This window comes from Dreissena polymorpha, chromosome 1 (genome assembly GCF_020536995.1).
Source record: "Dreissena polymorpha isolate Duluth1 chromosome 1, UMN_Dpol_1.0, whole genome shotgun sequence".
In the NCBI taxonomy this organism is placed as follows: domain Eukaryota; kingdom Metazoa; phylum Mollusca; class Bivalvia; order Myida; family Dreissenidae; genus Dreissena; species Dreissena polymorpha.
This window is the reverse complement of record NC_068355.1, coordinates 35,864,090-35,936,178: the sequence shown is the minus strand read 5'-3', so window position 1 is coordinate 35,936,178 and position 72,089 is coordinate 35,864,090. Positions and strand designations below refer to the sequence as shown.

Sequence of the window (72,089 nt, the reverse complement as noted above, 5' to 3'; positions counted from 1 at the left end):
GACTTAATGCATGTTGGTTAAGTGTTGTCCCAGATTGGCAGTCCGCACATGCTAATTTAGGACGACAGTTATTGCTTTAATGTATTTTTCATTACCAAGAAGTATCGTTTTATCGAAAATAAGTTTCTGAAAGTGTCGTCGGTGATTACCGTTAGAATGTTATGATTACACGGGCTTATCTGGGACGACACTTAACGCACATGCATTACGTCCCTTTTTCTGACAGCGCGGCTCATTTAAAAGTTGATAAAAATCAAAATGACGACAGTTCCCTAAGCTATATCCTCATTAGAGATTGTATGTGGAATCAAATCATGTTAAGGCGATAAATAAAACCAGAACCCTTTTTTTTCTGAGTTGTATTTACGTGGTCCAAATCTCCTTTTTCAATTATCAACGCAAAGACCACTAGCACTCCGCTGTTTTTAGTTTATTTATTGTGTCCTTGAGAGAGATATGACGAACGCTAGGCCGACACCATTCCCACTGAGTCACTGCGAAATATAAGATCATGTTTAAGGACAGTTGGACAGTACAACAAGCAGACAGACGGACAAAGATTACAGACATTAAAGACAGACCAGCTAGTTACATTTAAATTTAGACATACGCATAGTTACTTCTGTTCTTATGTACTGATGTGTCAGTATCATATCAACAGTATTTTAAAGCACATGTACACCGATAAAAAAATCCATGCGAAAAAAACATACTTTCCGATTGATGGATATGACACTTAGTCACTGAAAATTCTTTCATTTTTAAGTAGTACATTTAGTTATGTTTGTGTTTATAAGCGCTTGGTGCTAAACGAATATATATCCATTTATACGCAGGGTACGAACTCCGTGTAGTTACTCGATCTACTCCAGAAGCGTCATCAGCTGTCGCATGAATAGAAACAAGAAATATCAATAAAAATCAGAAAAATGCTTATTGAGAGATCTTTACTAGAAACTTCGCAATTGGTAATTTTCTAGCCTTTTTTAGCTCACCTGGGCACACTGTGCTTATGATGAGCTTTTGCGATCGTCTTTAGTCCGGCTTGCGTTGTGCAGCGTCAACATTTGCCTTGTTAAAACTCTAAATGGTTCTGGTTGGTTGAAAAACATGAACGCTAGGGTCCGGGGCATTTATCCTTATATGGCAAAAAACTTGTTAGCACTCTAAAAGTTACATTTATAGTTCACTTTTCTTGATACTTGGTCACAACATTTGTTCTAATGCTATCTTGGGCTGCAAAGAACATGTCAGTTCCCTATGTCTTTGTGAGGTGAGCGAATTTGTGCCTTTCACGCCATCTTGTTGTTTGATCAGTACGTGTTTTAATGTTATGAAAACGGTATCATGTCCATTAGAAGCGATTTCTGTAAAGTTTGTTTGAAGTCTGAATGGGCAGGGACTTTAACCAATTTATGGACTATCACATCCTTCTAAATTGGATCAATGTATTTCCAAAAGTAGGGATGTCTAGTATATTTATTTCCATATTTAGAATATTGCTTACAGAAATTCCTTTAAGAAAAAAGCGCAGACCGTGATGAGGCGCCACATCATGCGGCGTCTCATCTGGGTCTACGCTGTTTGCCAAGCCTTTTTTCTAGACGCTAGGCATAAATGGGTTAATATATGAGTTTTGCTCCGGGTAAACAGGGCTTAAAGGGACCTGATCACGTGTCGGTAAATTGACAATATTAAAACAAAATATTCAGATTCAAATTTTCATTGTAGTTATCATATTGTGAGGGAACAGTAATACTGAACATTTACCATGCTCTAAAATATCCGTTACATACATCTTTTGACGATTTAAAAATCTGCAAAATGATAAAGTGTTGCAACACCAAACAATTAAATGATTTGGAGAGTTCTGTTGTTGTCGTTAGTTTTGGGACACTACGAGGATTGCTTATATAACGCATAAAATAAATCACTAATTGTATCAGCACGGATGGCCGAGTGGTCTAAGCTATAGACTTTTACTCCAGGGTTCAGTGATTCAGATGAAGGTAACTTTTTCCTTTTTTTTAATTGTATTCTTGTTGTTTTTTACTGGAGCTTTTTAGATCAAATGTTAACATTTTTATCAATGTAAAGCATTTAATGAAAAACTTCAATACTTTCCAAATTCTTTGAAAAGGCCCCTTAAACGCATGTACGTAATAAATCGTGACAGAGATTAGCCTGTGCAGTCCGCACATCCTAATGTTGGGCGATACTTTCCACCTTTATGATATTTTTATGCCCCCCTTCGAAGAAGAGGGGGTATATTGCTTTGCTCATGTCGGTCGGTCGGTAGGTCGGTCGGTCCGTCCAGGTGGTTTCCGGATGATAACTTAAGAACGCTTGGGGCTAGGATCATGAAACTTCATAGGTACATTGATCATGACTCGCAGATGACCCCTATTGATTTTGAGGTCACTAGATCAAAGGTCAAGGTCACAGGTGAAGGTCACAGTTACTGGAAATAGGCATTTTAAGGATTTAGCATGGTTCAAACAAGGGAAACCACTACCGTTTATGCATGTTCTTTTTATTACAGCATTTGCCTTCCTTTAATTCATTTAAAATCTCATTTTACAGCAGAGATTCCAAATCTGACCTGTAAATGAGCCCCATTTTTACTGCCAGTGCTAGGTTACCTTTTCCCATTTTTCTATATTAAATCGAGCCGCGCTCTGGGAAAAGGGGTCTTAATGCAAGTGCGCAAACTATCAGGGACGTCACTTTCCATCGTAACTTGATTTGAGTTAAGATAATAAAATACTTATTTTCAACAAAAAATACTATAAAATCAGGAAGTGTCGCCCCTGATAAGCATGACTACACAGGCTTATCTGGGACGAAACTTAACGCACATGCATGAAACCGTGTTTTCCCAGATCTAAGCTTTATTATATAATTTATGAGCACCAGGGCAAATTGTGAGTTATATAGATATTATGTTCTATCATTTTTTTATTAAGTTTGTAATTTAAATTGTCTACGATATTATGTTTTCTATTATTATGGTCTACACGTTGTAAAATTAAATAGGATATTTTTGTATTTAATAAAAGAGGCACAACGACAGTTTGACATAAAGAGCGGCAATACGGCGTAATTTCTTTAATTCTGATCTCAATAAAAACTAATATTAAAGAGATATTTTACTTTATGTTGCTGGTTATGTGGTAAATATTTTATCACAGGTATAAATACAATTTATACGAAAATGTCAGACGAAAATGAATACAGCAGCGAGATGCTTTCGCACAATTGCGTCATCTTTCTTGACAGGAAATGACGTCATTATTTCTAATGACGCGGACAACACAAACACGTCCGGTTTTGCTATATATATATATATATATATATATATATATATATATATATATATAGATATATATATATATATATATATATATATATATATATATATATATATATATATATATTTTTTTTTTTATTTATTTATTTATTTCTTTATTTATATAATAAACCTAAACTGAAAAACTTTACATCAAGCGCATATTTTATGCCTTATCATATACATAAATTATTTGGTTCCAATCCCAATCTAAAAAGAATTGGGCTGTGTTCTGTAAAAAAGGAGTTAAATAACTGTGCTTAAAGTTTCGTCCCAGATTAGCCAATGAAGTCCACATAGACTAATCAGGGACGACACTTTCCGCCTAAACTGGATTTTTGTTTAGAAGAGATTCTTTAAACTGAAAATACAATAAAAGCAGAAAGTGGCGTCCCTGATTAGCCTGTGCGGACAGCATAAGCTAATCTGGGACAAAACTTTACGCACATGCATTCAAGCCCTTTTTCACAGAGCACAGCTCATATGTATTGTTCCAAAATGAGAGCTTACAATTTGCACTTGAAATATTTCCATTTTAATTCAGCTGAAAGAAGGCTTAAAGTAATAGCATCGTTTCCCGTTAGAGAGTATCCCGCTTCTTGTGCGGAACATAACTCAGAAAGTATTGACTGGATTCACATAACTCAGAAAGTATTGATTAAATTCAAATAATTCAGAAAGTATTGACTGGATTCACATAACTCAGAACGTATTGACTGGATTCACATAACTCAGAAAGTATTGAGTGGATTCACATAACTCAGAAAGTACTGACTGGATTCACATAGCTCATAAAGTATTGACTAGATTCACATAATTCAGAAAGTATTGACTGGATTCAAATAACAGAGAAAGTATTGACTGGATTCACAAAACTCAGAAATTATTGAGTGGATTCACATAACTCAGAAAGTATTGACTGGATTCACATAACTCAGAAAGTATTTACTGGATTCACATATCTCAGAAAGTATTGACTGGATTCACATATCTCAGAAAGTATTGACTGGATTCAAATAAAATTACTTGATGAGCCTCTCTCTGTGAAAACTGGGTTTAATGCATGTCCGTTCAGTCCGCCTTTATGGATTCTGGGTTTAATGCATGTCCGTTAAATCCGCCTTTATGGATTTTTTCCTTTAAAGGAACTATCTTCTAAACGAAAATCCAGAAAGGCCGTCTGTGGTTCAATTGTGCAGACTGCACAGACTTACCTTGGACGACAATTTACGCACATGCACTAAACGCCGTTTTCCCAGAGAGTCATTAGACAAGCACTTAATGTTCCAAATTTGGACCGTTTCTCCCGGCGTACTGCCGGTCAAATCGGTCCAAGTCAAATCGGTCCAACATTGGTTAATGTAGTTTCCGATACGAATTGTATAAATTAATTCACGTTGTATTAATTTTTTTTGCATTTGTTAGTCCATGCTCAGTGCAAACATATTATCTCTGATATTTGTTATAATTTTTGTGAAATCAACGTTCGTCTTTTTGTTTTGACAAAAGATAGGAGACGTATAGGAGGTTTTGGGGATTCCGATAATGACGTCACGTTTGCGCATGCTCAAATTTTGGCCGTCAAAACTGCGGCCATTCTGCTATTGTTTGCATTGATGAAGCGCATCGTGATAAGGTTACAAACATATTCGCGACCCTTTTGAAGAACAAAAAATACTCAGAAATTGAAATTCTTTCAAATTAATTTGAATCCATTGAACGAACACAAATGAGGACGAAAACAAACAACACATTGGTTGATTTTATGTAGTCAACATATAGAAACTGATTTGAACATATTTGTCTGTAAAAACTTACCTTGTTACAGATTAACTTAATCCTCTTGATAAATGTTAATGTTTTTTATTTAATTGTTCACACCAATTTTGACACTCTTTGTTTCAGCGTTTGAACCCAGTGTTTAATTGCCCCTTTCTTTATCACAAACCAATTATCTCGATATGATCGGATACTGTCCAGACAATTACTAAGAAAACAGTGTGTCATAAACCCAGGGATCTATACTTGTATGACTCTGTATGGGGTCTCTGCATAAACCACATGTGTCTGGTAATTAAACACAATTTATGATACCTCCATGTCATCTCTCGACATATTAAGTCAAAACTTAACAGTTGCTTTAATAAAATATTTGAACATATTTAAAAATAGACATTTGTCCGAAATGGATTAACAGCTAGGAACTAGTCAGTATATATATATTAGCCAGTTTAAACATAATAATAACGTGTTTAATAACTATACAATTAAAATATTGAACACATTTACTGCTACACAACGTATTTAACGGGTACCTGCAAATGTAAACTCTGCTATAATGTGTAAAGATCGTGCGTTACTGCAGTGTTCGAAACATCATCATGAAAACAAGCAATCGCGTTTGGTCATTATAGGGATATAAAATACTTGCGTTAAATAAATTAAATGTGTAGATTAATGGTATCATAAAATGCTAGATTTGTATCGATCATTATCACTACAGACGAGTTTTCAATATACGTGTACATGCAAAGACAGTTCAATTTGCAAAATATGCAGGTGTTTTTTCAATTTGAATGCTTAAATTTATTAATATTTTCATTCAATGTTAACGAAACGAAAATTCATTCAATGTAAAAGAAAATTAAAAATACATTTTAAGATTGAAATGTATTGAGCTATTTTAGGGCTTTGTTTTATAACTGATTCAATGAACCCCTTACACTAAATTTCAATCGCGGATGAAAAATAACACGATCGCATCCACACCACTAATAATAATATTCAAATTATTATATGTTTTATTATTTTTGAAATACCTTTAATTAAATTCTTATTTTAAAAAGAATACGGGTATTTATCGTTTTGTTTTGTGAAGTTGTAAGTATTAAGTCTTCCGACGACCTTTACTCTGATACAATGTAATTGGCCGCGATCAAGAAGTTGACGGCCAATCTATTTTTAGTAACGGAAAACCCCTCTTGTGACGTCACACAAAACCTCCTATAACACTATCACTGGGTCTTTATGTATGGGTGATGGTCGGTGGTTTGAATGAGCATGCCGTACCAGAAGTAAACTTTCTTTTTTTCTGTGCGTGATTGTATATGTTTGTTTTGCTGTTTTTTTACTCGACGCTCAACGCTTGTCCGCCATTGTCTGCGGAAATTTGGTCATGAGGTTCCGACACAAACATTTAATTTTGCGAACATATTTCTTTTTAAGCGTAATATAATTGATCACAAACATAATTTGCAAAACATATTAATATATGGTGCATGCTTGTATTCAAATGTCTCGTTTTCCTGTGTTGCACGCAATTATGCAGATTTCAAACTTATAAATGATAACATGGGAAAGCACTTCGCATTAATGACTTCGTAAGCGCACTACGATAGCCTCTCTTACATCAAATGTTCGCTTTTTACAAACATCAATTAATCACGAAAAACCTGACAGAGGCCAATCTTTGCAAAACATCGTTGTAACTTCTTTATATTATATAAATTGTTAAATGTCATTTTTTTTACAAAATGTTTTGAAAAAAAACAATTACACAACCAGATAAAACATCAATTACACACACTGAAAACTCGACCCCAACTCGTCTTAAGCCCTTTTAACAACGTGAGCTGAACGCATTCTTGGGGCATTGACTCAACCATCACAACCACCATCACTAAAATAGCCGCTAACTACGACTCCAACATCAGTTGCCACCACAACTAACCCCATCACGTCCACCGACTCAACCACACCACCAACACACCGCAACTTCACCACCACCACAACTATAGCATCACCACTATAACCACAACAACCATCACCTACCCCACCCCTACCCGCCCAAAGCTAGAACCGCCACAAACTCAATTACCTCCCCCGCTTCTGATATCACCACAACAACTTCCACACTTCCACAACCACCACCGCATCTCAACAGCCACCACAACAACGTCCACCGCTATCGACAAAAACCACCTCCACCATTATCACCATCACTACCACCACCCTCCCAACCACCAGCACAACCATCACCCCCTGTTCTTATTCAAACCACCTCCAGCATCAATTTTACCACCACAGCAAAAACCACCACGACCACACCCCGCCCCTCCCCACCACAACGAACACCCACACCAACAACTACTTCGCGCTTTCGAGCATTGCCATAATAAAATGCATTTCTTACGAAATAAATAGTGTTCCCTTTGATTTAAACTGATGCTCTTTTCAAACGAGTTCATGTAATCTCTGAAACATTGGCCTTTTCACAGAATTTGGCATGTTACGAAGTTTGTCATTAAATGCTTTATATTGATAAATGTAAACATTTGATATAAAATGCTCCAGTAAAAAAATCAATAATAAAATTTAAGAAAAAAAAAAGGTAACCGTTAGCAGGGCTCGAACCACTGACCCCTGGACTCCTGGAGAAAAAAGTCTGTGACTTAGACCACTCGGCCATCCTTCTGTATATACCATCTGATGTATTTTATACTTTATATAAGCAATCCTTGAAGTTTCCCAAAATACAACGGCAACAACAGAACTCTCCATATTATTAATTCGTTTCGCATTGCAACGCTTTATAATTTTCGGCCCTTTTAATATTCAAAAGATGCATATAATGGCTATTTTAGAGCATGGTAAATGTTCAGTATTACTGTTTTCTTACAAATATCATAACTAAAACAAAACTTTGCGAATCTGAAACACCCAGGACAGAGGTTGACAAAGGTTTCCATGGAAACTGATAGCAACACCATAATAAGTGGTTCATGATCGACATGTGTCAATGTGCCCTCTTTTACATTAATCATCGACTTTGCTTCAACCAGAAACCGTCAAAAATCTCTGACAATTATTACGGAAAAGCGTGATTGAGAACTTTCATTGTTTTGTCAAAATTTAAACCCGATCGTCTTGATAAAGTTAAGATCGATTCTCCAGAAATTAAATTGGTGGCGGATCTACTTGCCGGAAACTCGTGGCTGCAGCCTAAGCAGCGAATTGGAAACCCGTCACGTTAATTAGGGCTCCCGTCACGTTAATTAGGGCCCCCGTCACGTTAATTAGGGTTCCCGTCACGTTAATTAGGTCTCCCGTCACGTTAATAAAGGCCCCCGTCAAGTGAGCGGAAGCGAATTTTTATTTATTCGAGAAAACGAAACAATGTGTGTCCACAAATAAAGACAAAGAATAATTTCCACGAGTAAAAAACTCTGTCACCCGATCGAAAGTAAATGTTGAATTGGCAAATATTGTTCCTGATGTTACGATATACATGTAGAATAAAATCATGTTGTTATTGGTCAGTAAACTAAAATATCACTTACCTTATTTTTTATTTATCAGACATATTTAAAAATGTTTCTTTTAGTCTTGTGTTTGTAAGCATTCAAACATATTTTAACATCTAATTTTAGAGGGGCAGTCCAACAGAATTTGGCATGCATTGAATCTTGTCATTAAATGTTTTAAATGCTTTATATTGAACAATTTAAACATTTGAACTTAAAATTTCCGGTAAAAAACTACAATTTAAAAAAAGGAAAAAAAGTAACCCTCAACAGGGGTCGAACCACTGACCCCTGAAGTCCTGGAGTAAAAAAACTCCCGCGTAGACCACTCGACGATTAATACTCGTGCTTAAAACAGGTGAATTTTGTAGCTATTTAAGCAAGCCTCGTAGATACCACACATATTGTTTCGCGTCGCACGACGCTTTATCTGTTGGACGGCCCCTTTAAGGGCACTTGTTCACGGTTTTGTAAAATGAAGAAATTTTTGTCATGAGTAAAAAAAACACATACATAATATTTAATAAAGCGAAAGAATACTGATGTCTAAAAAAACTGTTTAATATAGTGTTTTATTATACTCGTGATTCGAAATCGGCAAAATAATAAAATAATAAATCGCTTGTAACGCGTTACTCGATTATTTAAAGAATGCGTGTAGTCCAAAAATACGGTTTATAATTCGGTAATGAATATAAAAGGCAGCGTATCTCAGTGGTAGCGTATTATCTTTTGCTTACACTGGGCTAGGATTCGAATCCCGGGACAGAAATATTTTATTTAATCTTTGTACTTGCTGTTGTAATTAGTTATGACTATTAAAAACAGTATGGTTTTCTAAGTACATGTTTAGTTATTGTAAACGTATTTCATGCCAATTTTCTAAAAGTTGAACTGTGTAACTCAAAACATTTTACCAACTGAACACGAACAAACCATATTCATTCAATTGAAAAATATGTCTCTGGCGGTCATTCTCCCATGTGTCGACGTAGAAATCCCTCAACGGAATTCGCTGTTTGCTGCATCAATTATTCTAGACTCGTTCCGTACGTAATACCGAATAATTGTCAGTATTAAATCGCTGTCTTCAGGTCGACTGGACAGCTGACATATATATAATATCCGTTATACACTAATTTAACCTTGGGACGGTTTTTTGTTAGGCTCTTTCGCAGAGACTTAAGTCCGGCGATTGTATTCAATCACGATGCAATTTAGCCTCTTTCTGGAAAAAACGGGGCTTTCTGCATGAACTTAAAGTTTTGTTCAAGTTTAATCTGTGCAGTTCGCACTTTCTTCATATACTTGATTTTCGTGTAGAAGAGATTCCTTTCAACTAAAGTTTCCATAAAAGTGTAAAGTGGCCTCCCTGGTTTGCTTGTACGAACTAAACAGGCTAATCTGGGACGAAACATTGCGCACATGCATTAAGCCCCATTTTCTCAGATCGCGGCTCAATTGTACTTGTATACTAAACAGAACTGCTAACTTGATACATAAAGTATGCATTTCATACTGGTTTATTTTCGGACAATGTCAAACCTTGCAAATAACTTACAATCGCACTTGTTCGACTACCGGGTATATATTTTTTAACAACATCATGGGATAATGAATTCGCGAACAGAATCAATATACTTTACATCAGTGAAACAAATATATTCGCAAACATTAAAATATTGCTATAAAAGCCAAATTATAAAACAGTTAACACAATTAAACTATAACTTCGTTTGCGTGTATATTTGTACTGTAAAATAAACAAGTTATCGTTTGCGTGTATATTTGTACTGTAAAATAAACAAGTTATGATTGGGCCGCACTCAGTGAAAAACGGAATTTAATGAATGTGCGTAAAGTGTCGTCACAGAAAAGCCTGTGTTATCCGAAACGGCTTATCAGAGGCGACACTTTGCGCTTTAAAATATTTTGCATTTAAAGTAAGTCTCCTGCTAGTGAAAATCCAATTTATGCGGAATATTAATACGAGTCTGCTTCCAGCATTTTTCTCTTGCGCGTTTCAGCCGAATATGTCAATGTCTGGCTCGTGTCATTCAAATAGAAAACGAAGTTATTTGGGTTTATTATTTTAAAGCAAAGTGGTTACAACTGAGTGGCTATAATTTATGACGACACTTTTGCCAATTGAGATTTATTAAAATGTAGTTATGCTTAAAACGCTACGTTATTTTGCGAAAATTACCACACTTTTTGTATGTTCTTTAACTGTTGGGGCAATTGCACTTTACCGGTACGTAAAAAAGAACGGAAAAGCGTACCCTAATTCTTACCCGCAACACCTAACACATAACACCAAACGCAACAGCTAATACACCTTTTTATCCTATATATTTCCTAACAGTAGTGTCGGGGGCTACCGCCCCCAAACTCCCGCTTTGTCGATAATGGTAAACAGCTGCGTACCGGTAAAGTGCAATCTAGCCTTAACTGTTATATACTACCATATAATAATCAGAATATGCTTCACATAAATTAAATGCAAATAGATAAATTGTCGCTCATCCTAATGTTTGAAGAAAAAACGTAATTCGTTGTTTATTAACAAGTAAAACGTCGGATTTTTCCGTATTTTATTTGGTTACATGCAACTATACTATGATGCAATCTTGTTCAAAGTAACTTGATATTGTTCCTGAAGGTTACCTTTAATGCAATTGCGTGAAATATCGTCCTAGATTTCGTATTTTATGGAATGTTTCGTTTAGAGGAAGTCTCTTATTATCTAAAAGCAGTTTAGGCGGAAAGTTTCGGCTTCACTGGCTCTACTGCGGACTGCACAGGCTAATAGGGAACGACACTATACGCCCACGCATTAAGCCCGGTTTTCCCAGAACGAAGATCATTCCTTAACCGATATGTAATTACAACCTCTAATATTCTTGGTAGGAGGCAGTATGGTGCCAACATTAGTATTTAACAAACAGATATTGACTGTGTATTTATTTTCTGCGCGCGATTTTGTCAGTGAGCACATTAATCAAAGGGGCAAACGTGAATATTAATTAATTAACTCGCCTTTTCCCATGATTTTCTAGATAAATCGATTCTAGCGTTTAGATAATTATTGACGCGATACGTAATGCTTAAAGAACCCGATTAAGGAATCTTATAGTATGAGTGAAATCAATAGATGTCGTGGGATATTAAATTGAATGAAACTTTGCGTTATAATATATATGGGTCTTGATCTGTGAAAAGGGAGTTTAATGAAAGTGCTTAAAGTGTCGTCACAGATCAGCCCGTGCAGACCGCACAGGCTAATCAGGAACGACACTTTCCGCTTAACATGTTTCGTTTACAGGACAAAACTTTCCGCCTAAACTGGATTTTCGCTCACAAGAGACTTTCTTTAAACGAGAAATACAATTACAGTGGAACACGTTGTCTCCTTTCAACCTGTGCGGACTATACAGGCTTATCTGGGACGGTACGTTAAGCACATCTTCTATCAGCCTGTGCGGACTTCACTGATTTATCTGGGACGGTACGTTAAGCACATGCATTAAAATCGTTTGCTCAGAGCGTGGATCAAATGTGTCTTTTTTTGTAAAAACTGGGCATAATACATGTGCGCAAAGTGTCGTCCCAGATTAGCCTGTGCAGTCCGCACAGACTAATCAGGGACGACACTTTCCGCTTAAACTAGATTTTCGGTCAAAAGAGACTTCCTTTAAACAAAAAAATGCCATTAAAGCGGAAAGTGTCGTCCCTGATTAGTCTGTGCGGACTGCACAGGCTAATCTGGGACGACACTTTACGCACATGCATTATGCCCAGTTTTTTTCATATCCTTTTGAACATTGGTGGTCGTTTTTATTTCTTTTTTTGGGAAAGTTGTAAACATTTGTGGTTGCTCTCATTAAGTACATGTAATTGTCCGTGAACATGTTTCGGTCGCTCTCACATTTGCGGTTTGTCGCAGGTTGGCTAGAAAAGCTTGCGACCAATATCCACGAGCCGTACGTCACTGACAGCGGCCCCAGCGTCAAGACGTACTACATAACGGCTCTGTACTTTACGAACACCTCCCTCACCAGTATAGGGATCGGCAACGTCTCCCCAAACACCAACGCCGAGAAGATATTCTCCATTTTTGCTATGTTGCTTGGCTGTAAGATTCTATTTGATCCATATTTACCTTTGAGCCTCGTTCTGGGAATATGGGGCTTAATGGAATTTGACTGCACAGGCTGATCTGGTTACTTTTAACGCTTTCATGGCATTTTCCCTTTTAAAGGAACTGTCTTGTTTGCGAACACCCAGTTAAGTAGGACAGCGTGAATTCACTAAACCCCGTTTACGTAGAGCCTACCTCATGTTTAATACAGAGCTATTTTATTCGCATTATATCTGTAAAAAATATCCTATTTTGTCACAGAATGGTTCATACATTTAGAGATCATTTTATTCTTATATGATATACAGTAGAACATTACATTAACTAATGTTACGTAATCTTTGTATATTGCTTTAATTCAAACCGGTTAACGTATGTGTTAGGAAACAAACTCGTTGAATCACATATTTGTTACATGCCATCAACAATAGTATTGTGTAATAAACAAGTCATAAATCATACACATATTGTGTCATAATTGTCTTCAATTTTACCATTTGTTCAAAATCAACAGAATGCTAAAACTTTAAGCGTGCGTTCCGCGGCGGCCAAATTTACTTAATGACTACATCATTTTCAGTTTTAGTGCTTTTTGTAATTTATTTAGATTTAAAAAAAAATAAAAGTTCTTTTGTTAGGCACGTGTTAATCTTATTTTTATACTTTGCCCAATACGATGCCTATCTGAATCAGAACCTGCAAAAATATTAAGTGGTTTAGCTCCTTAGAAACACTATTTCTCGGAACACTATTTTCAAAAAAAAAATCTTTGAAATACTATATTTGGAAACGATATTTTTTATAAACACTATTTTTGCCTCTCATAACAGCTCTTCTAAGCGCCGCTATCTTTGGCAACGGTAGCTCGATTATGATGAGAGTGTATCTGGGATCGGACGAATACCATTATAAAACCCATAGCATCAAAGAGTTTATCAATTTTCACCATCTGCCCAAAAACCTCGCTTCGCGTCTACAAGAGAGCTTCAAGCATACGTCGGCGTATACCAATGAAATCAAAGACTTATCAATATACATATATATGTATATTGATAAGTCTTTGATGAAATCGACATGAACACAGTATGGGGAGCTTACTTTTTTATTAAAAGAAATGATTTATAAGTGCAGAGAGGTCGTTTAGTTGTGTGGGGATTAGAGGGCGGAGTATTTACAATTTACCTCCGCCCACTCCGAAAAAGATGTCTTAACGTGCGAATTTTAAAACCGCCCACCCCATAATGTTAATTTAAAACTTCGAGTAAGCGGTGGTGATGTTCCTTTAAACGTCCTCATATAGGATGTCCAACCCTATTAGCCGGACGTGGTATTAACCCCTCTAAATTTGCCTCATATGTATTCTTTAGTTCTTAGTGGTCCGTTTCGGCGCATTTATCTCTAAAATTGTTAAATATTTTTTGAGGATCAGAAAAATAAATGAGAATTTTAAAATTGCACTTGCAGATTGTTAAATCCTATTAACTTAAATCTTAATTGGTTGATAAGCAACGTTATGTCTATAATTTATTGTAAAATATATCTTTACTTACAGTAAGCGTGTTAAAATTCTAAACATATGTTTTTTTTATAAAATATTAATTTTCGAATAACAAACAGGCAAACATATGGTTCTGTTCATACAGGTTTCAAAGAGTTTTCCGGAGTGTCTGCAGGTGGATATCTGCCTTCATCTCAATCGGAATCTGCTTAACAACTGCCCCGCCTTCCAGAGAGTCTCGGCAGGTATACATGGCGTTCTTATTCCAAGAATCTAGCCAACTTTACATTCACAAGGGTTTGCGGTTACATACCATATTGGTTACAAACTCTCCGCAGCGGTTACCCCTTTTACGCTTTAAAATTTCCTCTATTGGTTTATATTCCTCCTAATTGTTTCCGGACATGTATTGAAAACTCACTTAATGTGTTACCCACTCCTCTCAAAGCTTTCTTATCACAATTTGAATCCTTGCGTGATGATGGTGATGATGATGATGGTGGTGATGATGATGATGATGATGATGATGATGATGATGATGATGATGATGATGATGATGATGATGATGATCATGATGATGATCATGATGATGATCATGACGATGATGATCATGATGATGATCATGACGATGATGATCATGATGATGATGATGATGATATTGATGATGATGCATTACATGTTTAAGCATTTTCACTTTAGAGAAAAAGTATGGACTCTCCACGAATACCATTCTAGGATCTTCGCAACATTCCGCGTCACAGCAAAATTTGGAACAAACCACAAAAGAACCAACCACTTCAGCATCCGGTATGAGCTCTTCAAGCGGCAACGGGCTCTCATCACCCGGGAGCGGTCACGGCGCAAGTGCTGGAAGAGACTCTTGGGGATCTGGTTCAGGAACCGGAAGCAGTGGCGGGGTGGTGATCCCTGAAATGCAGCGTCGGTTGGAGACGGTGACGGGGTTCGCTTCAGTTTGCGGGATGGACGCATGAGGAGCTATTAACGTCTTCTAGTTGTTTCGGGCCGATGTGTTCGGGAAGCGGAGGTACTGTTATTTCGTTTTTTCATTTCACCTCATCAAAAAAATATGAGGCTCGTTCTTGTAAAACGGAGTTTAATGCATAAATGATATTAAAAGGAATTCGCGCATGCTAATCAGGGACGACAGTTTCCGCTTTTAAGGAATTTACTGTTTAAAAGAAGTGTCTTCTAGACGAAATTACCAGTCTTGGCGGGAAGTGTCGTCCCTGTCTTGGCGGGAAGTGTCGTCCCTGTCTTGGCGGGAAGTGTCGTCCCTGTCTTGTTGGGAAGTGTCGTCCCTGTCTTGGCGGGAAGTGTCGTCCCTGTCTTGGCGGGAAGTGTCGTCCCTGTCTTGGCGGGAAGTGTCGTCCCTGTCTTGGCGGGAAGTGTCGTCCCTGTCTTGGCGGGAAGTGTCGTCCCTGTCTTGGCGGGAAGTGTCGTCCCTGTCTTGGTGGGAAGTGTCGTCCCTGTCTTGACGGGAAGTGTCGTCCCTGTCTTGGTGGGAAGTGTCGTCCCTGTCTTGGTAGGAAGTGTCGTCCCTGTCTTGGCGGGAAGTGTCGTCCCTGTCTTGGCGGGAAGTGTCGTCCCTGATAAGCCTATGCGGACTGCACATACTTATTTGAGACGTTTATAAAGCATATGTGTTAAACCCAATATTCCAAGAACGCGGCTAATATAGTGTCCATCTTTTGGTCGAGGGGTTCCGAGTTGTATCACCGCTTTCATAATTTCCAACCATAAAGAAATGGGTTTAGCATTCAACTAATTCAATAGTGTCTTATTGCGGCAAATTTTAAAATACACTCATACGGTGTTTAAATAAAAAGACAAATAACAAATGACCCCGTTGATGGTATTCTATCAAACCTCAATATGCGTAGATGACATTTTGTACTTCATGTTATGGTATAACACATAGAAGACATTTTGTACTTCATGTTATGGTATAACACATAGAAGACATTGTGTAATTCATGTTATGGTAAAACACATAGACAACGCCCTTGTCTCTTTTTCAATATAAGTTTTGACCTGTTTATTTACATGCCCACACGGAATGGGAAACATGATACATTGCACATGTCCTTCCGTCCGACCACCCTTGGTTAACCGATTAAATAACATTAATGTGTAAATGAATGTAAAGAAAGGACTTATGTGTGCGACGACATTTTGAAGAATAATCTTAATTAGTTTTTTGTAATATGTATATTAAAGCGGGACTGCACGAATTTCATATGTGTTAAATTGTAATAAATTGATACAAAATATGTTACAATAACACAGAATAGTCAAGAAAAAAATTATACATTGAAGACCAATTTCATAAAATGCAGCAAATACAGATTAGCTCCCCGAGCCGATTGTGACGAAGATATTTCGTACATATGTTCCTACAATAACCGAAGCATTCGTCTTTTTTTATAAGGTCCGGAGTTAGTGTTTGTGTGTCGTATGAATAGATATCGTTGCCGGAAATTAAAATGATCCGTAAAAATAAATTTAGATTCACATCGTATATGCATGATATGCATGCTGTCGAATTCGACTATAATACAGACATTTTCGATTTCAGAATAAAATATCTGGCTTATTTCGCATTTTTCGACACATGTTCTTCTTAACTTTTATTTTAATTTATATCGAAATCTATGTCTTATGTGTTTTTTACACATTTTATATAAATTCACAAAGATTTGACAAAATCGTGCAGTCCCGCTTTAAGAATCACAAAACACGCACATTTAATGAATACGTACATTATATATGCACTATTTTAAGAAAATATTACGCATCCGCAAATCGGCTTTATAAAACCTTGAGTTAATCTCTTAAACTTCTATATTGCATGACCTATGTATGTTTAATTGAACATGTATTTCACTATTATAATGACTTAAACTGTGTCTATGCAGTGGCCTGATGTGGGGAAATTGATGAATTGAGGTCATTTTCGAGCGTGCGATGCCTACGAAGTGAGTTCGGATCATACATTTCGCTTGTATCGTTCGTCCGTCCCGCTTCTTGGCGGAAAACAAATCGAAACGTGATATAGGGGTCCAAATCATACTTCATGCTATGAAAGAAGGAGCTGGATGGAGTTGCATGGAAGAATGACTCTTAATGGATAAATCCGATTTTTTTAATGTCGCCAGGATAATGAAGATGTTTTTTCCATATTTTACAACAAATTTTGTTTTAAGATGCCACATGGCGCGTATATACACGAGCACTGCATTTCTTCATTACAGGCGGCATCAACCCGATGTTTCCGGTAGTCAGTGGAAGCGGTAATGGCGGCTGCACGGGCCCGTTCTGTATGGGCGCCGGAAATGGCGGCAGTGGAGGAGCCAGAAGTGGCGGTGGGATGATGGGCGGATCCAGGGTAGTGAGCGGTAAATATTGGCGCTGTTTCTGTTGTTATTGCTGGCCGGACACGAAATTCGCCATAGGTTGTCAAACTGTGACGTCATCGAGCCACGCATTGCAGCTGGGAGAGGCATCACCGGGGAACTAATATACACATGTCCGGTTTGCTCTTCGGATGGAGGGATGTCCTCTGTTTTTTCCGGATCTCCGCCCAACAGCATACCAAAATTACAAATACAGTGACAATAACTTAATTGCTGTAAATTGCTGCTTTAATTCAGTATTCGACCAAACGTCCTTGTTTGTAGAAAGTAAATGCAGTCACGGACGCGTAAGGACCTCATACACTTTGAAATACAAATTAACTTATAAATTAACATTGGGACATTGATCCACAAACATCAACTTGATCTCCTTCACAATGCGAGTTTTTGTCGTTTCAGTTGTTGTTAAATATATTCATATTTTTTTTGTTATACTGGCACATTTTCCTTTTTATCGTTATAAAAATTTTCACATAAAAAATTGATTCAACACAGTTCAAAAATACCACTCAACGAAAAAAGTAATAAAAAATTGATTCAACACAGTTCAAAAATACGAATCAATGAAAAAGTAATTTAAAAAAATAAAAAACAATAATTATCAAAAGTGTAATGTGCAAAAAGTATAATTTCTGAAAAGTGTAATTTGTATAATGCATGATTTCTGAAACGTATAATCTGTGACTACTACTACTACTACTACTTCTTCTTCTACTACTACTTCTACTACTACTACTACTACTACTACTACTACTACTACTACTACTACTACTACTACTACTACTACTACTACTACTACTACCACTACTACTACTACTACTACTTCTACTACTACTACTAATACTACTACTACTACTACTACTACTACTGCTACTACTACTACTACTACTTCTTCTTCTACTACTACTTCTACTTCTACTACAACTACTACTACTACTACTACTACTACTACTACTACTACTACTACTACTACTTCTACTACTACTACTACTACAACTACTTCTACTATTGCTGCTGCTGTTTCTGCTGCTGCGGCTGCTACTGCTGCTATTACTACTACTACTACTTCTACTACTACTACTACTACTACTACTACTACTACTACTACTACTACTACTACTACTACTACTACTACTACTACTACTACTACTACTACTACAACTACTACTACTACTACTAATACTACTACTACTACTACTACTACTACTACTACTACTACTACTACTACTACTACTACTACGATCACTATTTTTCAATCTTACAACTGACGCATACTTTACAATTCAGATATTCATTTTAAGGAATAGAAGGTTATAGTTCTTCGAAAATACCGTATGTATTGAAATACAACATGCCATTTATTCTTTGTTTATGTTAATTCAGTGAATAACAAATTGTGAGTCAAAGGCTGATATTTGCCTAGGTAGCTTATTTAGGTCCTTATTTTTATCACAAAATCTATTTTTAAATCATCGTAGAACGAAAGTAAGGCGCCTTACCCCTGCGTGGGGTTACAGTGTTTATAAATACTTCAATATAAAAATGAGTCGCATAATTTTCTCTGCAACTACATGACCCCCTGGTTTTACAAGCTGAGCTGTTTATTTTCTGCCAATCGAAGGTTATGATATTATTTTTAAAATTTAAGTCACATCTTACTTGTGAAATATGACAATGTTCATATTAATACACTTCGAAACAACCTTAGTGCATAGTGTTCATTGTTCAGGTTACAACAACAAGTGCGTGGGACCGGAGTGCTCGGCAAAAGTGGGACAAAGTATGCCGCCTGAATTTGATGTCTTCCCGAGAGTTTTGTCGCGTTTAGGCTGATTTGGGCGATTACTTCTAAAAAAGACCAACACTTGTGTGTTTGTGTTTAATCCGAAATATATCTTGACCATTAGACACTTGACAGCAAATTGTTGGTGGTCTCTTTATTTTCTTTATACTTTGAACTCATCGCAACCACTAGAACCCAACATCCTGTAAACCCGTCTCATCCTGCAAATGCGCTAATTTTAGAATTATGAAATACACGCAACCATGTTTTTGTAAATGTATACATTAATATTAATCACACATTGATTCGTTTTACTGGCTCTGTTTTGAAAATTTACTTACTGTTGTTTATATCTTGTTTTTGTGATTTTCAGGATTTAACTGACCCTGAAGCAAAACGGGTTTGATTCAGAACAAGTGTTTGGATTGTAGTGAATTGCATAACTAGGCCAGCCAAGTTTTATTCACTGTTCAGCATCCCCATGATGTTTTATAAACTCGCATGTAAGAATTCAAAAGTCGTTAATATACTGTTATTAAACAGTTATTACCATGTATACTTCTAATAGTTGTACATTTTTACCATATTTATTTCGAACAGTTGTGTTATGTAACCCATAACCCTTTGTAAGACCCGTCCCTTCTTGCATTTGTGATTTTTTTCTATATGTCATCACTCTTCTGAACAATTAAACAATACTGGGACTGGGGCTTTTGGTGGTTTAATTTAAATTTGAATTATTGATATGAAATCGACATTTAACTAATATGTAATATTATTATCTGTTGAAATGTATATTATTACCTCATTGTACCCAAAAACGAATATAATGATGAAACGATACACCAATGATTTTGTTGTTTTTAAAAAAGGAAAATAAACGAACAGAAACGACGTGTTATGCAAAAAGATTAAATAGAGGATATTTGTTCATGTCAGTGTAAGATCGTTTGTTATTTCACGAGAGATCATATACAATATATTTTCAAGAATGGCGCAGCCATAAGTGAAAATATTATTATTCTATGATCACGAGTGAATGTTTCTTTTATGTCCCCTTTACAAGAAAATAATCAACAGCTGTTTCCCTTTCGCTGAAAAGTAACCTTTCTCCCGTGGCATGTATCAATACATTTCAAAACACAAAATGACGTCATTAGTGTGACGATATGACTTTGAAGCATGTGAAGAAAATTATGAAATAATTATTATTTTATAGAATGCGATACAAAAATAGACTCCAATGTACAAACACGTATACTGTTCCTATACTGACTGTATCTTTATTGAATTATATGTATATTTATCCTGATTATCGATTATAATCCGATACAGTATACTTGCAATTTGACATGTGGCCCTTAATTAACACCACGGTAAGGGACATTATACTTTTTAAGGAAAATGACAGAATTACATTTCCGTTGTGTTCGACCCTTTCCGTATTTCATTGTTTGACCAGAAAAACCTTCGCACATTCATCAATACATCATGAAGTTGGTGAAAATGTTTAGTATGCACATAATTTAATATGATTTTTTTTTCTATTTCAATATTCGTTACAATTTTGTAATAGTTTATTAAAAACCCAATCGGGAATCCTCGGACAATTCCGCCATACTGGCGATGTGTAGCCCACTGTCCGAAGTGTTCAGATTGTTATAAAACCCAATAAAAGCTGATTCCGCGGATATGAGCCCTTTTCGTTTTTCAGTCATAACCCTAACATATATGAAGGGGGCATATGTGCCTCTAATTGTGTACATTTATGTTAAGATGCGAAAACTGATATTGTTTGGCACAGTTATGTTCAATGATTTGTTTTCAATAAATTTTTTGATTAATCGCAACTACACATAGCAACGACGCTGTTACTGACTTTGAGAAAGGACTTTGTTAAAAAAATAACATTTTGGTTCCAAATGCGGAGGAACGAATTGTTAAAAACGCTATTTTCACGACTACATAAAACATTGACACAGTAAACATCGCGGGAAAATTTCGTTTGTTTATTTCCGAGGAACGGACACAAAACTCCATTCTGCGTGGAATGTTCGGTAAGGCCTTAAATAATGAATTCATATTGTTGGTTTACGATATATTTACTTATAGTCCATTACCTTTTACCACAGCACGACACTTTGATAATTCATGCCACTACCAGTTCGGGTTAGTGTTATATGCAGACGCGCATAACAGTTTGAATTCAGAAAACAGATTTTTTGTGCAGATTGTGTATCACGTGATGAACAGTGGGAGGTGTATATTTTGCGGCACTATTAGAATTTGTAATGCAGATTTTTAGTGCAGATTATGATGAAACCCTATTCGTCTGCGTCAATAATTTGTCGTAGAATTGTGGTTTATAATAGCGTTAGAAAAAAAAGATTGAGTTTTGAATATAGATTTATAGTGCAGATTGTGTAACTTCTATTTTCATGTAAGCGTTAGATGTAGACATGCACAACAGATTGAGTTCTGAATACAGATTTATAGTGCATTGTGTAACTGCTATTTACATGCTTCTATGCGATCTTCGCAAGTTTTATATGCGTGGTATAGCGTTGGAGAACAAATGAGCACCTATAAATCTGTATCCAGATAACTTTCACATCGTGCTTATACGATTTAATTCTGGATTATACGAGATTGTTGCCTATTGATCTGTGTACATTGAAATGCGCGTATACGGTCTTAAGGCCCACTCTCACTATGATGCCAATGGAGCCCCGGTGCGTGATCCGGGATCTACCGGGATGAACCGGGGCTCTACCGGGATGAACCGGGGACGACAGGGATGAACCGGGGACGACCGGGGACAACTGGGGCTCCACGCTCCACCGGGTAAGTATTAAAATGTTTAATACCTGCGGGATGAACCGGTAGTTACCGTGAAGGACCGGCATCGACCGGCGCGGCACCGGGAACAACCGGGACGGCACCGGGAACAACCCGGACGGCACCGTTGCTCCACCCGGGCCCATACAGACCCCGGCAGAGCTACAGCAACGCCCCGGTTGTCGCCGGTGATGCCCAGGTGGAGCCCTGGTGAATGCCGGCAGAGTTCCGGTATAACCAGGTCCATTGGTAAACCGGCGCTCTGCCGGGACGCCACCGGCATTCACCGGGGCTCCGCCTGGTCATTACCGGGGACGACCGCGATTAAATCGGGGCGTTGCCGTAGCTCTGCCGGGGTCTGTTGCCAGGATAGCCCCGGTGAGTCTCGGCGGAGTTACGGTAGACTTGGGCTTTGCCGGAACGCTGCCGGCTTTTACCGGGGCTCCACCTGGGCATTACCGGCGACAACCTGGGCTCTGCCGGGGCTTCACCGGGATAAACCGTAGCTTGTTCGGGGTTGACCGGGACTCTGCCACATTCAGGTTTAATAATGATGAGTATCTGTTGATCTGCACCCAGTTAACATTCACATGCGCATATATACGGTCTTACTTGCATTACAGAGCTAACGGAACCCTATGAATGTGCATCGAGTCGATATATTAAGGTGGTTTATTCGCTAGTAATTGTATTAAATAACTAATGACATTATATTTATCTGCGTCCATACAATTTTTGCATGGCTTGAGACGTATTAAAAAGCGTTGTGGAACTTATGAACGTCTATTAATCTGCGTATAGACAACGATTACATCGTGCGTATACCATCAAAATAAGGTTGTTCACGGACCGTTTTACGTCACAACTGAATACATTTTACACTTACTCTTGCATGTTTAATTTCCATTACATGGATCGCGATTTTAATTTAAATAAAAATACTTAAGTCGCAATTAAAGCAGTATACGAACGCACATGGATAAGGATTGCATTACTTATTTAATGCCATAAATTAAGATGTTCGTGTCGACTGAGTGCAAATGTATATGGAAAAATCCCATACAATCCCCGATTGTAAAAGTATACGCGCCCTGTGAGTGCTGTCGTAACGCATGCAGATTAATAGGACTTATTAGTTTTCCGTCGCATTTAAAATCCACATAAAAACCTGTGAAATACACTGTGAAGGTTGTTGGCATGCATTAGGATTAATAGGGTATCACAAGTTCCGCTTTGAAATTAGATCCATATAAGAATCTGATAGGATGCGTTTAAATGCATGCAGATTTGTAGGGTTTCATTGGTTGTCCGTCGCAAGTAAACTTTATAAGAATCTTAGAAATGCCACGTGAATGTTGTCGAAACGCCAGTAGATTTATAGGGCTTTATTATTTTTCTTTCGCAAATTAATCACATATAAAAACCTGAGATATGCCTTGTAAAGTTTATCGGACGCATGCAGATTGTTCGGGCTTCAGTAGTTATCGTCGCATGAAACCAAAATCGGAACCTGCTCAGACTTTGGACCTGGACGCAGATGATTAGGGACTCACCACGTTTGAAATGCAATTAAGAGATTATAGCACACGGGATAAAACACGTATAAATCTTCAATGCTTTCGGAACACATGCAGATTGATAGGGCTGCAATAGTTTTCCGTCGAAATCAACCACATACAATTCAAAGAATCTTCTTAGATTGTTTAGACGTAAATAAGGTGTTCATATCGCATTTAATGGAATAAAGCCCGTATAAGCACTAGTTTAATAATATCTTTTAATATAGCATAGAGACCGTATAAGAATACGGGAATGTCAACTTGGTGCAGATTATAGGGCTTCATTTGTTATTAATTGCAATTTAAAAACATATTGAAACATCTGAAGATTGTACGGATGTATATAAATATAGTTTATTAAATAAACATCATACCATAAGCAGACAAATAATGTTTATTAAATGTTAATTAAATAAAATTCATACAATTAATAGTTGTAGTCGGCATCTATATAGATCTGTTCCGGAGAATACACCTGCATACAAACTGAAAATACTCAATTTCTGATGACGCTTACACACTGGGATATACACTCAATGACAGTCTGCTTTATACGATCTGTTATGCACGTCTGCACATAACATCAACCACCAGTTCGTGCCTCTGATATGCATATGGTTGTTACTGGTTGAGTCGTGGGTTCTGTTTGATTCGTGGGTATAGAAATCGCGTGAAATCTTGCGATAGAACGTTCGCACATGATGCAGTTCGTTACGAAAAATGTTTTGACACGGTCACCATTTTTTTCCGATCAAAAATGCGTCAAAAACAAGTAAATAGTGTAATTCATAATAACTTGAAAGGTCCTTATGAAGTATTTCCTCATTTATGTATTGTTCATATAGTGTTTCAAAGTAACACAAAATTGTTTATTTATGAGTATTAACCATGCTACATCGTCTGTTGACATTTTTTAACAAGAAATTAACCTGTCCTGCAAGGTCAGTTTAAAGGCTATTTATAGTATGCAAATCTTGAACTTCTGGCAGCCAATCAGAACCCACGAATCAACCGGAAGCTTATTTTTATGATAGTAGTTTAACACTATCAACACAGTCTATTATTTTGATGTTTAAAGACGATAAACATTTGGAAAAATGCAACAAATCTTAAAGAAGAAAGGTTAATCATTATTTTCATTATGATTCATGGTCATAAATTTATAAAATATTTGTGATGTAACAACTTTATGAAAATTACCCACGACTCAACCAGACTATAGCATATTTGTGTGGGGAGGCATTGCGGATTGCCATTGGCAGGGGTGGCGATATCAAATGTCTGAGTTGCCCGAGTCGTACATTTGCTTGTCTGGGCAACTGATTTTTTTCAATTAAGCTGTCCGTGGACAACAAGTTTGTTAAAAGTCGGGTCCAAGTATACAAAAAAATACATTGTATAAAAGCCGTAATTAAGTTTTACAAAACCGTATGTTGACATGCGATTACATTGTCAGTGCTATTTGCGGAGCAATCAAGCTAAAATACGGGCACTCTCCTGCGCAGTGATCTCCCTTATTCTGTAAGAGACCAGGAGCATGCTGCATTTTAAACATTTGGCCCGACTTTTAGACAGTGTACAGACTGGTTTCTTTATTTTTACAATCAGACGGAAATAAAAAGTATCAAAGTAAGATTATCAAAACACGGTCTACCTTGTTATTTATGACAACTTTAATGGTAAAAATGGAACATTTAGTTTTTTTAAATCTTCACCAACGGAGCAGAAACCCGCAGCTTTGAGCAGTCCACCTCCCAAAAAAACTAAGAAAGATTATGATAAAAATATGATCTAAGTAAACGCACCAGAACTTTTCAAGATACTTGGCTCACAGATTTTCAATGGTTGCCAGTTGATGATAATAAAATTGCTACCAGTAGCGGCGCAGAGCCTCAGTCTGATGAGGTCGACATATTGGACTAGTTTAATTTGTTAAGATTACGATGTACTTATGTTCAACACATGTTTTAACACTAGCTTTGCAAGATTAAAAGTTTTAGAAAGTTTTTATATTGTTTATAATATACTGCTATAATAAATGTACTATTAAAATACAACTATAAACAAAACTAGCAAATCATACTCATTTTGGTATATTCCACATTGTTTTACATTAATCAATAAATGCTTTTTTAATTTATATAAACATTAACGGACAAGTGTAGTTCAGCAACAAACAAGTTAAATTTCCTAAATGGTTGTCCGTGGACTAGTATAGTTTTTTTAGATTTCGCCACCCCTGATACCCCTGATTGGACGTTTTGTCCCACTGATAATATATAGACTGATAGGTGTGAATAATACCGTATGGATGTGAATCACAACGGGACGTATATTTAGTATTAACTGTTAATTACATAAAATGAAGTCGGAAATTTACCTTTAGCTTTAGAAAGCTTATGCTTTATCGTTGAAGTTCTTCTTGAATGCTCTGAGCTTTTTTGAGTACATACGTAGAGCTTATAGTTCTTTTTGTTCAAAGGCAAAAATAATGTAAAAAAAATATGTATGACGAGTGTCTATAAAATCGAGTTCAATCAACCTAATACATTGTTACAAACACAATATATGTTGCAATCGACATCAATTTGCGTGTATTTTGTTGAGAAATGCTCAAAACATAAACTTGATAACGAATCGTTTATGGCGGAAGTTGTGAATTATCGATTAGAGCAAAGCGAAAGAAAAGGTTACACTGCACAAATTGTTTTCACCGTAGTATCTGACGATCTGGTCTTATGGTAGCAGTTGAAATTGTATTGTGTATAACATTGAAGTTTGAATTAGGACACATTCTTATGACTGTATTCTCGCTGCAATCGGATAAGTGGCACGTTCCATAAGTAAGTTGAATAATATCGGTCGTATGTTTGCATTGTAAACAAGTTGTTATTAAAATAAAGATAAAATGTGGTTTTGGTGTAACTTTTACTTTTTTACTATTAAGTGAATGAGGTTTGAATTGCTATGAAACATTTGCTGCATCAATTAAAATATTTATTGAACATATTCCATATTTGTTTTCGGTAATAAGGCTAGATTATTTAAAGGGGCCTTTTCAAAGATTTTGGCATGTTTTGAAGTTTGTCATTAAATGCTTTATATTGATAAATGTAAACATTAAATTTTAAAAGCTCCAGTAAAATATCCAAAATTAAATTTAGAAAAGGAAAAAAAAGTAGCCCACAGCAGGGCTCGAACCAGTGACCCCCGGAATCCTGAAGTAAAAACGCATTAGCCAACTGAGCTATCTTGCCAAGCATACATAATAAGATGCGTATTTTATACGTTATATAAGCAATCTTCGTAGTTTCAAAAAATTTAACGACAACAACAGAACTCTCCAAATTATTCAATCGTTTCGCGTTGCAACGCTTTATAATTTTTAGGTTTTTAAATCGTCAAAAGATGCATATAATGGCTATATTTGACCATGGCAAATGTTCAGTAATACTGTTTCCTCTCAAATATCTGAAACAACTTTTTTCAATTTTGTCAATTTACCAAACCGTAAATAGATCCCTTTAATATGCATGTATACATAGAAAAATATTGCAGACATACACACACGCAAAGTATAAAGTAATGGAAAAAAGAAACACCATAAAATAAACTTAACAAACAAAACAAGAAAGAATAAAGAATGAATATGCATTGTTATAATGAAATATAAACACATACAGCTAATGATTTTACATAAAGCGAAATCCTAAGCAAGATCGAGGGACACCACACATAATCAATTGGTCCCTGTCGGCTCAGGTACTTTTTTATAAAGAACCCCCGTGTACCCTTAGGTAAACTACCATATTCCCGGGTACAAATTATACGCTTAAAGGCACCATACACTATTTTCCATACACCAGGTTCTGTGTAGTAAACTTTAAAGTACCCGGGGTACCATATACACACATACAGCTGATAAATTTACATATCCCTGTGTGTGATCGTGCTTATTGAAAGCATAAGACTAAGCACGATCGCGGGACACCACACATAATTAATGTTCAACTGTTAATTGTCGGCTCAGGTACTACTTTAAAGTACCCTGTGTACTATAAGGTGTACTACAATGTTCCCCAGGTACGGATAATACACTTAAAGGCACTCGGCGAGATTCCGAGGCACTTTAAGTACAGTTTCCATACACCGGATACTTTGTAGTAGCCTAAGCACGATCGAGGGACACCACACATAATTCAGGGTTTTTTTTGGCCCGATTTTATAGCCGAAATTCGGCTATGTTCCCAATCTCAAAAAGTATACTTTTTTCCCAAAATGTGGCAAAAAATTCCCAATTTAAAAAAAAAAAAAAAAAAATCTTTTTTTTTTTTTAAGAAATAAGTCTTATGCGTATTTTATCTCAATTTCAATTCAATTACATCTAAGAAAGTATTATATGATTTTGTTCTTTTAATTTGAATGATTATAAAGAGTTATATCAAATTTAGTATTTCACTAATCAGTGGACTTTTCATGTGGAAAAAAAGGCTAATGAATTTATTTTCCCAATTTCATTAAAATGCCGATAAAATTCCCAATTCCAAAGCCATGGGCTATCTTCCCAAAAAGTGGAAAAAAAACCCTGTAATTTACGCTCAATTGGTCATTGTCGGCTCAGGTACTACTTAAAAGTACCCCGGGTACTCAGAAGTATTCTACAATGTACTCTGGATACGGAAAATACGCACCCGGTCATACTCCGGAAGACTTTAGAACTGGTATATATTTTTTGTACCCTGCATACTTTGCAGTATATTTTTTAATTACCCCGGGTACTTTGAAGTAGTATCTGAGCCGACAATAACCAATCAAGCATACTTTACTATTGCTTATATAATTATCATTATATATTTCGAGTCCGCATTAAAGACGTACATTAAGTTGACAGGTGGTAATGTATTTGTTCATTTGTTTACCATATGAGTGTTTTGGTATATACATGTATTGAAATACCTGAATTGTGTATGATAAATCTAGTAGGAGAATTCATTAAGACTTGCAATATGGTATACGTCGAACGCTACACTATGGCATGACGACCGATGTCCTCCTATCTAAACGTTCTGATAAAAGTTAAATTTTTTCTAAGTACGGGATTTTTTTCACCACAATGTCCTTAAGTTTGCTCATGCCTTGGTGGCACCTTTGCCCAAGGTCCTCACAGAGATGCTCTTTCATTAAGATGTTAACAAGCATCTTCATGTCCTCGTCAGTTGTATATCCGTATGGTCGTTTGTTAGTGGGAGAAAGTGGACTGAGAGAGACATTTAAGAGTGTTGAGTGCTTGAGGCGGTCTGCATTATAAAGACTGTTGACTAAAGAGATGGGTGAAAGTGTGTTATGCGTTAGGGAAGGTTGCGTTTTAAAGAATTGTCCTGTATGTGAGTGTGATCTTTGTCAGTGTTGTTTGAGGTGCTGTGCAAAATGCGTATGTGTTGGTGTGATAGGTGTTTTGGAGAGATTTTTCATTTGATAATTGTCACTGATGAGAATGTAATGATAAACAGACAATAATAACAAGCCAATAATATATATATACTGGCATTTCCCCAGGGTCAGGCCGTTGGTGTTGATTTCTTTATATACTTTCTAAATGTTATAAATCAAAATCCACACTACTTTGGAGGTACTAGAACACAACATTTCTTTTAATATTTATGTATTTGTCTCAGTTCATTTCATTCAAGTCATATATTATAATATTAAATAACAACCAAAATAAACAGAAAGCAAAAAAACAAATGATTGAAAAACATTCTGTGACCCATGGAAAATCTTCCTTCCAACTACTGGTCGTTTATTAAATTGTATTTTGTCATGCACAAAGAAAAATGTGTTGCAGGTATATAGCAAATTCCGTAAATATGAAAGAAACGATATATATATTTGATCTGAATATATTTAATATTGGTACTGTTAAGTTATAGTTATAGTCGCCGTTAAGAAAATAGTGTATACAAATTTTAAATTGTCGGGAGCATTCAAATAAGACGTTTGATTCCAATTAATGGTATTTATAAATTAAATTACGCACAACCTCAACACACATCAGTTACGGTTTATTTTTGAAGCAAGTTCTTTATACTTTTTTATTTTCTGCAAAAGTCGTAAAAAATTAAAATATTTAGAAGATTGCTGTGGCGTAGTGGATATGGTGTCCGCCTAGAGATCGGGAGGTCACGGGTTCCAACCCACTGGGAGCGTTCCTTCGGTCTCCCCAAAAAGACACCAAAGTACTGGTTCCAGTCCCAGGAAAGGGACTTGAGATTGTTTATACATGCATAAGCCTACGGCTTTCAATGCAATCGAGCTAAAATAAAAAAGTTTAAACTAATTAAAATAAAACAAACAAACAATTTGAGCATATCTTTAATTGCTTTTACTCCACTTGTACCGGTAATAATAGATCTTTATCGACCATTATTAGGGGACAAATACCATAACTGATCCCCATGAACGACCCGTAAATCGTTCATACGTATTATCTAAGCCCCTTATGCACACACCGCTGATAAGAGCGTGCATGTTTTGATTGAACGTTTGCCGAATGCAGACAGAATTCGGATAAAAGCTTGCAAGCGCTTGTGAAAATTTCAAGTGCACGCATTTTAGCCTGCTTGGCTAAAATCGCCTGGGGAAATCCCTGATTATATATATCAAATTATATATGAATATATGGTGTTCGAATATATATATATATGTGGATGAAAATAACACTTCACTGAATGGGTTGTTTTCAGTTTTTTTTTCCTTCTTTGTGACCCGCCGAAAATCGGCCCTTTCCCCTCCGATTTTGTGTTCCCCTCAGCTGGTAAATTTTACCCTAGATTTCATTTTCCCCACCAAAAAAAATACTGTTCCCTCTCAAATATATTTTTTTTAAACCTTTAAATATATTAGTTAACCTGGTCCAGTGTAGAAAAAAGAAAAATATTGCATAATTAAATTTTCTGTCTTCTTGAATTTGTTTTAAAAACAGTAAAATATGCTTACCGTAAAAACGCAGTCATAAGTCAAGATTTTTTACTTCCAAAATTTGATTAAAAAACCGGTATCGACTTATGAGGTGGTCCATAAAAAAATAATGAAATTCCATGAAAAAATTAATGAAATTTGACGAAGATTGATCCCCGCGGCAATAGTTGTTGTTGTATAAAAAAAATCGTTGATTTACGACTAACAAAACGTCGTATTTTTACTGATACTTACCAATGAATATAATCACAGTTTGCGATTACTCTTGTTTTTATTTTGATAATTTAATCCAAAGTCTTCATGTAAGCAGGTGTTGTTTTTTTACTGTTCATGTAAACAAAGAATCAAGGACATCATTTAAAATCTCGCGAAAATTCGCAATATGTGTATATCGACAGTTTGACGTCATCAAAGGAAAGCCGTTTCCTGTCAAGAAGCCATAAAGAACACCTTTCTCGCCGACATAATAGACTGATCCCGGAAAAGCACGAGTTTAGAAAAACCCATTAATCACCCCGGTACAAACAACGCTGGTCCATTATATCAACCAATGATAGCTTCCTTTAAATAATAACGGTTGATACGGTGTGTGATTTTGAAAGGATTATAAATGGGTCAATTATAATATGTTTATTTGTACCAGCAGATTAATGGGTTTTTCCAAAAAGTTGCTTTTTCCGGGATACATATATTGGATTTCTTTGTTTAGAGAAGCGATATGCTTAACCAATCGCGTGTTTGTAACTCGCTTGCAATCGTCCCATTATGCTTGAGCACGTGTATAGCTCCGCCTTTGAAACTGTTTCAGAGAAAAAGGTGGAGTTAGCGGTCTCTTGGGTATGTCAATCATTGTTATAAAAACAGGTTTTACCGAGACACTAATCAATTGTTTTGACAGTCAGATTAAAAGTACAAAGATTGGATTACAGTAATAATATTGTTTCATCGGATTAAAAGCTGAAAATAGTTTGTGGATAATTACTAGCGTGGATTATTGAGTGCAACCATTTATTATTTAGATAAACAAAAACACAACTGGACTTACGATAAATCTTTGAAAATGCCTGGCAAACGCAAACGCCAGGCTTATGACAATGCATTTAAAATACGTGTGATAGAGTTTGTGGAGAATTTAAATAACAACAGTGCTGCTGAACGTGAGTTTGGTATAAGTGAGAAACTAGTGCGCGATGGCGTAAGAATAAGGACACAATTGTGAGGCTTTGCCTACGTTCAACAGTTCCACAGTGATGTCATGTGCAATGTATAGAATACTACCGCAACTTCATGTACATTTAAAATGGCATCCGTTTATGAAATTCGTAAACAGAAAATTTCTGACTCGACTTATGAACATACTCAAAATATTCAATTTTGGTACCAAAGTATACCCCCCGACTTATGACTGCGTTTTTACAGCAATTGATTATTTAAGACTTTCCTTATTTTCCCCCAAAATCCGGCGTTTTGTGTGATTTTTTCCCCCAAAATCCGGCGTTTCGCGAGATATTTTTCCCCTCAAAAAAGGCCAGGCCCTTTCCCCCAAATCAGATAATAAACCCTAGTTTTATATAAATCATTGTTCTAAAATCATGCTCCAGTGTTTTACTTTATGTTATAATTTATAATAATGTCTATCTCAGAATTCAATGAATAACACTCAATATCAAAGTTATAATTCTTATGTTACTAAGAAGTGAATTCTTCATTTATGTCTAACCTTATTAAAGTATCTGATGAATAAATCATTATCAATTGAAAGTCATTCAACTTATTTTACTTATCAGTGTGTTTTTTTGTAATTTCTATTAATTCCTAGTTTTCATAATTCTTATAATCCATGCATTGCACTTTTGTTATTTTCTATTTTATATATGGCTAAAAGCAATTGTATGCTGTAGAGCTAATAAATGTTGCTGCTGTAGATGTTGTTGTATTATAATTCCCTTACGGCTGATCTAAGGGTCGTCGTTCCTGTTGTTTCTTCCAAAAGTCTGTTGTCTGACCGCATTTCATATACAATTAACATAATTATTAATTAAAATTTGAACAAATTGTATAGCACATTTCTATCCATTTAAAACAAATGTTTAATATTTGAAAATAAACTTTCTTAAAAACATAAATTGTATGTTCGGAGAAAAGCATAGGTTAACCGATTATTGGTACATGTTGTAAACACACCATGTGCGTACCTTTAATTTTTCTTTTGGTTAATAAAAAATGTTCGATATGCAAACAAGTTGACATTTGCATTTACGGTTGACGTGTTTGAAACTTATTAAAATCTTTCTTCTGCGAGCACACCATATCATGTAAGTTATCTTAATTTGCTAATTATAGAAATATTGACAATCTATTTGTGCTAATTCATGCCAGAAAATAGTTTATGTTGCTAATTTTATCAATAAACTAGTACCCGGAATCCAGGCGGTAAAATTTCTATGGTAAATCATCTTACCAGTTGCAACTTCCAGCGACCCGAAGGGTCGATATAGCTGGGAGTTGTATTATTGCAACTAACTGACAATACTGCCATAGAGACCCATAAACAAACCACCAAATCTTAAAGCATTTTTTCCCATCTTTCCTTTATTTCATATTGTGCAAGCCTACTTTCCATTTAAATATGAACATCTTTCAGAATAAGAAATATATGTCTTGCAACTACTAAGAAAATCTCATTTACCCGAACGCAAGCACCCTCAGGTTTCTGCAGTAGGCCTTTTTCTGTCTATTTTGGGAAAAAGTACCTAGCAAAATTGGGATTATTCGAGAAGCGTAATCTTTCAAATTGAGAAGAATGTTCATCGACAAAAGCATTATTTGGGAAATTATTTTTCTGATTTTTTCTTATTAAATCTAATGTTTTACATAGGTTTTGCCCCAAAAGGCTAAGAAAGTATTAAACTGTTTTTTTACCATGAAACAGTCGTTGTCCACTGCTATTGTAAGTAAGACACAAAACTGACGAATATTTTCAAGTAAAAAATGGGCCATTACTCGCTATGTGAAATTGGATTGCAACAGCATTTGACACACTTCATGTTAAATAGGATATATAAGTTCATGTAAAGTTTTCATGAAATCAGTCCAAGCAGTTCCGAGATATTGCTCCAGTGAAGAAAGTGTTCCAGACAGAAAATGCCAAAACTATATCCCTCGGCCTATTGAGGTAGCTAATAACATAAAGAAAAGAGAAGCTAGTTGCTAAATTTTTATTTATTATAATATCACATTACAAAACATTACTGCACGAATGTTAAGTGAACAAACTATTATAATAACATGTTAGTTCAATATTATGTATAAAGAATATGCATCATTTAAAATCCACACATCATAAAATATAAAATTAAACTGAATTATGATTCAAAAGTTAAACAGGGGTGTCTGCCTGGTCTGGGGGAACAGTACCTGTACCCTCAGGTGGGGGAAAATTAGCATTGTTTGTTTAAAAAGGGGGATTTTCCACCAATTTATATATGAATACAAAATATATACCTTTTAAATCATTTATTGGTTTGTATTATCTTCTTTCTGTTAACACAGTTTAAAACTTAAAGATAATTGATTTGCTGTCAATTTCAGTACACGACAGTGTCTTGTCATTTTCATTACATTTCAAAAGCGGTAACAACGTCAAGATATCGAAACATTGTTGATTTTCATTTGTTTTGCTAAGTTCTGTCTCCTCGTGGATTTCATTACCGGTAATTTGAATCTATGCGTTTTCTGGTTCAATAAAATGTTAATTTTCTTGCATTAATTAGAAATGGCTTTGGTAATTTTCTTTCGATATGATTTTTTATTATGCGACATGACAAAAAAAAGACAAAAATATATCCATATATAAGCTTTGGTTCCCAAATTATCCCTGGCCTTTCCGCCATTTCGTTTATGCTGTATTTTTAACCACGTGTTGTTATTAAATCAGAAACTGGTACCAGTTAAAACAGGTGCGCTGAAAGGTAACACAGCACTAAAAAAATATTTTTTCTCAATCCAAGGGTGAATTTTCGTCTGAAATGGGGATACTATATAAACTTTTTGACAGGGAAAAAGGGGCCAAATTTCGGTCCCAAAAATTGCAGATCGAGACCTCTGTTAATAAGCATATATAGACAGCTATGATCTAAATAAGTATTTGACCGTATTGCTTGGGTCTTCACACATGAAATCTCATTTAAGAAACACTAAGTTATACATTTTTATTAACTAGCAGGCGAAGGAAAATCAGTAGTACTCTAAGTCAATTTATGTATTAACCGCTTAACTTAACAGAATTGTAGATAGGGGTTTTTCTGCGATTTTGTCGGAAAAGGAGTCTGACCAAATTGGGAATTTTTCATCGACAAAATTGTCCATTTTGGGAATTTTCGCTTCGATGATTCGGCTCATTTTGGGAAAACATTGTGAATTTATCATGCTTAAATAAGTCAGAGGTTTAACAAATAAATTAGTTTGTATTTGTTATTTTGACCTTAAATGCAGGTAAGCATCAGATGAGTAAGTATGCTTTGTGTGAATGTGCTGTTAAATGGGGAGCACAGCAGGTTCATGGTGATGAATCTTGCTCAACCACAGCAGTGCTTGGTGGTATGATACACATCAGTTGGACGAGTTGGAACATTAATAATCTAATAATCATTAGTCATAAGACACTTCTTTCTTCCCTCCCTCCCCCCAAAAAAACAAACAATTTTGTTATAATTTTGGTTTGAGATCAGGTCCGTTGGCATTGGGAATGCCTCCGTTTTCCATAGACGCAGACAGTGCTGAAAAACCCCTGGTAGATGAGTATACATTTGATAGCAGTTTGAAATGGTATTTTAAACAAAATACTATGAATATTGTTGCGAGCTAAAACTGTTGGAAAATTTGGAATATGCGTTGTTCAAATACATGTCCAGGCTTTTTCCGCTACATTTTGGGAATACGCCACACTGGAATTTTGGGAATTTTGCGTCGTGAAAACCCCCATTTTGGGAAAAAAATTATTCGCAAAATTGGCTCAATTGGGAAAAATTATCGCATGTAAATAGTGTTTCTTATATTTCAAAGAAGCCGTTAACTGGTAAATAACGACTATTTTGATAACTTTAATATTATTAACATTTTACAAAGTATTATGAACATGTGAGATAAGTGCAGGTTTTTTAATCTGAATTTTGGGAAAAGGCCTGGCCTTTTTTGAGGTGAAAAAAATCGTGCGAAGCGCCGGATTTTGAGGAAAATAAGGAAAGTCTTAAATAATCATTAACATATTTTACAGTTTTTAAAACAAATTCAAGGCAATAGATAATTATGCAACACTTTCTATTTTCTACACCGGATCAGGTTAACTTATATATTTTAAGGTAAAAAAAAAAAAAAAAAATTTTTTTTTTTTTTTTTTTGAATTGGGAAAAAAAAATTCAATTGGGAAAAAACAACCAGATTTGCATTGGGAATGGGGCCGAATTTTGGACCCGTGGCATAGGGCGGAAAAAGCCTGATGTCTATATTTGAACTGCCAATTTTGTGTGAGAAATGCTGTAAAAATGCCCCTGTTATAGTTCTGATAAAAGAATAAGATACATAAATACATAATGATTAATAAACAGTACATTTGGATTTCATTTTGCTTTATGTTGGTATTATTTAAATAATAATGCAATAAATTATATTACATTATTTTATAATGTGTTTAATTTGTAAAAAAACATTTTCCACTTAAATATTAAACAGTTTTCAACAATATGACTTAAAAAGCTGTGTTAATAATAATTTTATAAACTGATTTCTGTGTAAAAAAAGGACTGAACAATTCTACAAGCATATAATTATTGAGGATTAAAAACTTCCATTTTTACCATTCTACTCCTCCTCATGAAACAAATAGTTGCCAATAAGACTTAGAAATCTAACATGGATCACCTTCACACAACAGGCAGGTTGAGTCCTGCGGTCATCACGTTGAAGGCGTTCATGTATCCCAAAGAGGTACTGGCGATTATGCAGCATGTCACATCAAGCATTTTGTGTCCTCCACATCTACATCCTGATAATGGGACAATTCTACTTTATTATAAAGCATAAACAAAATGCTTCGCTTAAAAACATTTTGTGATACAGTGGTTCATGATTTTGAGTTATTAATAATGCATCAAAAGAGCTTGCCTTATAGGAAAACATGTAATGCCCAAACAGGTGGTCTACTAAGTACTCCTAGAACAAAACGGATTTCTTTGCAAATAATTTTGTTTACACAAATTAGATCATTTAGCTTATTCATTTTTGTTTTGTTTGTTCACAGATGATGTACAGAAGGGACTCATGTTCTGTGAATAGCAAGAATGTTACTTGAGCCAGACACTGAAACTGTACTGTCTACGTGGAAGTGACTGGGGTTGAAATAGTTGTCTTGTGAGCAACAGAAATGGAACTCAAGCCAGACGCTGGACATGTGGTGACATCCAAGTTGTCTAGGTGGATGTGACTGTGGTTGGAATAGTTGTTTAGTGTGTAGTGGAAATAGAACTTTAGCCAAACAGTGGACCTGTATTGACCTCACTCCCGTTTGGGTGGAAGTGCCTATGCTTGGGATAGCTGTCCAGTCAAGAATTACAAACCAAATCTTGTCAGGTAAGATTACATTGATATCAATAACAGCCGCAGCCTCAGTGGCATGCAGCCCAATCACAGAGCTCGTGCTCAACTGAGGTGAACGTTCTTAGATATGTGCTATTGTGATCAGTCATTGTCCTCTGTCAAATGTTTGTTGCCTGTCATGTTTTGGTAACACAGGAAAGAAGTTTAAAAAAATGGACATGTGTTTTCAGTTCTAGCCCAATTGAGAAAAAATCCATATGTGATACTGTGTGTCGTAAATTTGTGTTGAACATTGTAATTTTAGACAATTATTCATCGCAGTGTTGTTAGTTGTAAGTTAGCATAATCAATTATCAAGTCATTTTCAAGCATGCTATTAATCACTTGTATCAACTAAGTCAAATTATTTTGAATCATTGTTTCATAAATTCTATATGTTTACATCTAACATTTAAGCATGTTACATAAAAATAGTAAATACTTCTTAAATTCCATTAAGTTAATGAAAAACCTATCATAAGCGTATAATTCCTTGACAAATAGAGAAGATTGGTAAATGATGTAAGGTCTATAGGTTCCCAATAAAATTCGCTATTCAAGCTCTGTTTCGCTAACACTTACCACCGCTAATCCCTTTATTGCCCCCAATTAACAATCCGATTCTACTTCTCGTGTGTACCAGTGTTGTTTATGACACCTTATCAGCATTTATTGGCTAATTATTGTTTTTATCAGGCATTTACACCATGGTGGTCTTCAAGATAGTGGTCGCTTATTGCTATCGATAATTGTATTATAATGAAATAAATGTTAAAATGTGTTTGTTTTTGTCTTTGTTTGAAACGTTTACAAAAAAATTGTTTTGTAAAATTAACTCTATGTCATTAGTGAGTCTTTTACATTCAATGTTTATTTCCAAAATAGCGGGATAATCCGAATTTGCAATATACCAAAATCGCAACAAACAGTCCAATAAGTGATACCCATCCTGTCTAGTGTAATTGGGTGTAATTGTAATAAAAACAACGAGGTGCTATGCATGACAGCTTGACCCTACTCCAATTAAGCTAAAAACAACGAGGTGCTATGCATGACAGTTTGACCCTACTCCAATTAAGCCGCGACAATTGACAAGTAAGTTTACTGTAACCCGTACTTTCAGTGTACTGGATAGCCTCCCATGCGTTAATGTTTGCCATTGAAAGTAATATAATGAGTATTGTTGTCGTTATGTTCCAGATTTTGTACTCTAAAAAGATGAATATTATCTTAATTGTTTGCTATTGTCTTATTTAATAAAACTGTTATTGTTATGTTTTAGACTTCATGCTTCATATCAGATGTGTCTTGAATAAAAGTATCAAGAGTTTTTGTTAGTACTATACTGACTACAGTAAAGGTGGAATGATATATCGTTTAAGGTGTCCTGCTTTTTGGTCAAATGTCCCGACAATTTTTTATGGAATGTCCCGCTTTGGACCTTAAAAAAATCTGGCATGTATGAGCAGTGATTCATTTTGCTGTGCGTCCCGCATGTCAGACGCATGTTTTTTCTGGGGACGCATCATTCTCAAACATGTGCGTTTTCGGGACGCATTGTTTAAAAACTCTGATTTTCAACATCGTCAAAGTTGTACATGATACTGAGTACGATTTGTGGATATAAGCAAAACACATGTCAACACCGTTTTGAAAAGTAGAACGGAAGTCTTTTTACTACATTAGGAATGTAGTACGCGTATTTTGATTGGTTGAAATATATCAATTATCCAATCAGTTACGGCGTTTTATTAAAAGTTCATTGGATGTTTAATTTGCTGTCCCGGATGGTAAACAAAGAAAATGCGACCAAAAATGCTTTTCAAAATTGATCCTGAACAATTTAAACTCGCTGTGTAGATATTTATCGATAACACAGCCTCGATGTAAACTATGTGGTTTACATATGAAGAATAAACGGCGGAAAACACAGTTTGCGTTCGTCTGTTGTGTGCTGAACACTTATTATTTATTTAGGAAAGCGACGTTATTATACTTTTCTGGATTAATTGAGCAGTGTTGGTGTTTCTTTAGTGACAATTAAAATTTGCAATTTCTGAAAAAAATAGCATCTTTTATTTGTATACGGTACATACATAAAAGTGATACAGGTCGTACAGTATTCCGTCCTATGTTATGTAGAATGTAAGTACATATGACAACACAGACATCTGCTATTTATACTGCAGGATGTGAGAGGGGTTTTTCTATAAAGAATAAGGTCTTGACCAAATTCAGGAACAGGTTAACTGTAGGGAAAGAAGGCAAACTCATGAGTGTGAAGTTGTGCAATTTTGCCCTGAATGAATTTGTGGTAAAAGCTCTCTCTGTTTGGAGAAAAAACCAAGCGAGAAGGCTATACACCTTAAATACAGTATGAGTGTTGTTACACTAAAGCTGTATTGAAGTTGTAAACCTTTTGACCAAAAGAGAAATTGTATTTTGTCACAATGTTTGAAAGGGCTAATTTTGACCAAATAATTATAAACACTGGTCATCCAATTTATTAAAAGTCTAGTCAGTCCAAATTGTTAAAGATGTTAAAAGTTCTCTGTTTAAGATGTTGTATGTTTCACTGTTTAATATTAAAAGTAAAACAAATACAGATTTCACTTGCTATAAACATATTTCTGTTTTTAGCTGTAAAATTGCATAATTTAAAAGAGCCCCTGGCTAAGGTGTATCATGTAAAGTAGATTATTTAACAAATTTACAAAGACACAATCTGTTTTCAGTTTGGACCCATTGTTTAAAAATATGTGAGTCCCAGAGACTCATTTATGTAGATTTCAAAATGAAATGGTTACATCCAAGACTGAGTTTATATCAAATAAAATTTGCAATCACCATTATATTATATAAACATTGTTGGAATATTGATGATACCTATCACACTAAGAATATAATTCATGATGGATATGCCCTTTAGAAAACTTTTATCATTTTGACACCATAAACTATTTCAAATTATGCAAAGAGATAATTGATGAAAATAAATGAAAAATAAATCAGCGAGCAATACTTTTTACTCATGAATTAGGTAGTCATAAAGGCAGCGGCTGTTTACACGTACTTTGTTGTTGATGCATTATGTACACATGTTACCCTAGCAGTTCACAGGGTGTTAACCAGTCACTTACCTTTTAATAACATTGGTATTATAAGAACACTAATGCGCTTTTTGGGCGTTGCTGATTTTTACCCTGCTTTTCATCTTTAATGACCATTAGATAAAGATAACACCAGCAGATGTGATTGAATACATTCAAATATTTAATTGGTTTATTTAATAGAGAAATCCCTTGAACTTTGGTCACATCATTTCGTCTGTGCACAGCGTAAAGCATGTTACACTGTTCAGTTTGAGGCATTTCGGACTACTCTCTGCATGTTGAAACGACATATACATACAAATTGTTGCCCAATTACAATTATACGTTAAAATCCATCTTGCAGAATTTCAGGGTCTCTACTCGGTCACTAAATTGTCAGAAGAATACTTAATTGACTATCAATAAACGCAGTGTTGATAGACAAGATGATCTAAAAACACTACTGAAATAGTGTCTAGATAATAGGGAAATCGTTTAATTATCTAAACACAGATGTTTGCTGTACTTGGTCAGCACCTCTGGAAATCGTTCCGGAACTTCTGAATAGGCTACCCTATTTTTTAAGTTTGCTTTTTTGAATTCAATGTTATATTGAAAAGCATTATGCTAAAATGTGCCATTTACAATGCCCAATTAGATCGTTAAAGACTCGCATCATGCAAAATTTGGTTGTATTCCATATGTGCCCATCATAGCTATAGCCCACCCAGCCTACGCATCTTGCAGTCTGGTCAGGAGAAACATAATGAGACCATAACAACTTTGAGTGATTTTAAAGCTTCGCCTCTGACCAGACTGTGCAAGTGCGCGGGATGGGCTTGACCTAGCCTGGCCAAAACGCCTTAAGCCCATGTTGCATGATGCGGCTATAAAAGTGTGATTTGAATGTATGACTATAATAACACACACTTCATGGGGTAAATATGCCAAAATGTCAAAGCATGCAATAGATGAATGTTTGTTTCCAATTTAATTTATTAGACACTTACATATTTAAATTTTATTTCAAAGTAAGCATTTTCGCCGAATATCTATTGTAAAGATATTTCTTGTTATATTTAGCTGTTTTTTTATATTTTGTTTTAGCGATTATAAAGCAGAATCTCCTGATGACATCACATTAATTTAACTGATGTATTTTGTTTTACGATCAATATAAGATCAATGAAAACAAAAACAAACGCAACAAAGCTAAAATAATCCAAATTTATTCATATTCCATACATTTTATGGCATTTGTAAGGTCCCTTCAAAACATGCTCTAAATCCATCAGCGTGCTAATAACGGTGATAATTGTTTATATTAAGAACTATAATCCCCCAAATTACTTCAACTCAATTAAATTGGTGTATTTTGTTTAACTGTGAATTGAACAATGAAACAAAAAAAAACAAACATGAGAAAATAAAAAACATTATCAAATCGTACTTCAAATAAAATGATTCAAATGTATTCATATTCCATACATGTTATCATTCGTTTGGTTTTCTTAAGAAATTCCCCCAAAAAGTGCATAGTGAAGCAGAAAAAAGTGTAAAAACAGCAGTGTTATTGTCAATCGCAATAGATTCATCTTCCTTTGTTGTGATAACACATGAATAAGGTTGCCTATGCAAGTTGTTTTCGCTCTTACAGTTTAAATGCTATTGCATGGCAAACAGTGTGTAATTAAACAAGTTTGACATGGATTTTACGACAATTAAATAGTTCAATGAAGGTTTATCATTCAATGTTGCATTGTTTGGACTTAATGTTACAATTCCATTGATAAGAGATTTTAAAGTAGAAATAATATAGCACGTTATTGCATCTAGTAAATGTTCGACAACTCAATTCATTGATTTTTATTCAGCGAAATTTGTTTTCTTGCCAACTGTCTTTCTTTTTATTCAGCATTGTATTTATGTTTCTTCTTTAAAAAAAAATTATAATAATGTTTTAATAAAACTTAATCAGATGTGCTGCGTGACATTGGATAGCTTATGAGAAGGGTGATTATGTTGCAAAGCATTCTGTGCACACTAACTTTTCATAATTATGCTCTGTCAAAATTCAAGCATGAAAATAAACAGAGTGAATAACCTCAAAAGCAATAGCGCCACTGATAAATGCAATATTTATATGGCTCTTTAATATCCAAGGACACACAAAACACAAGTATTTTTATAAGCTTCATTTTTTTTCATTCTAAAGCTTCGCAATTTTACACCTGTCTTTATTTCTATATCCTTTATCCTTGATGTCCATGTATTACAGACATAGCAACATATGTGATTTAGCTAAATGTTATTTGATTTCAGTTTTATACTTATATATAATAAACCTTTAATAAAACATTGAAATATATCAGTGGCTATGATAAAAACACTCCCCACACCCTCCCGAACAAAATCAGGTAGCAATATTGGTGACTTGATTTCAATAAGATGTTTTTATGCCCCAGGTAGGGTGGCATATAACATGTGTAACAGTTGAACTGTCCGTCAGACAGCATGTCAGTATGTCAGTCTGTCTGTCCATCCGAAAAAAACTTTAACATTGGCCATAACTTTGTAAATATTGAAGATAGCACCTTGATATTTGGCATGCATGTGTATCTCATGGAACTGCACATTTTGAGTGGTAAAATTTCAAGGTTTACATCATCCTTCAAGGTCTAGGGTCGAAAAAACAAAGTCAAGGGAAGTAATAAGCTTTAAATGGACATGGTTATCTGACCTGCCAACGTATATATTTTTGTTAAATAAATCAAGGTGGCGCAGTAGGCGGCATTGTGTTGCTGACAAACACATTGTGGTAAAAGTGCAAGGTCATCCTTTATGGTCTACGGTAAAAAAAAACAGATTTAAGGGAAGTAATAAGCTTTAAAAAGGGAGAAAATTATTCAATATTGAACATAGCCACTTTATATATTTGGCATACATGTGTATCTCATGGAGCTGCACATTTTGAGTGGTGAATCTACAGTCAAGGTAGTGGCTTTTAATTATTTGCTACTAAAAATAGAGATTTGTTACAGACAATTATTTTCAAGGGAAGTAATTTATATAATTATAAATCTCATATTATATATTTCCATACCAAGAATTGAAGTTCTTTTTACAGTTACTGTACAGATTTATTATTTTGATTATTTATAACCCAAATGATTGATTTTTTATAGTTGTTTTTTAAATGATATAATTATAATTTATGATGTTCATTACATACCTGTGGACTTATGTCCATAGATACATTATCAACTCTGACTATGATCTCTTTTAAACCACAGGCCTTGGTTGTCAGTGATGTTTGACGTGGTCATAATTGACTGTGAGACCCTTGATGGCTGAACAGGTATTAAGGCATTAATAATATGTAATCACTGAGTTGTGTTCAACTTTTTGAGTAATAATTAATTAGCTTATTATGTTTCTCTTTTGAAAACACAGTTGATGTACAGAGGACACTTTGGCAAGCAAGGGGCTTAGCTTTTTATGCAAGAGTAATATAACTTAAGCCAGACGCTGGACATTCATGGACCTCCCTCCTGTCTAGGTGGAAGTGACAAATGTTGGAACAGTTATATAGTGACCAGCAGAAATGTTACTCAAGCTAAACACTTGACACTATACTGGCCCCCTCCTGTCGAAGTGACAGTGGTTGTGATAGTTATTTAGTGAGTAGCAGAAACGGAATTCAAGCCAAACACTGGACCTGTACTGACCTCCCTCCTGTTAAGTTGGAAGTGAAAGTGGTTGTCTAATGAGCAGCAAAAATAAAATTCAAGCCATACACTGGACCTGAACTTACCTCCCTCCTGTTTAAGTGAAAGTGACTGTGCCTCGGATAGTTGTCAAGTCAAGAATCACCAGCCAAGTTGTGTCAGGTAAGATTACATTCATATCAATAACAGCCACAGCCTCAGTGGCATGCAGCCCAATCACAGTTTGCGTGTTCAAGTGAGGTTCAAATGCTATTTTGGTCAGTTATTGTCTGGTGTCAAATGTGCCTGTCATTTCAAGTAAAATTGTTTGACATCTTAATTGAAGCGCCAGGAAAGAAGTTTAAAAAACTGGAAAAGTGTCAGTCCTAACCCAGGGTTTTTTTGGCCCGATTTTATAGCCGAAATTCGGCTATGTTCCCAATCCCAAAAAGTATACTTTTTTCCCAAAATGTGGCCAAAAATTCCCAATTTCCAAAAAAAAAAAACATTTTTTTTTTTTTTTTTTTTTTTTTTTAGAAAGAAGTGTCTAATGCGTATTTTATCTCATGTTTAATTCAATTACATCTAACAAAGTATTTTATGATTTTGTTCTTTTAATTTGAATGATTATAAAGAGTTATATCAAATTTAGTATTTCCCTAATCAGTGGACTTTTCGTTTGGAAAAAAAAGGCCAATGAATTTATTTTCCCAATTTCATGAAAATGCCGATAAAATTCCCAATTCCAAAGCCATGGGCTATCTTCCCAAAAAGTGGTAAAAAAAACCTGTAACCCAATAAAGAAAAAATCCAGATTTGATACTGTGTGTATGTGTAAGATGTTATCAATTTGTGTTTAAAATTGTAATTTTAGACAATTATTCATTGCAGTCAATCTTAAGTTGTCAAGTCATTATCAAGCTTTTATGTATAACTTGTATCCATTAAGTACAATTATTTTAAATCAGGTCTTTTTCATAAATTTCATTTATTAACTTCTAACATTCAAGCATCTCTATGGCATCATTCATGTCTTTAGTTCAGGTCTAAAAGTATATGCAGTATGTACTTCAGTTTTATAAAGACATGAAAAACTTTAAAAATTCAATGAAGTGAATTTACTTATAATTCCTCCACAAACAGAGAAGTTTGGAACAATTTTTAATTTTGAGTTGTCTCTCTTGGACTTGCGTTACTGGTATTATATCTCACTTCCATTTCCAATGGTAAATGTTTGGTACAATTTTAAATTTTGAGTTGTCTTCCTTGGACTGTCATTACTCCAATATCTCACTTTCATTTACAATGGTAAAATAAAATAGTGTAGCCAATTCCTGAATAATGTGAATATGCCATAATGTTTGATTAATCTATATCCTGATCAGACTAGAATATTTTCATGTAATATAGACTGTAGCTGTATTCTCATGGTTTTCTATTGTGGTTCTTTCATGCTTACATTCCTGGTGTGTGTGTGAGATTAAAGATAGACACAAATAATTATTATTACTCTTAAGAAGGATTGGCAAGAATGTTAAATACTGAGAACTAACTGATGCTAATGCTTTGTTCAAACGTGATCTATGTAACTTGAAGTGGGGTTGTTATAAAAAATGAATGATCATAATCATGCATAATGTGTGTGTATTTTGAACTTTATGAGGTCCTTCAGGGTTGCATTTTGTGAGTGTCCCAGCACTCCTATCTAATCTGATTACTAGACTCACGAAAGTGGAAACTAATTTTAATTTAAAGCTTCAGTTTCCAGCTACATGTGTATTTAGGTTTTACTGAAAGTTATTCAGTTTTGGTATGGTCTTATGCTGTGGGTGCAAACCGGAGTGTCTTGAGGAAACCCACCTGTCTGGTATGGAGATCACCTACTAAACTCACATGTCCTGGGAACGGGGATTGAATTCAGGTTGCAGAAGTGAGAATTGCATGTACCAACCACTGCACTAACTGGACAGCCTTGAAGATAATGAAATAACATAAACCTATTTAAATTGAGATTTTGAAAATGGGGTCAGTTCATTTGCTGCATAAGACAACTCAATCAGGTCATTTTGTTAGGTGCATAAATTAATACACCAATCAGGCAAATGTGTTTTGAGCATAATACAACTGATTTACTAAATTATTAGTTCAAATTGCAGTGATTTTTTTACCCAATTGGGAATGGGCCAGGTATTAACTTGCCATTGGGAATTTTTCACGTCATGAAACCACCAAATTGTGAAAAAAAACAAGTCTCGAAATCTTCCAATTGGGAAAAATCAAGCTTCGAATTGTACCAATTGAAGAATGGTATTTTAATGACTTTGTATAACTTTTTTCAGCTTTAAATGACACAGGAAAGCAACATAAACTTTTATTCACAGTCTTGCAAAAACAACAACATGCTAACCGAACACAGATTTTTACAGAGTTCTCTGTTTTTATCTGCTTTAACCCTTTGAATGCTGGGAAATTTGTCTTCTGCTAAAATGTTGTCTGCTGAATTTCTAAAATAAGCATTTTCTTCGATTTTTTTTCAAAGAATACTATCAGAATAGCAAACAGTTTGGATCCTGATGAGACGCCACGTGCTGTGGCGTCTCATCTGGATCCAAACTGTTTGCAAAGGCCTTCAAAATCCGGTTCCAGCACTCAAAGGGTTAAATATATCAAGAATGGTGTCTTACTGGGCTGATGAGAGTCCTGAGACACCCCAGGCTGCATAGCCTTATTGGAGCACTAAGTGTGCCTTGTCTGAGTCTGTTTCATTTCTCTGTGCAGATTGATGAACTTTTTACTAACATTGCATAACAATTTGCTTTTGACTTCAGTATGTTTTAATTTCTTTCTGTAATACTTACTATTGTGACTCATGGCGTATATTGCCAGAAGCGTAAGAAAATTCAGACTGGTTTGCAATAACATATACGTACAGTGCAGCCACCGCGGAACAAACATTATCCTCGGTCAGGCCACGGCCAGAATGTTAGTACTCGGCCGCTGCGTCATATGTTCATGCGGCGTATTGCCGAGGCACGCGGCATCGATCCATGCGATGACGCCGAGTCTGTATTAACCTCGCGTACTTTCACAGAATACATCAGCCGCATACGTTTGCGGCGGATGGAGTGCAAAGATATACACCAACATGTACATTTGTGTAGCGTCGAAATCTAGATTTACGCTACTTTCATAGTTATTACTTTTACGTTTCAATTCTCAAATGAGCATTATTCAATTTGTAATCTGAAACACGCTTCCGAATTTTAATGCTAACGCGACATTAACAATTAAATTTTAGCATCAAATAAACAGTGCTTTATCGTTTGTCTCCTTTGTGTCAATAAAAAGCGTGCAAAAATTATGCAGACATTAGAAGGTCACATGGAAAGTGTGGGTGTATTTTGTGTTGTATTAAAACATGAACATCACGTTGGCGATTTACGCGTGTTAAGTGGAAAAAAAAACGACCGATTGGACGTTATTTCATCACATATTTAAATAGAAACAAATGCCAAAATTTATTTGACACTTAAGAAAAATGTCGAATGTTTGTATTTCTTGAAATTTATGAGAACTTTTATCGTAAATATTTCCAGAATTTGCTTTAAAACTGGAATGGCGTTTTCTGGGATTGTTTACTCAATTTTGATTGGGATTTGTTTGTATTTATCGGAAATTGGGACGGGTCCGGTTCATTTTGGGAACGGGTCCGTAGGTCATTGGGAGCAGGTCCGTTTGCCGGACTGGGTGTCCAAAGAAGGAAAATAATCACTGAATTGTGTTTGCTACATAATACAACAATCAGATCAATGGGTTTGCTGCATAAAGCAACAATCAAATAAACATGTTTGCTGCATAATACAATCAGGCCAATGTGTTCACTGCATAATACAACACTTGGGTAAATGTGTTATTTGCATAATGCAACAACGAGATCGATGTGTTCACTGCATAATACAACAATCAGATGAATGTGTTTGCTTCATTACACAGCAATCAGATAAATGTGTTTGCTGCATCATACAATCAGGTCAATGTGTTTGCTGCATAATACAACACTCAGGTCAATGTGTTCTTTGCATAACACAGTAATCAGGTCAATGTGTTTGCTGCATCAAACAGCAATCAGATGAATGTGTTTGCTGCATCGTACAATCATGTAAATGCGTTTGATGCATAATACAACAATCAGGTCAATGTGTTCGCTGCATAACACAACAATCACGTAAATGTGTTCCCTGCATTCTGCAACTTAAATAATGGCAAGAAATAAGTTTTGATAGTGATGTATTTATTTGGTTTTACGTTCATTTTCTGTTCGTATCTGAGTTTTTCAAATGGCAGCGTTTTACCTTCCCTTTGATATTGCTTAATTGCTAAAAAGTAAAAAAAAATCAGGGCATAGACCTTATTTTTGTGATTAAATACATGTAATTTACCTACACTGTATTTCATTACATTTCTTTTTGGTTTATTGTTTTTAACAACAAAAATATACATCTGGAGCAATTAGGCAAAACTTCTTTGTGATACAAATATGAACAACCTATAAGAAACATCCTTAATGTTATTGCATTCAGGGGTGTCAATTTTCCGGATTATTCCGGAAATTCGGATTTGAGCCGTCCAGGGTTGATTTTGAGGTGAATGTAAATCCGATGAATTTGTTTAAGGCGGGTGGGGGTAGGGACAAAATTCTTTTAGTGCGGGATCATTTCAGAACGAATATTGTTATAGCATCATCGGCATTCCGGACATTTGCGCCTGGTACCGATTTTATTTATTGATTTCTGATTGGTAAGCGGCTGGCACTGACAAGAGCAGTAACTGGCTAAGTAAAGCACTGCAATATCATATTTTAAAACAATATGTTAATCAAATTATATATTGACTGCGTATTTGCTTGGTTACTGGTTACTGGTTTTCATTTTCTGCAGTCAAACGATATGCATATTTTATTTCATTTGCAAATGATGTATCGCAACATGTTTTCGGACAGTTGTTTTCGGATTCGCTGGTTTGTTGATTTAAATTTAATTTCGAAGTTCTTAATATCATTTGTTTAGAATGACAAATACACCTGCGGTGTTATGGATGGTTTGGTTTATAATATTTCGCATTTTACTCACCAGAAATTGCACCTAGAAAGACTATAAAAAAAGAACAATAAGCTAGGGCTAGGGGGGTTGCGCCCTCTCTTCCCTTCATCCTACGGCCTAATTTTCCGGATTTCAAATTTGGGACAATTGACACCCCTGTGTATTAAAATACGCAAACATATTATGTTGTAGATCATTTTATAACATTAATGTTGCCTTACTAGGCTTTTCTTGTAAGCATGAATGTTGCAGTCCAACTTGTGCTTTCTGATAACAATTCGCCCTGTTTGTATTAACCCTGAACGGCGAATAAATATAATATTTTTTAGTGATTATCTGATATGACTGTACAGTTGTTTACTCTTTATCATGTTTAATTTGGTTGTAGTTGTATGCATGAACTAGGATGTACATAATATCAATACTTAGCTATCTATTCTCCACAGTGAACATTTAAGTATGCTCTTCTGTTTACCAGATTTGCTTGATGCTTCTCACCAGTGGTTATTTCCGTTGATCAAAATCATGACACCAACATGTATGGCGCACCAAAGGGGTTGAAACTTTAACTTCTGCTCGAGCAGAAAAAAATGCTGCTCGAGCAGCATTTAAGTGCTGTTCGAGCAGCATATTGCTGCTCGAGCAGCAATTTACTGGTCGAGCAGCATTTAAATGCTGCTCGAGCAGCAAAATTCCTGCTCGAGCAGCAATATGCTGCTCGATCAGCATTTATTTTTAGAATAAGCCATTGAACCCGTCAGCCAATCAAATTTGAGCTTACAAACGGACGACATAAGCTATCTCTACGGAAACGAAATAGACCGGTGTAGCGTTAATATTGTCAGATCGTGAGTTCTGACGATTTTCACAGTACCCCCGTGATATTGCTCTGATCAGTCGCCGTGAAAAATGTCAGATTGATGAAAAATAATATTTAACGCATTATTGTTTCAATTCAACTTAATTTCGCGTTTTAACAGCTTGCAGTTATTGCAGTTATTTTCGGACATCTTTTTTTCGGACGTTGAACCTAAACACATTGTTCACAACAAAGATATCAAAACAGTAGTTCTAACACCATGCAAACATTTGAATTTTAAAACGATTTTCGTTTTAAATGTTATATATATCGATGATGTACATGCATTACGTTGTAAAGAAATATGGTAATGCCTAATTTCCAGTCCTGAGTGTTGCAGTTTTTTAATACAAAGATACAACATTGATTTAAGAAAATATTTTCAGATTATATATATATCAATTCAGGAAAACTATTGTATTATATTTCACACAATCATAGTTACCACATTCATCATTTATTTAATATGTCAATAAGCTCGATTGGTAATTGTTGGTTCGGCTCGGGTAATGCTTTAAAGTACCCTGTGTACTCTTAAGTATACTTTAATGTACCCCGGGTACGCTAAATATACTTAAACGTACCGTTGGTCTGTCTGTCAGTGCAATCACTCACAAACTTTTCAGTGCTTTATCTCAGAAACTCAATATAAGTTTTCAACATGAAACTTTATGGGTGTATAAATATAGCTGAGGAGAGGTGCCATGCACAAGAACCATAACCCGCCACTTTCTGATATAAGAGTTATTGCGCTTTGTTGTTTTTGTATGATGTAACTAGGGCTATATCTCAGATACTATACAAGATTTTAACATGAAACTTAATGGGTGTATAATTATCAATGCACAAGAACCATAACCGTATACTTTCTTACATAACGGTTATTGCCCTTACTTGTTATTGTCATTTTATGATGTAACTTTTCAGGGCTATATCTCATTTATAGAACCATGCATAAGAACCACAACCCTTCACTTTCTTAAATAAGAGTTATTGCCCTTTGTTGTTTTTGTATGATGTAACTTCTCAGGGCTTTATCTCAGAAACTATAAATACAAGATTTCAACATGAAATTTCATGGGTGTATAATTGTCAATGAGAATAAGTGCCATGCACAAGAAACATAACCCTAGTACATATGTACATGTCTGATGTTACTTTACAGGACTATATCACAGATACTATACACGATTTAAAAATGAAATTTAATGGATGTTAAGATATCAATGAGGAGAGGTGTCATGCACAAAATCTATAACCCTACACTTTCTTAAATAAGAGTTATTGCCAATTGTTTTTTTATGTTGTTGCTTTTAAATAAGTGAGATAAGGGTACAACCCTTCAAATAAACTTTTCTGTTAGTTCTGCACCCATCAATAATCAAAATTTATTTGGCGGGGGATATCAATTTAACGAATTTGCTTATTATTAGTCTAAACGTTGAAATAGACTTAATATTTTAAGTAGCAATGAGAATATAAGACACAACAGACTCGTCAGTCATCAGTATTATGTTAGCATATCTTTAGTCGGTTACTGAACTAGGGCAAATAAAGTTGAAGTTTATCATGTGGTCTAAAAGTCCTCACCGCCTAGCAGATAAGTCTACAAAGTATTTTAAAACTGGTTCATGAACATGAAATGATAAGTCATTTACGCCATCGGGATTAATCAATTTAAGTCAATATGTTTTTGGCACAGAAGGATTTTATTAATATTTTGTTGAGTTCTCAGATTAATCGAGCCCAAAGCACTTCCTGCTACAAAAACATATTTTCGCGAAACAACACATATTGATAATATCCATTTTAATGCCGTGCGGGTCTTTACAGTGAAGTCATCGAGTCGTACAGATATGTTTGCCGCACCCCATGAATCAGAAGTCTGCGTCTCACGACTAGTCTCGATAAACTGAATCATGGGCCTGTCGCAACATTGTGGGATGCATTTTCATGACCAAACATTTGGCAGTCTGGAAATAAAGTAAAAGTCATTCATACTTAACTTAAAAAACAACATTTGTTTGCAATAAGAAAAGCATATATTCACTAGATTAAGTGTTCACAAAAAATATTATTTCTGAAAATAAAATTGCAAGAACGATAGTTTGACAGTGAAAAGTATTAATGTTTTATGCATCATAAATATACAATCACATTAAGACACTGAAAAACAACTTTTCATACAGAATTAAATAATGGAGCAAAGAGAATGCTTTTTTTCATTATATGACACATTCATAAAAATTAAAATATGAGTAATCTTCTTGTTTAACATTTTTTCAGGGTTATTTGACAAAAGTGGGACTCTATAACACAGTTGGATCCTCAGGTTATGATATTACATATGAAATATCATGTCCTTTATAAATTAAAAAAAAATGCAAGGCTCTAAAAACCAATGCACAAACAGAAAGGTACTATGATTATATTCTACATTCTCCCATTATTTTGTTGAATAAAAGTTAATGCAGATCTTTACTAAGCAAACTAGAGCTTTGTCATAGACGTTACAAATACCCCCACGTGCCGCATTGACACAGACTACTTTGCATGCTGTCTTCACAAAACAAGAGAATCAAATTTATGGCAATTTTTAAGAATGATAATACCATTATCATTTATGGCAATTTCGACCTTTGAACTCTGGAATTCTTTAGCATGACATGCAGTCCAAATTTATGGCCATTTTTTTACTTTTGAACTCCAAGTGTGACCTAGACCTTGGAGTTATCGACATAATTGCATGACACATCGTCCAATGACTGTGAACAAATGTACCATGTATTTTTAAAATCTCACAATAAATGACATAGTTATGGCCCGGACAAGATCATTTATGGCCAATTTTGACCTTTGAACTCACAGTGTGACCTTGACGTTACAGATATAGACGTAATTCTTTTGTGCAACACACCGTCCAATAATGGTGAACAAATGTGCCAAATGATTTTAAAATCTCACAATGAACAACATAGTTATGGCCTGGACAAGCTCATTTATGGCCTTTTTTTACCTTTGAACTCAAAGTGTGACCTTGAACTTGGAGTTATCGACGTAATTCTTTTGCGCGACACACCGTCCAATGATGGTGAACAAATGTGCCAAATGATTTTAAAATCTCACAATGAATGACATGGTTATTGCCCAGACAAGCTCATTTATGGCCATTTTTAATCTTTGAACTGAAAGTGTTACCTTGACCTTCGAGATATTGAAGTAATTCTTTCGCGCGACACACCGTCCCATGATGGTGAACAAATTTGCCAAATGATTTTAAAATCTCACAATAAATGATAAAGTTATGGCCCGGACAAGCATTTGACCCTTGAACTCCAAGTGTGACCTTGATCTTGGAGATATCGACGTATTTTTTTCACGCAACACACCGTTCCATGATGGTGAACAAATGTACCAAGTTATTTTAAAATCTAACGGTAAATGACATAGTTATGGTCCGGACAAACTTTCGGTTTAAAACACACTAAGTGACCCCATGACCTAGTTTTTGACCAAGCATGACCCATATTCATACTTGGCTTAAACATCATCAAGATACAACTTGTGACCAAGTTTGGTGAAGATCGGATGAAATTTCGGGACAGACCGACAGACCGACCGACAGTACGACAAAGTGACTCCTATATAGAAATATGAAGCTAATTTATTACCATCAATGCAAACACTCCACAGCTGTTTCCATGGTGCTGTTTGTTGCAAGGTGGCGCTTTGAACTCTGAACTGAATTTTTCCAAGCCATCTTTCACTATTTGCGCTCGTTGACACATGAACTGGCTGCAACAAATATTTTGTTGGTAAAAATCAACAAAAATCATGTGCCTATATACTTAAGCAGTACTTTATCTATACCAAATTGTTTTGGTAATCAGTTTTCAAACATATATATATATGTGAATCTATTAACACATTATTTGAAACAGATAAGTGTGAGAGATAGGACACAATAATAAATAAGAATGAACTAAGAAAGCAAGCTTAAATTTATATATAGCCTATCATTTTTAAAGTGTTGGTGGTCATTACAAGTTAATATTTATGATAAAGATCCAAATATAGAAAACAAATAAGATTTACAAAGTTTTTTGAATATCTTGTTTGGTATATTGCCTGATGAATGATAACTGGAACTGGCCAAAAAAGCTCCCTAAATGTGACCTTTGATCTCTTGTTAACGCATGCGCTGCAGCTTCTCTACATGGAGAACATATGTGGTAAGCTATATTAACAAGAGCACCGCCTTGCGGGTGCAGACCGCTCATCTATTTTCTTTTTAAAGGTGAAGGGATTCTCATTTTCAATCACAAAGGAGGGAGGGGCGGAGTGAAGAGGGGTGTATAGTGTGGGGGTGTGGAATTTATTACAATATCTTCCAAAAATGCAAAAAAAAACGCAAAAAAAAAAAAAAAAAATCGGTGGGGGGGGGGGGGTGGGGGTGGGGGGGGAGTGGGGGGGGGGGGGGATTTTTGGGTGCGATGGTTGGACGGTATTTCAAACATAAAATAATAAAAATAATTATTTGTGTTTTATAACCGTTTCAAAAAAAAAAAAAAAATTGGGGGGGGGGTGGGGGGGGGGGGTAAAGTGTGAGGGTGTGGTGGTAATTTGTGAGATGATCTTAAAAAAAAAAAAAAAAAAAAATTAGGGGGGGGGTATTCGGGTGGGGGGAGGGGGGGGGGTGGTGGGGGATTGTTGGGTGCGATGGTTGGACAGTATTACAAACATAAAATAATAAAAATAAATATTTGTGTATTTTAACTGTTTCAAAAAAAAAATTGGGGGGGGGGGGGTGGGGGGGGGTATAGTGTGAGGGTGTGGTGGTCATTTGTGAGATGATCTTAAAAAAAAAAAAAAAAAAAAAAAAAATAAGGGGGGGGAAGGGGGGGGGAGGGCACAAGGGATGGTTTGGGTGGAGTCTATTGTGATATGTCAGGTAAGAGTAGTTTTGTCAAAGTATCAATAAAATCTAATCATAAATAAAGAAGTTATGGTAATTTTAGCAAAATTTAATAATTTGACCTTGAGAGTCATGGTCATTCAAAGGTCAAGGTAAAATTCAACTTGCCAGGTACAGTAACCTCATGATAGCATGAAAGTATTTGAAGTTTGAAAGCAATAGCCTTGATACTTAAGAAGTAAAGTGGATCGAAACACAAAATTTAACCATATAGTCAAAGTTACTAAGTCAAAAAAGGGCCATAATCCCGTAAAAATGACAACCAGAGTTATGCAACTTGTCCTTTTACTGTACCCTTATGAAAGTTTGCAAGTGTTCCAAGTATGAAAGCAATATCTATGATACTTTAGGGGTAAAGTGGACCAAAACACAAAACTTAACCAAATTTTCAATTTTCTAAGTATAAAAAGGGCACATAATTCTGTCAAAATGCCAGTCAGGGTTACATTACTTTGCATGCACAGTCCCCTTATGATAGTTAATAAGTGTTGCAAGTATGAAAGCAATAGCTTTGATACTGTAGGAATAAAGTGGACCTAAACACAAAACTTAACCAAATTTTCAATTTTCTAAGTATAAAAAGGGCACATAGTTCTGTAAAAATGCACGCCAGAGTTATCTAACTTTGTCTGCCCAGTTCCCTAATGATAGTAAGTAAGTGTACCAAGTTTGAATGCCATAGCATTGATACTTTCTGAGAAAAGTGGACCTAAACACAAAACTTAACCAAAATTTTCAATTTTCTAAGTATAAAAAGGGCACATAATTCTGTCAAAATGCACGCCAGAGTTATCTAACTTTGCCTGCCCAGTCCCCTCATGATAGTTAGTAAGTGTACCAAGTTTGAATGCAATAGCATTGATACTTTCTGAGAAAAGTGGTCCTAAACGCAAAACTTAACCGGACGCTCAATAGCTCATAATTTTTTGCAAAAAATAGATGAGCTAAAAATGGCATATTCAATTATCGAATCACAGTCTGGATAAGCTCAGAGACACACATTAAATGCACATACACCAACTGCTACTGTGACTGCTATATCAAGCAGGTAAGACAAAAAATATATTACAGCTTTGAACCTTACCAGAACAAATCGAACAAGGCCTTGTTGTTACCACCCAACGAGTCGTAAATGGTTACAGTCCTGGACATAACACTTGCAACCAGCAAAACCCAGTGATTGTTGCCTTTACATTGTGGCAGCATAAGTAGATCATACATATTGAAGTCCACCTACAAAATGTGAAATTATAATGTACCTTAAACAATGTATAGATTACTAAACAGTGAGAAATTTGCTCAAATTACTTCAAAGAAGTATAGTGGCATGCTAGAATCAAGTACAGTTTAAGTTAACAATAAAACAAAAGATTGTCAGGCAATATGGTACTCCTGGAACAACTTTGTATAGGTCATTTGCAAAGAACATGTAGAATTTATGAAGAACCACCACTTTTACATAAAAATTCATGTTATGTAAAACGAAGACTTTGGCATTCATATCTCACTGACAAATCAAGTCATTACCACTGCCACCTTCATCAACATAATTATTGGACACATATAGAACTACTATATCTCACTACATACAAAATGTGGTAGCCCTAGATCCTAGAGTTAAGGACAAGAATATTTTAAAAGTTTTCACAAAATAAGCAAGCAAGAAGTGTATATAATGTTCAATTTTGTGACCCGCGGGTCAGGGTCAAATTTGACCCAAAGGGCATAATTTGAACAAACTTGGTAGACGACAATAAGATGTTACTGCAAACCAAATTTGGTAGCCATAGTCCGAATGGTTTTCAACAAGATTTTTTTTTTAATTTTCACAAAATAGGCGCTTTATTCAATTTTGTGACCCCCCTCCCCCCCGGGCAGGGTCAAAGTTTACCCTCGGGGCAGTTTTAAATTTGACTCCAGGGGCATAATTTGAACAAACTAAGAAGAGAACTAATACATGTCAATACATACCAAATTTGGTAGCACTATGCCATACAGTTATGAACAAGTAGATTTTTTAAGTTTTCACAAAATAGGCCTCATATAAGCATATGTTCAATTTTGTGACCCTCGGGGCAGGGTCAAACTTGACCCCAGGGACATAATTTGAGCAAACTTGGTAGAGGACAATAAGATGTCACTACATACCAAATTTGGTAGCCCTAACCCCAACGGTAATGGACAAAAAGATCTGTAAAGTTTTCACAAAATAGCCCCTTTATAAGCATATGTTAAATTTTGTGACCCTCTGGGCAGTTTCAAATTTGACCCCAGGAGCATAATTTGAACAAATTTGGTAGAGGGCTATTAGATGTCTCTACATAGCAAATTTGATAGCCCCATGCCCATATGGTAATGGATGAGAAGATTTTGAAAGATTTCACAAAATAGGCCTTATATAAGCATAGGTTCAATTTTGTAACCCCAGAGCAGGGTCAAATTTGACCCCAGGCGCATAATTTGAACAAATTTGAAATAGGTTCATCCAAGGAACATTACTGAGAAATTTCATCAGAATTGGACCAGTAGTTTAGGAGAAGAAGATGTTTAAAGGAAAAGTTAATGCACAGACGGACGCACGCAGGCACGGACAGACGCACGCATGGCGGACACAGGACCATGACATAAGCCCCGCTGGCCTTTGGCCACTGGAGCTAAAAATCAATTAAGGAAGGGAGGGAGCACCCCTCCCTAACCCAACCATAAAGGCCCCTGGGCATCTGAAATATGATCACAAGCACTAATAATCATATTATAATGATAAAACCCGGTCACCACTGTCAATAAATTGGAAATTGTTATGACTGTGAGATATAATGTAAACATTTGCATACAGATCAATCTTTTTTCTTCAAGCCAAACACAAAATAACAATGCAAATTTAAAGTTTTAAAGGTTTTCAATGGGTACAAATAGGGTATTTATCTGGACATTGGAAAAGTTGAAATACATGAAAATATCATCAAACAACTTAAATGTATTTCATTGTCAAATATGTTTTTCTTGATTTTTCTCCAAACTTTACACAAATATGGGTGATTTCAAAACTAACTAGAAATGGCGCGGCAGAGGCCGACGTGTATCCCCACGTCGCATGTTTGACCCAGGGGTGCTCCAGGGTTGGTAATGGGGCTATGCATAGTTGAGATTGAACGTATTGTCATAAGAGAAGTTCGGTATCAATTAGATGTGAATCGGTGTAGAAATGAAGAAATTATAGTAAAAGGCAATTTTGGGTGGGCGTGGCCTATGTGGGCGGGGTGCCCCAGGGTTGGTAATGGGGCCATGCATAGTTGAGATTAACCATAATGTCATAAGAGAGGCTCAGTATCAATTTGAAGTGAATCTGTGTAGAAATGAAGAAATTATAGTAAAAGGCAATTTTGGGTGGGCGTGGTCTATGTGGGCGTGGCCAATGTGGGCGGGGCACCCCAGGGTTGGTAATGGGGCCATGCATAGTTGAAATCATCCGTATTGCCATAAGAGAGGTTCAGTATCAATTTGAAGACATTCGGTGTAGTCTCCGGTGCACTCAAAATGTGCAGCTCCATGAGATACACATGCATGCCAAATATCAAGTTGCTATCTTGAATATTGCAAAAGTTATGACCAAGGTTAAAGTTTTGGGACACACACACACACACACACACACACACATACAATGACAGACAGGCCAAAAACAATATACCCCCGATCTTTCGATCCGGGGGCATAAAAATGAGTAAAAATCTCTGACCCGGCCCCACCTCAACCCACATAACTTTTGACCCAGGGGTCAGATCAAAATTCCAAATAGTGCAGGGTCGCACATATGCTCATAGCTACCATGTGTATAAGTTTCAAGGTTCTAGTGCTTATAGTGTAGGAGGAGAAAGTGGCCAGGACGGACAGATGGACGGACGGAAGACGGAGATAACTACAATATCCCCACTTTTTCTCCGAAAAGCGTGGGGATAATGAAGCCTAAATGAAAATTTTTCTCAAATTTTAGATGTTAAGTTATGGCAACAGTTTTGTTTGTATTGCATAGGGAAAGGGTTCAAGTTTTATAAATGAGTAGGGCCGTTCTGTCAGATGTAATCACTTTTTCACCACAAAAGATGTTAACCAAATGTTTTTGATTTTTTTTTATAAATGTACATGTCTTTTGCACTTAATAAAATCCCATTAAAACATGTCATCAATATTTTGTGTGTTTTGTCAACATGCAGTATGTTCTGAAGCAAAATATAAATACAAAATCGGAAGTGTTCTAAAAAAAATTATGGAAAAAATTGAAATGTTCATGTTTTTAACACATATTTTTCAAAACTATACTCCTAAAAGTTTTTTTCCTGGCCTCAAAGCAGTGTATCTTAAAGTAAAAACTCAGATTTATCAAAATATAGGATGGCCTTCAAATATATGTGAAGTTTCTTTTTTATTATATAAGAAAATCTGCAAAAACTAGCTTTTGCCAAAACTGTATACAATTTTCAAACATTTGTACACTTGGGACACTTACATGACTTTTGTATACAAGTTAAATAAGCAAACCATTCAACATATATAAATACTTTTTAAATTTTTATTTCATTTGACTACCGGTATACAAATTAATGTTTCTCCAAATAATGTTCTGTGCTAGAAGGTCCGTTTGATGATTTAAGGTTGATGTTTAGAGATTTAAGATTATTTGTACTTGACAACTTTAGTTTTCATTTATTCTAAGAAATACCCAAACAGTCAGTAATATAGAATACAAATTAAATTGGCATAAAATATTCTGATAAAATTATAAGATAAGTTACAGGGAACTTGAATTGTTTGCTGAAAGGATCTAGCATGATTTTAGGCCAAATCTGTACACTTGGGACATTTTCAAAATGGATGAAAATCTGAAGAAAAATAGCATGACTTTTATATGTATTTTATTTGAGGTATTTTTGTGGCCCTTAGTATGTTTATAACCGATGGGATATCAGAGGCATAAGGAATCTCCATAATTATGCAGTGTGTCATAGCTCTGTATTTCCCATAAAAAAACACATATATTTCACAAATTGTAGATACATTTGACCTGGATTTCAATATATTTCACATAGTTGTATATATTTGACTTTGGTTTTATAATTTATCTTGTTCTATATAATAAAGATCTATTTGACATTGCTCTCTATATGCTGGAGATCTATATGCTGGGCATTTTTCTCTATACAAATGGATAGCATACCTTGTTCTCTAAATATCAAATGATGTTCTCTACATATTAAACATTGTTCTCTATGGCATTGACCTTGATCTTTAAATATAAGACATTATGCCTCTTCTATATGTTGGAATTTGATATCTATATATAAGACATTGCTCTCTATACTTGAAGTTGATCTAATATTGTGTTCTCTATATATTGGACGCTTTTCTATAAATATTGAACATGGTTCTGTATACAAAATACATGTTTATATTTTTTTATAATATTTGACCTCGTTTTCTATATAAATATGTGTCTTGTTCTGATAAAACTGGGCTAAATTCATGTGCGTAAAGTGTCGTCCCAGATTAGCCTGTGCAGTCTGCACCGGCTTATCAGGGACGACACTTTCCGCTTAAACTTGATTTTCGGTACGAAGGGACTTCCTTCAAACTAAAAATACCATAAAAGCGGAAAGTCTCGTCCCTGATATGCCTGTGCAGTCTGCACAGGCTAATCAGGGACGAGACTTTCCGCACATGAATTAAGCCCAGTTTTCTCAAAACAAGACACATATAATTCACTGTTCTATATTTAGACCTTGCTCTCTATATATTAAACATTATATTCTCTATATATTGGACCTTGTTCTTTATAAATAAGACCTTGTTCTTTTTATACTTTATACATTAAACACGATGTCCTCTTACTTGACCTTCCTCTGTAATACACTATATCCTCTATATATTTTGGTCATGTGTCATTAAAAATGAATGAAATAATAATAAGTGCTGTACCGTTGTTTATCGAAGGTTTTAACATGGTTTTTAGTTTAGATGTGTAGGAATTGTACCACAAGGTTGACAGTCTGCATGGTTTAATTATAAGTGTCTGAAAGACTTTGTCATCCATCAAATTTGACATTTGACCATGTTCAACTTTTATTTTGGCTTTTTTTTCAGTTGCTTTTGAATGCTTTATTAAATCAAAATTTAATCATTAATTCTGCTATAATGTAAGTTTGTTTTCACTTTCTGGAGGTTTATAAGAAAAACATTCATTTTATGTCCCAAGTGTACATGTACAACATTTAATAACCAACTTCAGGCTAACATTGAAGATTATTAGAGAATTAAAATTGACATTAATTTGAGAAGAGGAAATGTATTTTTGTAATAATGTTATGGTAAAGTCAAATATACTTCCCACACATTATCATTTATATGCTTATATTTTTCTTCTGAAGACAAAATATGGAGACATACCCATATAGTAAGAGTAGTTCACCCCCAGAGTGAAGAAACCACCTTTTTCTCTTGGAGATTACACCCTTCTGTGTACTTCTTTCCAGAAAATTAGTGCCTTTGTTTATTTTTTTAAAGCTATAACCTGTCCATCAAACATGATAAAAATTTCGTACACTTGGGACAATACGATATTTGTCTTGCAAAAAAAGTTCACAAGGTTTTGGCATCAAATTTTCTGTACATCTAGTGATAAGCATTAATGGTTTGAAGAAAATGATGTAAAACCTTGAAAATTCTATCTTATGAAAAATTTAAAATAACTTTCTTGCAAAATGTACACTTGGGACAGGGACAAATTTTGATCACATTTAGTATTCAGCTGTTCAAAATTTACATGAACAAATAATTGTATAAATACCTGTACAAATGTGTAAAAAAAACATGTGACAGGTTAAAAGGACACTTTTTGCCTATAAATATTGAAGCACTTTATGATGCCACCTCTTAATATACGTGAAGAGAGTTGAAAATTGTGGCACAAAATTGACAAGAACATCATTGCTTTGAACACTTGCTACAAGAGATATCAACCTAAGTTATAAGAAGCATTGTTTTATTTTTCTTAAAGCATATGCATTTTTATATTCATTAAATGATGGCAATACCTAATATTTCTGAAAGTTTTATTGAAGTATAGAATTGAAAATTGCCTTTAACATAAAATGTCACGCAAAACCAGTACACTTGGGGCAATTTTAAGGATATTTTTCAATATATTTTGTTCATGAAGCAAGTTATTGAGAAGAATTTTCACATTTAAGTTAATCACATGGAAACACTTCTGTAAGATAGAAAAAGAACTCAAACATGCTTAATGGTAAGAAACTAAATGCATGTATTATTTAGGCTTCATTCTTTTTTTAATCACCCATAGGATATGATGCGGCATTTGTCTTTACGGTATATAAAAAATCATTCATTTTTACCCGGAAGTTGGCGCTGTAATAAATTTGCTATTCTTTGTGTTCTTTTACCAAGCTTGATTAGGAATTTTTGAAAACGCGCCATGGAGATTTTCTTTCACCATTAAAAATAATAGTTCACGGATTCAAACCATAATTCCTGATTTATATGTTGCTACAGTGGATTCCTGTTCTTAGCATACCATGTCAGCAAAAATTATGCTAATAACAGGAATATGCTATTAACCGGAACACACATTTTAGCATAAATATAGCAACTGGGGGCATACAATAAGTCAAATCTGTTAATAATTGATCGTCAAAGTGAAATTTAAATTCAACATTGTATATGATTGATGTTTAAGATAACTATTCATCAAATGGAGTTGTATTCTAAGGTGTTTGCATTAGCATTTGAGCATATTTTTGCAGATTTAAAGCATATTTTCTTGGCATTCTGAGAATGTTATATGCTATAAAGACTTTAAGTGAATTCTGAATATTGGGGTTAAAAATTATGCTATTAATAGAAGAAAAATACATTAAAATTTAAGAATTAATCTGTGCTTTGACATTCTATATGCTAATAACAGAAATATGCTATTATCAGGTATGCTAATAAGTGGAATCCAGAAATTATCCTTCAGTCTGACAGAATTTTGTAGCCTGTCAGACCAAACATCTGACAGATTATTTTACATTTTGCGGTGTCTGACTTGGCTTCTCACTTTTGAGTCCATGATGCTAAATGTTTTAGATTCAACACTAGTTTCCTCAACCTCACGACACCAGAGCTCCTGTGATGCAAATATACTTAAGTGGTATAAAGAGATATTTTTTTCCCTGCAAATTGCGTTGAGTTCCTCACTTCTGGTTAAAAACAAACCTGTTACCCTCCAATTGACTGTCAATTTAAACAGCAAACTCCAATACATATTCCTGTTTGTATTCTTGTATGAAACCGTCTACAATGCCTAAACTCTTTCTGCAAAGTTTGGGAAGTCTGCTTTAGGGACATTTAAATGGAAGGACAGATGAAAGGTAACTCATTATAGTGCCACCAATGTAATTATTATGCAATTTTTTCGCAGTTCAGAGCTGAAAATAACATCCCAGAACTTAATTATGCACTGCCAAGTTATTCAATAAATAGTAAATTGTAAACATTTCAATTATGAAAAATTAAACAACTTGTAATTCAGACACAACTCACATTTTACCTGTTGTTAGCTTTGAACAAGCTAATTGGCCTCGGTAAAAAATAATTTACATTGAAATTGAGAAAAGTCCTTGAGAACTCAGTGCCCCAGATAATTATTTGGGAAATAGGGTTTTCAACCATTGATTTTGAAAAATAGGGTGATTCCATTCTTCGTATAGAGTGAAATGAGTAATAAAAATGCATACCTTAAAATAATTGCTGATTTACTTCCGTTGACGCTGCACACTTGTATTGATTCAATAGAACTGTAAACTATAAATAGTCATCATCATAAATTTTAATAAACAGATGTTTCCTAATATCTTTAATCCTTGAAACTGTCCATGATATAAACTTTAAAAAATGTTGACAATTTCTAACCAATGACATGCCTTTTTATACTTTTGACAGGTTTGTTAAGTCACAGACTTTCCATCATGTTTTTTGGATGTCAACTCAACTGCTGTATATACAGTTTCTAACAAAATCGATAACACAAATGATTCGGCACTTATTGGCTCTTGCTTTCTTGATTCGAAAAAGTTTGCGATCGGCTGATATTTTGGCGCAACAATCTCGGACGTCTTTCGACCTCTATCTGCTATTTTTATTTTGCATCGTAATAGAATCTGAAAGTACAGACGCTTAACAAAAACATGCACAATGAGCGATGAATTAGGTCAGATTGAAAACGCATAGCGTTTGAATAACTATGACCGTTTGCTGAGCTTGCTGAATGTAAGCGTCACCGCGTTACGATAATAATTCCAAAGAGAAAATACCTGAAATGAGCAAAGCATTTTTAATCGAAGTTTTGTATCGTTAATTTGACGAATTTGCGTAAAAGTCAAATTAATTGCGTTTTCAATACTCATGATATTGTATTTCTTTGCATTTTTAAACATATTAATAGGGTGAAAGACGCAGATACGCAGCTTATCTGGGGCACTGAGAACTGGTTAATAGACATGATATTTTGCCTTTTTGGATAATTGTAAAAGTTAGAATAGCAGATATACATGTATGGGGAGAACGAGAAACGTAAACAATGTTAACCAGAAAGGCACAATCACAGGCAATCGGCACCTGTGTCGGAAGCAATTATGAAGAATTATTAAGAAAGTAAATTGATAGAAACAGAGAACCTACACTTGCGCACCCTTGAGCCATTCTTATCAGTCATCGTCGTGATTTTCGCAAAAGTTTTAACAGCCGTTAGACATTTATGATCGATTTTCTTATTAAGCGAATGGCAACAATTTTTCGATCGACTAGTTTGCAGCCAAAATATAAAGCACTTACCGCGTGTCAATGTTAAACTTTAAGCAGGTCGTCACATAAACTTGCAGAAGATGTGAAAAAGGCACCATCATGGCGGCAGCCATTTTTCCCAAACAAACCAGTTTCGCACCAAACGGCAAATATAACAAGAGTTCTGATTGGCTAATGCCATAATCTAAAAATAAATGCTGGTCGAGCAGGATTTTTCTGCTCGAGCAGAAAAAATGCTGGTCGAGCAGTAAATTTGCTGCTCGAGCAGCATTTTGCTGGTCGAGCAGCATTTAAATGCTGCTCGAGCAGCATTTTTTCTGCTCGAGCAGAAGTTAAAGTTTCGACCCCTTTGGTATCCCATAAACATGTGCCTAGTACTAAAATTAATATATATCTATCAATAGACACAAAATATTGTGTATCATGCAGGACCGGCATTGACTGTTGTGGGAGGTACAAATTGATTAATCCATCAGTCCATCTCTACACAGTTCACACAAAAAGACACATTTCATATAATATCAATAATGTTTTATACTAATCTTACTTACTCGCATGGATGTTGTCCTTGAACACTATCAACACACCCACATCAACCTTACCTCATGTTGCTGTTGACGCTGAGATATTTTGGGCTCAAACTAAAGCAGAGTTCAATCTCTTGATTAATCGTTTACTTCTTACATTTTTGTACATGAAGATATGTATTTTGACACATTTGTGGTACATAAGAAAGTATACTTTAATTAATGACCTATCTTATATACTAGATGCAAGTTTTAAAGGATTTGTAATCCCTAGATCAGCATGAAACAGCATAAAACCTGAACAGCCTACGAGTACTGTTTTGCTTTTATGCTGGTTCCACTAGTCATTTTCTCTTTGCTTTGAGTGAGAAAGGATTAACTAAAATTCATGCATTCAATCTAACATGATTTACGCTTTCTACAATACTTAAGCGACCCTTAACCGCAATTGACGAAAAAAAGAACATTTCTAAAATACCGTATCTTTTAACAATAATAAGTATATATTGATTAATATATCATGGCTGGTTTATTACATTACTTGAAAACAGTTGTTAACTTTTCATATTTTTGGTAATAAATTTTACTGGGTACATGTAACTACCAGTTAACTATAAATAACGCAAGAAGATTATACAATAGCATATAGATTAATAGCCTATACAAATGTATTCGAATGAATTCATTTGTGCCTGCTGGCGTTATGTCGAGGTCATTTAAGGTCTAAAGCTGGGTAAAACTTCTACGCAAAAAAGTGCACAAGTGTTCTATACTGTTGGTAAGGTTGACACTGTGTGAACTACTAGTGTAACAAGTAATATATCAACAGCAAAGTAAGCGTGAACAGCGCTTTCTTTATGACTATCTTATTCTTGAGTAAAAACTACTGCTCGCAGACATATTTTTCATTTAATTTTATCTTCGATCTTATTGTATATTTTGAATTGTATGTGGTGTCAAAAAAAAAGTTTTGTAAAAGGAATTCAATCTTTTAAGTATATTCTAAGTGTGATAGGTTTTTGATATGCCAACAATATTCATTAAATATGATGATGATTGCAAATTTTATTTTATATTAACTAGTTTTCATTTTACAATTTTCATATTATTTTTACTGATTTCAGAACGTCAACAAAGACATGTTGTTATTATTCTGTCTAAGTTATCTCTATCACATGAAATGAGGATAAACAGTGCGCACACATCTGGACCTTTGCATCAAGACACTTATAGATTTGAATGGGTTGTGTTCATCGTAAACTTGTGATATTAAAAGTTATTCCACAATTTTGAAAACTGAGTTGCCTCTTACATGTAGATTATGCAATAGCGAACAACTTCAGTGCCTTCAGCGCTTTGATTGATAACAAGGACTTAGAAGGAGTGTGTGACATCCACTTCTGGGGCATTTGTTGACATCAATGCTCTTATTCAATAGAGCAGTATGACAAAAAGAACAAACAACACATGTTTAATGCTTATTTTCCCCTACTGGTGAAACCAGAGGGGACTTATGGTTTGCGTTCTGTCTGTCAGTGTGTCTGTCACACTTTTCTGGATCCTGCGATAACTTAAAAAGTTCTTCATATTTTTTTGCATGAAACTTGACACATGGACAGATGGCAATATGAAAATTATGCACGTCATTTTATTTTGTTACTACGTCAAGAATTAATGTTGCTATGTCAACAAATATATAAAAAATCTGAAAATGGTGGAGTTTCACCGGTATGGGACTATTGCTTGGCAATAGTCTTGTTAAAAGAAGAATTAATTTTGTATCAGTCAAGCATATGGATCTTTAAGAGTAAAATGCAACCTTTTCTGTCCTATAAACATAGCAGAATTTAAACATTGTAAACATATGCTCAATACTATGATTTTACAGAAAATTATGTATTCATGCGTGTGGATTGATGACATATTCAAACATTGAGATTTCGCAATCAATTAAATTTAAGAATATGTGTACACATTTTTTTTTCAATAAATAATTTTACCAACATAGATTTTGTGGAGTTTCGTGGAGTTGGTCTGTGTTAAAAGGAAGACAGATAATAAATGACACAAATTGGCTTCAACTTGTTGAATAAATTCAAACGATATGTTCCCCAAAGAACATATACCTATGATGATGATGCTAATGATGATTATGTTTATAATGATGATGATGATGATGATGATGATGATAATGAGGATAAGGAGGATAAGGAGGATAAGGATGATGATGATGATGATGATGATGATGATGATGATGATGATATTGATGATGGTGGTGATGATGATGATGGCGATGATGATAGTCATGGTGGTGATGGTAATAATGATGATTATGACATGTTAAAGAAGAATAATGTGATGATGATGATGATGATGTTCAATAAATTGAAACAATATGTTCCCCAAAGAACATATACGGATGATGATAATGCTAATGATGATTATGTTTATAATGATGATGATGATGATGATGATGACGATGTTGGTAATGATGATGATAATGATGATGAGAAGGAGGAGGATGTTGATGATGATGGTAATAATGATGATGATGATGGTGGTGGTGGTAGTGATGATGATGATGATGATGAGGAGGAGGAGGAGGAGGAGGATGGTGATGGTGATGATGATGATGATGATGATTATGATGATGATGGTGATGGCGATGATGATGGTGATTATGATGATGATGATGGTGATGGTAATGATGATGATGATTATGATGATGATGGTGATGGTGATGGCGATGATGATGATGATTATGATGATGATGATTATGATGATGATGATGATGATGATGATGATGATGATGATGATGGTGATGGTGATGGTAATGATGATGATTATTGCTAGTGTTTTTCCCAGGAGGGCAAAAGGGCGTGGCGCATTACTTTAAAAAAGGGCATTTTAGCGCGCAGTTTAGGCAAAAAAGGGCAAAACGTTCCCGAAATACCTGAATTACGGGGAAACATGTAATCGCATCAGAAGCAGTTGTGGAAAAAATAACATATAAACAAGCACATTTATTGGTAATAGATGTATTTAACTTACTATGATTTATATTAATATATTTACCTTGCAATGTGCATTTCAGTTCCATGCTGTTTCAATAAACTGTACAGCACAACAAACATAATAAAGCAATATATGCATATGAATCTGATTATACACAGATCCACTAACATATAAATGAAACCATGTGTGTCTTATCCCATTTTCTAACAATAATCTTGACAGATGTTTAAAATAACATTGCGAGTAAATTGATCGCAAACAATATGCAAACACTCGTTTCCATGACATACATCCACCGAGTAGATTACAAATAAATAAATAATGTTGTTGCTATCTAAAACATTTTTATGCATCGTTGATTATCACAGACATTTCATCAATTTCTTCTTAATGTATAATCTCCATCGTTAATTGGATCCTTTACGTCGTTATTTGCCATTTTTGCCGAGTCACAATTTAATTCTGTATAGTGGGCCATGTTGATAAAATGTCAAATGATGTAAGCGACAGGTGCGTATAGCAACGTTAAATCGTATACGCGATTCGCATTTTGTTAAATTAGTATACGTCTCAGAAATTATTTTAATAATTAGATCTAATTATCTTAAAGACAAAAACGATAAAGAATAAATTTGTTTGTGATTTCAAATGTAATTATGCATAAAAATATATGTTTTGATATAACTGAATAATGCATGCAATGCACAATTGCCACGAGAATAACATCGAGTTTTTCATCAAAAGTCTCCGAAGTAATGATTTTATGATTTATCATGGAGGAGTACACATTGCCGACCGAATAGTGCGATTGGTACAACATAGCAGTATTATCGATTGATACTGACATGGGGTTATTCACGCATGACTAATTCACAGCTTTGGAGCAGTCAACTACCTATAAATCGAGCACTGTTATAGATTAAATCTACTCGATTAATGTAGTCGATTAGACGTTGACGTCTCTCGAGTAAATCAAGCACAGTAGGAGCGTCACAGACAATCAAGGAAGCTAATTTTGCTGACCAAGAAAGGCAATAAAGATGTTATCGATAAGGGCGCGTGGCGAAATTGCCTTTGAAAAAAATGGCGCGTGGCAAAATTTGCCTTTGAAAAGGGCAGAGTGGCGATCCGGGAGGGCCGCGTGGCTTTTCGTCACGCTAAAATGGCCTGGGAAAAACACTCTAATTGCATGTTAAAGAAGAAGAATGTGATGATGACGATGATGATGAGGAGGAGGAGGAGGAGGAGGAGGAGGAGGAGAAGGATGTTGGTGATGATGAGGATGACTCTGATACAGATTATGATAATATGACTATGTTGATGATGATGTTGGCAATTGTGATAATGATAAGATGATGATAATGCACTGACACTATTTACACATATTTAAGTGTATAGTAATATTATTGTTTATATGCATCCTTGCATTGATTATAAGCTTATGGGTATTGTGTCAATGGCAGGATGCCAGTTTAGAGAAGTGTCTTACCCAAGAATAGGTGGTCTAATAAAAAGAATGATGTATCTTGTCATAATCAACCTTGCTAATGGTAATAATTAGGGATTCAAGAGGTTACAAAAATCATTAACCGGTCAACCTTTTTCCGTAACTGGTTATTAACCGGTTAACTGAAATGCCTTAATTAGTTTAAATGATATAGAGTACGTAAAAAATGTCATACCGCTCGAACCGCTCTGTAGAAACAAAAGTAATTTCAAATTTGAAATCGCTTGCGTTGACAACATGCTTGTTTCGTAATAAAATGTATTATACAATTTATTTTTATCATTTTGTAAATGTGTGATATATATTTTATTTATTTTTCCTGAGTAAATGCATAGGAGTAAATTTTTTTAAAGAACTACACGATGTTCATTTTCACGTAATATTAACTTATTTTTAGTTGGGCCGCTTATATTACGTTCGCGTCGATTTGCTCACAAAAATGGTGAGTTCCTATTTTTCTTCATTCTGTTTTAATTTTGGATACTCAAATTGGCTAAATATAGAAATGTTTTTTCCCTTTCAATTTGAGGTAAAGTGGGTCATGTGTGTTCAACGAACCCACATCTCTTCTTATTCGATAATTGCATATTTTGTTGTTTGCATTTTAGCGTTTGTTGCCGAAGTATTATCGTTTGATTTCATTATACAATAAAAAAATGTGGGTAAAATAAAGGACACAAATGCAGAATAAATAAATTGTAACCCAAATGTAAGTTGAATATTTTATATAATCAGTACATTTATTTAATAGCGAAGTACTTAAGTATTATGATCTCAAATACTGATAGTTAGGTATGTTTGTTAACATACCATAGCGCGCACATTTTAAGCAATGACACAAATGCTAAATGTAACGGTTTTATTTTTATGCCCCCTTCGAAGAAGAGGGGGTATATTGCTTTGCTCCTGTCGGTCTGTCAGTCGGTCGGTCTGTCGGTCCGTCAACCAGGTGGTTGTCAGACGATAACTCAAGAACGCTTGGGCCTAGGATCATGAAACTTCATAGGTACATTGATCATGACTCGCAGATGACCCCTATTGATTTTGTGGTCACGAGGTCTAGTGCTGCAACAATATACCGGTATATCGGTATATATCGCAATACGCAATCCGCATTTTGAATTGCGATACGATTTTTATCATACCGGTACGAAAATTTTACAAAAATTCATCCACATTTTGTCCAGAAAAGCTATCCGAAATAATGATATCTAGGTAAACAAAACAAATCAGTGTTAACTGTTGAGTAAAAATAAATTGTTGCGTAAAAATAGCATTCTAAAAAGTTTATTATACGGAGTAGCGTTGATACATGGGAGTCCGCAAGATCTGCTTTTGCATGTCATACTGTTAAATTTAAGATGAAGCTTATGGAAATACAAAAAATAACAACACAATTAATTACATAATCAAAATGTAAATTGATGTTATTAAAAACAGAAGTAATAATGATCAAAACAAATTTAAGTAACAGCATTCTGATGAGTTACACGACCGGCTTTTAAACATCTACAATCCTCTTTCCGGTTGTTATTATTCTTCTTGTCAGCCTTTATAATAGTTCTCTAAATGGAAGAAAAGGTTATGTACATGTAATTAAGTTGGTTTGGGTGATTAGCTGGCGAGTTATAATTCTGGTACAAGTTAGCAATAAATTGCAATATATTGCAATACGGATTTTTGTACTGACAATATATTGCAATACGGTTTTTGGCGTATTGTTGCAGCACTAATGAGGTCAGAGGTCAAGGTCACGGTGACCCGAAATAGTGAAATGGTTTTTGAATGATAACTCAAGAACGCATACGCCTAGGATCATGAAACTTCATGGGTAGATTGATCATGACTCGCAGATGACCCCTATTGATTTTGAGGTCACTAGGTCTAAGGTCAAGGTCACAGTGACCCGAAATAGTAAAATGGTTTCTGGATGATAA

At 35.1% G+C, this 72,089-nt stretch overlaps 1 protein-coding gene across 2 annotated transcripts; it reads right to left on the bottom strand.

Annotated features, from left to right (window-relative positions):
• Nucleotides 1–51,974: 51,974 nt before the first annotated feature.
• Nucleotides 51,975–65,220, bottom strand: LOC127876785 (sentrin-specific protease 1-like). Of its 2 annotated transcripts, none has more exons than XM_052422263.1 (4): nucleotides 65,134–65,220; nucleotides 56,333–56,481; nucleotides 53,945–54,068; nucleotides 51,975–52,246 (listed from the first exon to the last, which is right to left on the bottom strand). In XM_052422263.1, the coding sequence occupies exons 2-4, from the start codon at nucleotides 56,467–56,469 to the stop codon at nucleotides 52,172–52,174; spliced, it is 336 nt and encodes a 111-aa protein (XP_052278223.1). In that variant the 5' UTR covers nucleotides 56,470–56,481; nucleotides 65,134–65,220; the 3' UTR covers nucleotides 51,975–52,171. The 2 variants fall into 2 exon arrangements, with proteins under 2 accessions (XP_052278223.1, XP_052278224.1); XM_052422264.1 differs by lacking the exon at nucleotides 65,134–65,220 and adding an exon at nucleotides 64,038–64,070.
• Between the last annotated feature and the right edge of the window lie 6,869 nt (nucleotides 65,221–72,089).

Bases quoted from the DNA above. Each gene is read 5' to 3' on its own strand.
- LOC127876785 (XM_052422263.1), bottom strand. From the start codon at position 56,469: ATGTATGATCTACTTATGCTGCCACAATGTAAAGGCAACAATCACTGG. The intron at 54,069-56,332 runs GTAAGGTTCAAA...TATTTGTTGCAG, and splicing joins GCCTTGTTCGATTTGTTCTG to CCAGTTCATGTGTCAACGAG. The intron at 52,247-53,944 runs GTAATAAATTAG...CTTTATTTCCAG, and splicing joins GTGGAGTGTTTGCATTGATG to ACTGCCAAATGTTTGGTCAT.